The following is a 72089-nucleotide window of genomic DNA, read 5'->3' as shown; positions in this document are numbered from 1 at the left end:
CGCGATCCGTCCCACGATCCGTTCCGATCTAGTGCCGAACGGACGACACCTCCGCGTTCAACACACGTACAACTCAACGATGATCTCGGCCTTCTTCATCCAGCAGCAACGATGAGTTCTCCGGCAGCGTGAAAGCGCTCCGGTGGTGGTGACAATCTACTCCTGCAAGGCTCCGCCCGAGCTCCGCAGAACTACGATCTAGAGGAAGAACTATGGTGTCTAGATCAGAGTTGCACGTGGCAAAAGTTGTCTCAAATCAGCCCTAGACCACCACTATATATAGAAGGGAGGGGGAGGAGGCTTGCCTTGAGGACGAAGTCCCCAAGGGTGCGCCGGCCAGGAAGGAGAGGAGCAATCCTACTCCAACTAGGATTGGAAAGTGGAGACTTCTCTTCCTTCCCACCTCCCTTTTTTTTTCTTTGGTTTTCTTCTTATGGAGCCAAGGCCCTCTTGGAATGTCCCAACAGCCCACTAAGGGCTGGTGCGCCACCCCTAAGGCCATTGGGCTTCCCCTGGATGGGTTGGCCCCCTCTCGGTGAACTTCCAGAACCCATTGGTCACTCCCGGTACAATCCCGGTAATGCCCGAAAACGTTCCGGTAACCAAATGAAGCCATCCTATATATCAATCTTCATTTCTGGACCAGTCCAGAAACCTTTGTGACGTCCGTGATCTCATCCGGGACTCTGAACAATATTCGGTAACCACACATATAATCCAACTATAGTAAAACATCATCGAACCTTAAGTGTGCACACCCTGCGGGTTCGAGAACTATGTAGACATGCCCCGAGGCACTCCTCGGTCAATATCCAATAGCAGGACCTGGATGCCCATATTGGATCCTACATATTCTTCGAAGATCTTATCGGTTGAACCTCACTGTCAAGGATTCATATATCCCTTTGTCCTTTGGTATGTTACTTGCCCGAGATTCGATCGTCGGTATCCGCATACCTATTTCAATCTCGTTACCGGGAAGTCTCTTTACTCGTTCCGTAATACAAGATCCCGCGACTTACACTTAGTCACATTGCTTGCAAGGCTTGTGTGTGATGTTGTATTACCGAGTGGGCCCCGAGATACCTCCTCGTCACACGGAGTGACAAATCCTAGTCTTGATCCATACTAACTCAACGGACACCTTTGGAGATACCTGTAGAGTACCTTTATAGTCAACCAGTTACGTTGTGACGTTTGATACACACAAGGTATTCCTTCGGTGCCAGTGAGTTATATGATCTCATGGTCATAGGAACAAATACTTGACACGCAGAAAACAATAGCAATAAAATGACACGATCATTATGCTACGTATATAATTTGGGTCTTGTCCATCACATGATTCTCCTAATGATGTGATCCCGTTGTCAAGTGACAGCACTTGCCTATGGCCAGGAAACCTTGACCATCTATGATCAATGAACTAGTCAACTAGAGGCTCACTAGGGACAGTGTGTTGCTTATGTATCCACACATGTATTTGAGTTTCCAATCAATACAATTCTAGCATGGATAATAAACGATTATTATGAACAAGGAAATATAATAATAACTAATTTATTATTGCCTCTAGGGCATATTTCCAACAGTCTCCCACTTGCACTAGAGTCAATAATCTAGTTCACATCACCATGTGATTTTAAGGAATCCAACACCCATATAGTTCTGGGGTCTGATCACGTCTTGCTCGTGAGAGAGGTTTTAGTCAACGGTTCTGAAACTTTCAGATCCGTGTGTGGTTTACAAATCTTTATGTCATCTTGTAGATGCTGCTACTACGTGCTATTCGGAAATACTCCAAATACCTACTCTACTATACGAATCCGTTTTACTACTCATAGTTATTCGGATTAGTGTCAAAACTTGCATCAACGTAACCCTTGACAACGAAATCTTTAACCACCTCCATAATCGAGAAAAATTCCTTAGTCTATCAGTTACTAAGGATAACTTTGACCGCTGTTCAGTGATTCAATCCTGGATCACTCTCTGTACCTCTTAACAGACTTGTGGCAAGGTACACAACATGGCATACTGTAGAGTCTACGACTAAGGCATAGGGGACGACCTTCGTCTTTTCTTTTTCTTCTGCCGTGGTCAGGCTTTTGAGTTTTACTCAAACTCACACCTTGCAACACAGCCAAGAACTCCTTCTTTGCTGATCTATTTTGAACTCCTTCAAAAACTTGTTAAGGCATGCATTTCATTTGAAAGTTCTGTTTAGCATTTTGATATATCTCCATAGATCTTGATGCTCAATGTTCAAGTAGCTCTATCTAGGCCTTCCTTTGAAAAACCCCTTTCAAACAACCTTTATGCTTCACGGAAATTCTACATTACTTCCGATCAACAATATGTGAACCACATATACTTATCAGAAATTCTATAGTGCTCCCACTCACTTATTTGTAAATACAAGTTTCTCACAAACATTGTACAAACCCAAAAAGCTTCGATCATCTCATCAAAGTGTATATTCCAACTCCGAGATGCTTGCACCAGTCCATTGAAGGATCGCTGGAGCTTGCATACTTGTTAGCATCCTTAGGATCGACAAAACTTTCTGGTTGTATCACATACAACTTTTCCTCAAGGAAACCGTTGAGGAAACAATGGTTTGACATCCTATGCGCAATATTCATAAATAATGCAACAACTGCTAACATAATTCCAATAGACTTTTAGTACCACTATGAGTGAGAAAGTCTCATCATAGTCAACTCTTTGAACTTGTCAGAAACACCTTTGCGATAAGTCAAGCTTTTCTTAATTGTGAATAGTCACCATCATCGTCTGTCTTCCTTTTAAAGATCCATCTTTACTTAATAGTCCTACGACCATCATGTAGTTCTCCCAAAGTCTACACTTTGTTTTTATACATGGATCCTCTCTCGGATTTCATGGCCTCCAGCCATTTGTCGGAATCCGGGCCCGCCATCGCTTCTCCATAGCTCGTAGGTTCAGTGTTGTTCAACACCATGACCTCTAAGACAGGGTTACCGCACCACTCTGTAGTAGTACGCGACCTTGTCGACCTACGAGGTTTGTGGTAACTTGATCCGAAGCTCTAATGATCACCATCATCAGCTTCCACTTCAATTGGTGTAGGCGCCACAGGAACATCTTCCTGCGCCCTGCTACACACTGGTTGAAGTAACGGTTCACTAACCTCATCAAGTTCCACCACCCTCCCACTCAATTCTTTCTAGAGAAACCTTTCCTCGAGAAAGGACCTGTTTCTAGAAACAAACACTTTGCTTCCGGATCTGAGATAGGAGATGTATCCAACTGTTTTGGATATCCTACGAAGATGCATTTATCGGCTTTGGGTTCAAGCTTAGCAGACTGAAACTTTTTCACATAAGCATCGCAGCCCCAAACTTTCATGAAACGACAACTTAGGTTTCTCCAAACCATAGTATATACTGTGTCATCTCAATGGAAATACGCGGTGCCCTATTTAAAGTGAATGTGGTTGTCTCTAATACATAACCCATAAACGATAGTGGCAATTCGATAAGAGACATCATAGTATGCACCATATCAAATAGGGCGTGGCTATGATGTTTAGACACACCATCACACTATGGTGCTCCAGGTGGCATGAACTGCGAAACAATTTCTACATTGTCTTAACTGCGTACCAAAAACTTGTAGCTCAGATATTCATCTCTATGATCATATCGTAGATAGTTTATCATCTTGTCATGGTGATCTTTACTCTGAAATAGCTTTGAACTTTTCAATATTTCAGACTTGTGATTCATCAAGTAAATACTCTTGTATCTACTCAAATCGCGAGTGAAGTAATAACATAACGATATCCATTGCGTACCTCAAAACTCATTGGACTGCACACATCAAAATGCATTGCTTCCAACAACTCACTTTCTTGTTCCATGTGGCATGATTTTGCATGTCTAAAGTGATTCAAAAATCAAGTGAATCCAAATGATCCATCCGCATGGAGTTTCTTCATGCGTTTATACCAATAGGTATGGTTTGCATGTCTCAAACGTTTCAAAAATGAGTGAGTACAAAGATCCATCACTATGAAGCTTCTTCATGCACTTTATACCGATATGACCCAAGCGGCAGTGCCACAAGTAAGTGGTACTATCATTACTACTTTGTATCTTTTGGCACCAATATTATGAACATGTGTAACACTACGATCGAGATTCAATAAACCATTGAAGGTAATTATTCAAGCAAATAGAATAACTATTATTCTCTTTAAATGAATAATTGTTTTGCAATAAACACGATCCAATCATGTTCATGCTCAACGCAAACACCAAATAAGAACTATTTAGGTTAAACACCAATCCCGATGATAGAGGGAGGGTGCGATGTTTGATCATATCAACCTTGGAAACATTTCCAACACTTATCGTCACCTTGCTTTTAGCTAGTCTCCATTTATTCCGTTGATTTTATTTCGAGTTACTAATCACTTAGTAATCGAACCAGTATCTAATACCCTCATGCTACTAGGAGTACTAGTAAAGTACACATCAATATCATGTATATGAAATATACATCTGTCGACTTTGCCAGCCTTCTTATCTACCAAGTATCTAGGGTAGCTCCGCCTCAGTGACTGTTCCCTTCATAATAGAAGCACTTAGTCTCGGGTTTGGGTTCAATCTTGGGTTTCTTCATTAGAGAAGCAACTGGTTTGCCGTTTCATGAAGTATCCCTTCTAGCCCTTGCCCTTCTTGAAACTAGTGGTTTTACTAACCATCAACAATTGATGTTCCTTCTTGATTTCTACTTTCGCAGTGTCAAACATTGTGAATCGCTCAAGGATCATCATATCTATCCTTGATATGTTATAGTTCATCATGAAGCTCTAGTAGCTTAGTGGCAGTGACTTTGGAGAACCATCACTATCTCATCTGGAAGATTAACTCCCACCGATTCAAGCGATTGTTGTAGTTAGACAATCTGAGAGCATGCTCAACGATTTGAGCTATTCTCCTTTACTTCGTAAACAAAGAATCTTGTCGGATGTCTCATACCTCTCAACAAGGGGACGAGCATGAAATCTCAATTTCATCTCTTAGAACATCTCATATGTTCCGCGACGTTTCAAAGCGTCTACAACGCCTTGTTCTAAGCTATTTAAGTATTATGCACTGAACTATCACGTACTAATCAAAAACGTGTATGTCAGATGTTCGCAACATCCACAGACGATGCTCGAGGTGCAACACACCGAGTAGTGCATTAAGGACATAAGCCTTCTGCGCAGCAATGAGGACAATCCTCAGTTTTACGGACTCAGTCCGCAAAGTTGCTACTATCAACTTTCAACTAAATTTTCTCTAGGAACATAAAAAACTGTAGAGCTATAGCGCAAGCTACATCGTAATTCACAAAGACTATGTTCATGATAATTAGTTCAATTAATCATATTACTTAAGAACTGCCACTCAAAAAGTACATCTCCCTAGTCATTTGAGTGGTACATGATCCAAATCCACTAACTCAAGTACGATCATCATGTGAGTTGAGAATAGTTTGAGTGGTAAGCATTGCTATGCTAATCATATCAACTATATGATTCATGCTCGACCTTTCGGTCTCTTGTGTTCCGAGGCCATGTCTGCACATGCTAGGCTCGTCAAGGTTAACCCGAGTGTTCCGCGCATGCAACTGTTTTGCACCCGTTGTATGTGAACGTTGAGTCTATCACACCCGATCATCACGTGGTGTCTAGAAACGACGAACTGTAGCAACGGTGCACAGTCGGGGAGAACACAATTTCGTCTTGAAATTTTTAGTGAGAGATCACCTCATAATGCTACAGTCGTCCTAGCAAAATAAGGTGCATAAAAGGATTAACATCACATGCAATTCATAAGTGACATGATATGGCCATCATCATGTGCTTCTTGATCTCCATCACCAAAGCACCAGCACGATCTTCTTGTCACCGGCGCCACAACATGATCTCCATCAACGTGTCGCCATCGGGGTTGTCGTGCTACTTATGCTATTACTACTAAAGCTACGTCCTAGCAATATAGTAAACGCATCTGCAAACACAAACGTTAGTTTAAAGACAACCCTATGGATCCTGTCGGTTGCCGTACCATCGACGTGCAAGTCGATATTAACTATTACAACATGATCATCTCATACATCCAATATATCACATCATGTCATTGGCCATATCATATCACAAGCATACCCTGCAAAAACAAGTTAGACGTCCTCTAATTTGTTGTTGCATGTTTTACGTGGATGCTATGGGTATCTAGTATGATCGCATCTTACTTACGCAAAAACCACAGCGGAGATGTGCAAATTGCTATTTAACCTCTCCAAGGACCGCCTCGGTCAAAACCAATTCAACTAAAGTTGAAGAAACCGACACCCGCCAGTCATCTTTATGCAACGAGGTTGCATGTCAATCGATGAAACCAGTCTTTCGTAAGCGTATAGATAATGTTGGTCCGGGCCGCTTCAATCCAACAATACCGCCGAATCGAGAAAAGACTAAGGAGGGCAACAAATCGAACATCACCGTCCACAAAACCCTTTGTGTTCTACTCGAGATAACATCTACGCATGAACCTAGCTCATGATGCCACTGTTGGGGAACGTTGCATGGGAAACAAAATTTTTCCTACGCACACGAAGACCTATCATGGTGATGTCCATCTACGAGAGGAGATTTGGATCTACGTACCCTTGTAGATCGCACAGCAGGAAGCGTTAAGAAATGCGGTTGATGTAGTGGAACGTCTTCAAGTCCCTCGATCAGTCCCACGAACCGTCTCACGAACCGTCTCGTGATCCGTCCCACGATCCGTTCCGATCTAGTGCCAAACGTACGACACCTCCGCGTTCAATACACGTACAGCTCGATGATGATCTCTGCCTTCTTGATCCAGCAAGCAAGACAGAGAAGTATATGTGTTCTCCTGCAGCGTGACGACGCTCCGGTGGTGGTGACGATCTACTCGTGGGAGGCTCCGCCCGAGCTCCGTAGAAATACGATCTAGAGGAAGAACTATGGTGTCTAGATCTGAGTTGCACATGGATTTTTTTTCTCAAATCAGCCCTAGACCACCACTATATATAGGAGGGAGGGGGAGGAGGCTTGCCTTGAGGACCAAGTCCCCAAGCGTGCGCTGGCCAGGAAGGAGAGGAGAAATCCTACTCCAACTAGGATTGGAAAGTGGAGTCCTTCTCTTCCTTCCCATCTCCCCCCCTTTTTTTTTTCTTTTCTTTGGTTTTCTTCTTATGGTGCCAAGGCCCTCTTGGGGTGTCCCACCAGCCCACTAAGGGCTGGTGCGCCACCCCTAATGCCATTGGGCTTCCCTCGGGTGGGTAGCCCCCCTCCCGGTGAACTTTCGGAACCCATTGGTCACTCCCGGTACAATCCCGGTAATGCCAGAAAACATTCTGGTAACCAAATGAAGCCATCCTATATATCAATCTTTGTTTTCGAACCATTCCGGAAACCCTCGTGACATCCGTGATCTCATCCGGGACTCCGAACAACATTCGGTAACCACACATATAACTCAACTATACTAAAACATCATCAAACCTTAAGTGTCCAGACCCTTCGGGTTCGAGAACTATGTAGACATGCCCCGAGGCACTCCTCGGTCAATATACAATAGCGGGACATGAATGCCCATATTGGATCCTACATATTCTCCGAAGATCTTGTCGGTTGAACCTCAGTGTCAAGGGTTCATATAATCCCGTATATCATTCCCTTTGTCCTTCGGTATGTTACTTGCCCGAGATTCGATCGTCGGTATCCGCATAGCTATTTCAATCTCGTTATCATGAAGTCTCTTTACTCTTTCCGTAATACAAGATCCCGCGACTTACACTTAGTCACATTGCTGGCAAGGCTTGTGTGTGATGTTGTATTACTAAGTGGGCCCCGAGATACCTCTCCGTCACACGGAGTGACAAATCCCAGTCTTGATCCATACTAACTCAACGAACACCTTCGGAGATACTTGTAGAGTACCTTTATAGTCACCCAGTTACGTTGTGACGTTTGATACACACAACGTATTCCTCCTGTGCCAGTGAGTTATATGATCTCATGGTCATAGGAACAAATACTTGACACGCAGAAAACAATAGCAATAAAATGACACAATCAATATGCTACGTATATAATTTGTGTCTTGTCCGTCACATGATTCTCCTAATGATGTGATCCCTTTATCAAGTGACAACACTTGCCTATGGCCAGGAACCCTTGACCATCTTTGATCAATGAACTAGTCAACTAGAGGCTCACTAGGGACAGTGTGTTGTCTATGTATCCACACATGTATTTGAGTTTCCAATCAATACAATTCTAGCATGGATAATAAACGATTATTATGAACAAGGAAATATAATAATAACTAATTTATTATTGCCTCTGGGGCATATTCCCAACAAAACATCTTTAGTTCAAGCTAAATGACGTGTGGGAACTCGTCAAACCACCAGATCCTCGCAAGCACAATATCATCAGCACCAAGTGGATCTACCGAAACAAGCAAGATGAGGATGGTGAGGTAGTGAGGAATAAGGCACCACTTGTAGCCCAAGGCTACACACAGGTTGAAGTTATTGACTTCGACGAAACTTTTGCACCTGTTGCTAGACTTGAAGCTATTTGAATATTACTTGCTTATGATAATCATCACAATATAAATCTATATCAAATGTATGTGAAAAGTGAATTCCTCAATGGTAAGCTTGAGGAAGAAGTATATGTTGCTCAGCCCCCAGGTTTTGAAGATCTGAAGGATCCACACAAAATCTTCACACTCAAAAAGGCGCTCTATGGCCTCAAGCAAGCCCCTCGGGCGTGGTATGATGCATTGAAGTAATTCCTCATGAAGAAAGGCTTCAAACCTGGTTCACTTGATCCCACTCTTTTCACAAAATCCTAAGACAATGAACTATTTGTGTGTGCCAAATATATGTCCATGACATTGTTTTTTGTTGTAGTGATAAACGTTATAGTGATGAATTTGCCTACATGATGAGTGAAGAATATCAAATGTCTATGATGGGGGAGCTGAAATTCTTCTTAGGTCTGAAAATTCGTCAACAATGCAATGGCATCTTCATATCTCAAGAGAAATACCTCAAGGACGATATGAGGAAATTCAACATGCATGAATGCAAATGCGTCAAGATTCCTATGCCTACAAACAACCACCTCTGCACTGACGAAAATTGTAAAGATTTTGATCAGCAGGTATATCGCTCTATGCTTGGCTCTTTATTGTGCCTATGTGCATCTAGGCCAGATATTATGCTTAGTGTTTGCATGTGTGCCCGTTTCCAAGCAAAACCAAAGGAATCACACCATAAGGCCGTGAAACACATTCTTCGATACTGCGACAATGAGAGTGCAATCAAGATCGTCTACAAACCAGCACAACACTCGAAGACCAAACACATCGAGACACGTCAGCATTTTCTTCGTGATCATGTCCTCAAGGGCAATATCATGATCGACCATGTGAAGACTGATGATCAATTAGCAGATATTTTCACAAAGCGCTTGGATGAGAGAAGGTTTTCCAAGTTACGGTGTGAGCTAAATATCCTAGAATCTTTCAATGTCTTGTAAACTTGCACACATCCTAACACTTATGCAAAATTGATGACTTAGATGTGCAACACACAAAGTACCGATTTTCCTCAACGAATGAAGAAAATCACTCTAAGCGTGAAGAAATTAATGAAGAATTCGGTTCTGAGGGCCCTGATGACCCACAAGTGTAGGGGATCTATCGTAGTCCTTTCGATAAGTAAGAGTGTCGAACCCAACGAGGAGCAGAAGGATCTGACAAGTGGTTTTCAGCAAGGCATTCTCTGCAAGCACTGAAATTATCGGTAGCTGATAGTTGTGTGATAAGATGATTCGTAGCAAGTAGCAAGTAACAATAGTAACAAAGGTGCAGCAAGATGACCCAATCCCTTTTGTAGCAAGGGACAAGCCTGGACAAACTCTTATAGGAGGTAAAGCGCTCCCGAGGACACATGGGAATTTCTGTCAAGCTAGTTTTCATCACGTTCATATGATTCACGTTCGCTACTTTGACAGTTTGATATTTGGGTGGACCGGTGTTTGGGTGCTGCCATTACTTGGACAAACATCCCACTTATGATTAACCCCGCTCGCAAGCATCCGCAACTACAAAATAAGAATTAAGACAAAGTCTAACCATAGCATTAAACTAGTGGATCCAAATCAGCCCCTTACGAAACAACGCATAAACTAGGGTTTAAGCTTCTGTCACTCTAGCAACCCATCATCTACTTATTACTTCCCAATGCCTTCCTCTAGGCCCAAATAATGGTGAAGTGTTATGTAGTCTATGTGCACATAACACCACTAGAGGAGAGACAACATACAACGCATCAAAATATCGAACGAATACCAAATTCACATGACTACTTATAACAAGACTTATCCCATGTCCTCAGGAACAAAAGTGACTACTCACAAAGCATAATTATATTCATGACCACAGAGGTATTGAATAGCATCAAGGATCTGAACATATAATCTTCCACTGAGTAATCCAACTAGCATCAACTACAAAGAGCAATTAACACTACTAGCAACCTTACAAGTACCAATCCGAGTCGTGAGACGGAGATTGGATACAAGAGATGAACTAGGGTTTGGAGATGAGATGGTGCTGATGAATATGTTGATGGTGATGAGTCCCCTCCGACGAGAGGAGTGTTGGTGATGACGATGGCGATGATTTCCCCCTCCGGGAGGGAAGTTTCCCCGGCAAGACGGCCCTGCCGGAGCTCTAGATTGGTTCTGCTCAAGTTCCGCCTCGTGGCGTCGGAGATTCCTCCCGAAAGCCTCATCCTATTTTTTTTTATGGAACGAAACCTTCCTTATAGCAAAAGATGGGAGCCAGAGGGGCAACAGGGAGCCCACAAGCCCCTAGGCGCGGCGAGGGGGTAGGCCGCGCCTAGGAGGCTTGTGGCCTTCTGGTGGCTCCGCTCTGGTACTTATTCTGCCCAATATTTTTTATAAATTCCAAAATAATTCGTCGTTGATTTTCACGGCTTTTGGAGTTGTGCAGAATAGGTATCTCAAACTTGCTCCTTTTTAAGGCCAGAATTCCAGCTGCCGGCATACTCCCTCTTCATGTAAACCTTATAAAATAAGCGAGAAAATGCATAAGTATTGTACCGTGAAGTGTAATAACAGCCCATAAAGTGACAACTATCAACATAAAAGCATGATGCAAAATGGACGTATCAACTCCCCCAAGCTTAGACTTCGCTTGTCCTGAAGCGGAAACCGAGATCAATAAATATGCCCACATGTTTAGAGATAGAGGTGTAGACAAAAAAAGATACGGACATGCAGGCATCATGATAATAATCAGAACAACAATATCATCATATAATCTCTTATGTAAAGTGATAATTACTTCACAAAGTAAAGTATGGATCAAGAACCTTATTGAGAATTAACAACCAATAGCCTTTAGTCATTGAAGCAATTGCAATTTATCATATGTTCAGAAAGAGTCAAGTAAGAGCTTGTAAAGCCAATCCACATAGTCAATCATCCTTTCGTCTTCTACAATTGCTACAACTCACGTGGTACTCATGAGATCAAAGTTTCAGTCGGACACAGAGAAAGATAGGGGCTTATAGTTTCGCCTCCCAACTATTTACCTCAAGGGTAATGTCAACAATAATAATTCATGAATACTTACTTCCAAGTTGACATATGAATATATATCTTTCCCTAGCATATGACGTTAGCCAAGATAAAGGCATAATAAGGAATTGGTGTTGATCACCATGACACTTTTAAGGGCAAAAAGTAAAGGTACAAGATGGGCCCTTCGCAGAGGTAAGCAGAGGTTGTCATGCGCTTTTGAAGTTTGGATGTGTGACCCCTTAGTGCGAAGGAACGTCACTTTATATTGCCTCCTGTGATAAAGAACTTTATTATGCAGTCCGTCGCTTTTATGTCTTCCTCATCACAGGTTCGTACAAAGCTTATTTTCCACACACTAATAGATCATACACATTTAGGGAGGAATTTTTTATTGCTTGCACCAATGACAACTTACTTGAGGGATCTTCTTCAATCCATAGGTAGGTATGGTGGACTCTCATGGCAAAACTGGCTTGAAGGTTTATGGATGCACAAGTAGTATCTCTACTTAGTGCGGAAGTTTTGGCTGAGATGAGGTAGAAGTAATCGTCATGTGCTAAGGGATATCTAGTCATATAACATTGTTCGGAACCAAGCAAACATAATTCATTATGTTGTCTTCCTTGTCCAACATCTACTTCTAAGCATGTAATAGTTTAATGAGTGTTCACAATCATAGATGGTGTCCAAGATTATATATTTATATGTGAACCTCTCCTTCTTTATTACTTCCTACTAATTGCAACAATGACCAAATTCTACGTTTGTCCACCCACAACAAGTTTCAATCAACATTCTTTTTCATATGTGAAGCCATCACTTCCCATAAGATCATTACATGATCTTTCATGCTTTTGTTCTTTTATCATTCTTTTCTTTAGATCATGTCATGAAGCAAGGCCCTTAACTAAAGCACTCTTTATTATATGTCTCACGAGCTCGAATACATTGGGGGAGACACAAAGCAAAACTCAAGCCTAGAACACTAAGAACTTTATTCTACTAGAGAAGGATAAAACCAAAAATGATCGAACTAAGAAAAGGTAAAGGCAAAAGATGTGATGGTGATACGATACCGGGGCAAATCCCCCAAGCTTGGCACAGCCAAGGGGATTGCCCATACCCGTGCTTAATTGTCTTCCTTTGAAGGTGATGGTGGTGGAGTTGTCCTATCTTTTGATTCCAAGAGGGCCATCAATCTTTGATTTATACCTTGGACTTCTGTGATATGTTTCTCCAGCAAAATAACTTCACGGGTGAGATAAGTATTACGAACACGAGTTATTTCACATAACCTGCAGAGTTCGATCAAGGATGGAGGTAAAAGGTGGAGATAGGGTTGAAGAAAATCCTCTTCCTCAGCTCCTTCCTTGTTGAGCACAGATTGCCCTTCGTCCAACGCCGGATTCTCCTCCTTAATTTTGCCCTTAGTTTCTTCAAGTAGCCTTTACTTGGCCTCCATGACCTCCATTCTTTTCAGATCAGCTTTTACTTCTTCATAGACTTGAGGGAGATCGTTCTCCCCGATAGATTCTTGAGACAACATCCTTGCCCTAAATCTGCGGCAAAAACAGGCTCGAAACGAAAATAGAGGATATTTGCATGATACGAGGGTCAGACCTTTCGGGAGAATATATAATGAATTTTCCAACCAGAAGGAGTACTCCGCAAGAAAACAGAGTCCGGGAGGCACACGAGGTGGTCACAAGCCCCCTAGGCGCGACCAGGGGGGTAGGCGCGCCTAGCAGGCTTGTCGCCTCGTTGTGCGCTTTCCGGACTACTTTAATTTTTTTTCTATTTTTCTAAAAATTCCAAAACGGAGAAAAATTCCTACTCGAAAAGTTTTGGAGTCAGTTTACTTACCGAATCACATACATCTTCGTTTTTGGAGTCTGAAACAGGCTAATAAATATCCCTTATGTACTCCTCCGGAGTTATGGTATTAATAATATTTCTTTCAACATTTATGGGAGTACCTGAGATATAATGCTTGATTCTTTGCCCCTTTACCACTCTCGGAAAATTACCTTCCGTGTTGTTGATCTTGATGGCACTGGAACGATATACTTCCTCAATAATGTAAGGACCTTCCTATTTAGAGAGAAGCTTGCCTGCAAAAAATCTTAAACGAGAATTGTATAACAAGACATAATCACCTACATTGAACTCACGTTTTTGTATCCTTTTAGCATGCCATCTCTTAACCTTTTCTTTAAACAACTTGGCATTTTCATATGCATGAGCTCTCCATTCATCAAGTGAGCTAATATTAAATAACCTCTTCTCGCCAGCAAGTTTGAAATCAAAGTTGAGCTCTTTGATTGCCCAATAAGCCTTATGCTCTAGCTCAAGAGGTAAATGACATGCTTTACCATAAACCATTTTGTACGGAGACATGCCCATGGGATTCTTATAAGCAGTTCTATAAGCCCACAGTGCATCATCAAGCTTCTTAGACCAATTCTTTCTAGACATATTAACAGTCTTTTGCAGAATTAGTTTAATCTCTCTATTATTTAGCTCTACTTGACCACTGGACTGAGGATGATAGGGAGATGCATCTCTATGGTTTACATCATACTTAGCAAGCGTTTTACAGAAAGCACCATGAATGAAATGTGAACAGATGTTTGCTGTGTATCCCTTGCAACGGCGCTAGGAAATAGTTGTGTCGATGACACCAGGAATCCTTTAGCTACGGCTACGCCTTAAGGGACTTCCTAGGCAAGTATGCAAAGGATTTCCCCCGTGGCCTTGGAGCCTTGCGTTGGTGTTCCCTCGAAGCGGAAAGGGTGATGTAGCACAGCGACAGTAAGTATTGCCCTCAGTTTGAGAATCAAGGTATCAATCCGGCGGAAGAGTATCTCAAGATCCTGCACAAACACAAATGCTTGCACCCAACGCTATGAAGGGGTTGTCAATCCCTTATAGATTGTTTGCCAAGTGAGAACTGAAAGCAACAAAGTAACAAAGCAAAGTAAAAGCGGAGGTGTAAACGATGGATGTGAATAGACCGGGGGGCCGTAGTGTTTAGTAGTGGTTTCTCTCATGAAAGCAAGTAGACGGTGGGTGAACAAATTACTGTCGAGCAATTGATAGAACCGCGCAAAGTCGTGACTATATCTATGCAATGATTATTTCTATAGGCATCACGTTCGAAACAAGTAGACCGATATTTTCTGCATCTACTACTATTACTCCACACGTTGACCGCTATCCAGCATGCATCTAGTGTATTAAGTCCATAAGAACAGAGTAACGCCTTAAGCAAGATGACATGATGTAGAGGGATAATCTCAAACCAATGATAAAAACCCCATATTTTTAACCTTGATGGCAACTACTTGATGTGTGCCTTGCTGCCCCTACTGTCACTGGGAAAGGTCACCACATGGTAGAACCCAAAACCAAGCACTTCTCCCATTGCAAGAATCATAGATCTAGTTGGCCAAACAAAACCCAAGACTCGGAGAGACTTACAAGGATATCAAATCATGCATATAATAAATTAGCAAAGACTCAAATATATATCATAGATAATCTGACCACAAATCCACAATTTATCGGATCTCGACAAACACACCGCCAAAGAAGATTACATCGGATAGATCTCCATGAAGATCATGGAGAACTTTGTATTGAAGATCCAAGAGAGAGAAGAAGCCATCTAGCTACTAACTACGGACCCGTAGGTATGAAGTGAACTACTCACGAGTCATTGGAGGGGCGATGATGATGATGAAGAAGCCCTCCAACTCCAAAGTCCCCTCCGGCAGGGCGCCGGGAAGGGTCTCAAGATGAGATCTCGCGGAAACGGAAGCTTGCGGCGGCGGAAAAGTATTTTCGAGGCTCCCTTGATTTTTGCGGAATATTTGGGAATTTATAGGCCAAAGACCTAGGTCAGGGGGTGGCTAGGGAGGCCACAAGCCTGCCCACCGCCGCCTCCCCTGGTGGCAGAGTGGGGGCTTGTGGGCTCCCTGGAGCCCACCTGTCTTGGCCCAAAAGCCCCCTGGTCTTCATCCATTCGGGAAAAAATCATTTCGGGGTTTTTCTTCCGCTTGGACTCCGTTCCAAAATCACATCTGAAAGGAGTCAAAAACACGGAAAAAAGGAACTGGCACTTGGCATTGAATTAATAAGTTAGTCCCAAAAAAGATATAAAAGGTACATAAAACAACCAAAGAAGACAAGATAACAGCGTGAAACCATCAAAAATTATAGATACGTTTGAGACGTATCAAGCATCTCCAAGCTTAACTCCTGCTCGTCCTCGAGTAGGGAAGTGATAAAGAATGAATTTTTGATGCTTTCATGCTACCTAGCATAGGTGTCCTTTGTAATTCCTCTTATGTGACGTGAATGTTCAGATCCATTAGATTCAAAACAATAGTTTGCTATTGACGTGGAAACAGTAATAATTCAAGCAAACTAGCAAAGTAATCATGAACTTTCAAAATAACTAGGCCAAAAGAAAGTTATCCCTACAAAAGCATATAGTCTGGCTATGCTCTATCATCATTGCACAACGAATTTAAATCATGCACAACCCCGATATTGGCCAAGTAATTGTTTCACACCTTTACTTTCTCAAACATTTTCAACTCTCACGCAATACATGAGCGTGAGCCATGGTTATAGCACTATAGATGGTGTGGAATGTAGTGGAGGTTGCAAGACAAAAAGGAGAAGATAGTCACATTAACTAGGCATATCAATGAGCTGTGGAGATGCTCATCAATAGATATCAATGTGAATGAGTAGGGATTGCCATACAAATGATGCACTAGAGCTACGAGTATGTGAAAGCTCTTAAAGAGAACTAGTGGGTGTGCATCCAACTTGCTTGCTCACGAAGACCTAAGGCAATTTTGAGGAAGCCTATCATTGGAATATACAAGCCAAGTTATATAATGAAAATTTCCCACTAGCTATATGGTGGTGACAAAACGAGAGACTCTCAATCATGAAGATCATGGTGCTTAATATGCACAAGTGTGGAAAAAGTGGTAGCACTGTCCCTTCTCTCTTTTTCTCTCATTTGTTTTTTTATTTGGTGGGCTCTTTGGCGTTTTTTTATTAGGCTTCTTTGGCCTCTTTTATTTCCTCACATGAGACAATGCTCCATTAATGATGATCATGACACTTTCAACTCAAAACTTAGAGTAACGATGACTCTATATGGAATGCCTTCGGTAGTGTACCGTGGCAATGATCTAGCATGGCATAGAAATCAATGGAAACATCATGCTAGCTATCTTACGATCGTGCAAAGGCAAGTAGACATGGTGGCACATGTCATGGTGGTAGTTGCATGGCAATATATTTCGGAATGACTTTGAAAAAGCCATAGTAGGTAGGTATGGTGGCTGTTTTGAGGAAGGCTAGTGGTGGGTTTTGTGCACCGGCGAAAGTTGCATGGCACTAAGAAGATAGTGATGGTGGAAGGTGAAAGTGCATATAAACCATGGACTCAACATTAGTCATGAAGAACTCATATACTTGTTGCAAAAGTTTTATTAGTAATCGAAACAAAGCATTCAACGCATACTCCTAGGGGAAGGGTTGGTAGGTATAAACCATCGCGCAACCCCGACCGCCACGCAAAGGATGACAGTCAATATACTAATCATGCTCAGATTTCATCACATAGCGGTTCACCATACGTGCATGCTACGGGAATCACTAACTTCAACACAAGTATTTCTAGATCCACAACACCTTACTAGCATGACTTCAATATTACCATAACCACAACTAAAAACTAATTGAGATGAATCAAACTTCTCTAACTATTTAATGCACATGAAGGTTGAAGTTTTCGTATCCCTTTGGATAACTACCCCTTTTGAGACTACTTTCAATGCATAGATCAACTACCAAGCCACGCACTGCTGTGCTCTAAAAGATATAAGTGAAGCACATAGAGCAAAAGTATCTAGCTCAAAAGATATAAGTGAAGCACATGTGAGCTGAATTGTCTACCAAAGGATATAAGTGAAGCTCAACAAAATCACGGTGTGTGAATGTCTCTCTCTATAGGTATGCAGCAAGGATGGTTGTGACACAACAAAAATAAAAGACTCCTACGATACAAGACGCTCCAAGCAAAAACACATAACATGTGGTGAATAAAAATATAGCCCCAAGTAACGTTACCGATGGATTGAAGACGAGAGAGGGGATGCCTTCCCGGGGCATCCCCAAGCTTAGGCTTTTACGGCATCCTTGAATCTCTTGGGGTTCCTTGGGCATCCCCAAGCTTGAGCTCTTGCCACTCTTTATCTCTTTGTCCATAAGAATTCACCCAAAACTTGAAAACTTCACAACACGAAACTTAAACAGAAACTCGTGATAACATTAGTACAATAAAGCAATCCACCACTTCCTTAGGTACTGTAGAAAACTTAAATTCTACTTGTGCTGATGTTGGGTTACTGTAAATTCAATCTTCCATGGCTAATACCCACCGATACTATCCATAGTTTCATCAAAATAAGCAAGTAACACAACAAAAACAGAATTTGTTAACAGCAGACCAGTCTGTAGCAATCTGTATGTTTCGTATACCTCTGGTACTTCAAAAATTATGAAACATTACGACAGTCTGAATAATTTTCGTATCAATCATCATGAAAAAGAATTAACTCAAAAGAACTTACAGAAGAAAAACGAAAATTCTTTTCGTGAGCAGAAAGTTTCTGTCTTTTCCAGCATGACCAAACGATCACCCCCAAGACTAATCATAATGGTTTTGCTTGGCACAAACGCAAAAAGAAACACAAAAAACACAATCATAACAGAATTATGAAAGTGTGGAAAACACTAAACAGAAAGAAAAAGGATAGATTCGTTGGGTTGCCTATCAACAAGCGCTTTTGTTTAACACCCTTAGCTAGGCGAAAGTGATGGAATCACGTATAGTCATCTTTGGTGCTCAAACCATAGGTAGCCCTCATCATAGATTCATAAGGCAATCTTATTTTCTTTCTAGGAAAGTGCTCCATGCCCTTCTTTAAAGGAAATCGAAATCTATTATTCCCTTCCTTCATATCGATGATAGCACCAATAGTCCTTAGGAAAGGTCTACCAAGAATAATGGGACATGAAGGATTGCAATCTATGTCAAGCACAATGAAATCCACGGGTACATAGTTCTTATTTGCAACAATAAGAAAATCATCGATCCACCCCATGGGTTTCTTGACAGTAGAATCCGCAGGATGCAAATTAAGAGAACACTCTTCAATCTCATGAAAACCAAGAATATCACATACAGACTTTGGAATCACGGAAACACTAGCACCCAAATCACACAAAGAATTGCACTCATAGTTTTTGATCTTTATTTTGATAGTAGGTTCCCACTCATCATGAAGTTTTCTAGGTATAAAGACTTCTAGTTCGAGCTTCTCTTCAAGATATTTCATCATAGCATCTACGATATGCGCGATAAAGGCTTTACTTTGGCTATATGCATGTGGAGAGTTTGCAATGGATTGCATCAAAGAAATGCATTCAAACAAGGAGCAATTATCATAATTGAATTCCTTGAAATCCAAAGTGGGAGTTTCATTACTATCCAAAATTTTGACGTCTTCTACTCCACTCTCCACACCTTTATCATCAAGATAGGTGGACTCCAAATCATTGGGGCGTTTTTCAACCAAAGTGGATTCATATCCAGCCCCTCCATAAGTAGGTTTGACACGCGAAAACAAAGATTCAAGAGGAGACACACCAAGCACTTTAAGATCTTCGTGATTTGCATCACTAGAACGCACCCTTTTAAACCATTCATGTCTAGCGCGAATTTGGGCGGTTCTTTCTTTGCTCTCATTCATGGAGATACGCATAGCTTTCAAAGTTTCATCCAAGTTGATCTTGGGAGGAGCGCATCTAACTTTCAAAGCATCAATATCACAAGACATCCTATCAATGCTCTTAGCCAAATCGTCTATTTTGAGTAGTTTTTCCTCTATGGACGCATTGAAAATCTTTTGATAGTTGATGAACTCTTTGATATTACTCTCTAGATCAGAGGGTAATTTGTTGTGATTTCCATAAGTGTTGCCGTAGGAATTGCCATAATTGTAGAGGAGTTACTAGGAAAAGGCCTAGGAACATAGTTTCCTCTAAAAGCATTGTTGTTGCCAAAATTGTTCCTACCAAAAAAATTCATGTCCAAACTAGCATTGCTACTCTCAATCAAAGAAGATAGTGGCATGTCATTAGGATCTACGGTAGCATTTCTACTAGCAACCAAATTCATCAACTCGTCCATCTTAGCACTAAGCGATTTAATCTCTTCTATAGCGTGCACCTTTTTGCTAGTAGGCGACCTTTCAGTGTGCCACTGAGAGTAGTTGGTCATGATATTGTCTAGGAGTTTTGTAGCGTCTCCTAACGTGATTTCCATGAATGTTCCACCTGAGGCGGAGTCCAAGATATTGCGAGAAGCGAAATTCAAGCCAGCGTAAAAGATTTGTATAATCATCCACAAACTCAAGCGATGAGCGGGACAATTTCTAATCATAAGCTTCATCCTCTCCCAAGATTGTGCAACGTGTTCATGATCAAGTTGTTTGAAATTCATGATATCATTACGTAAGGAGATGATCTTAGCCGACGGAAAATACTTGGATATGTAAGCATCTTTGCACCTATCCCAAGAATCGATACTATTTTTAGGCAAAGAAGAAAACCAAGTTTTTGCGTGATCTCGCAACGAGAAAGGAAAAAGTTTCAACTTAATCACGTCATTATCCACATCTCTTTTATTTTGCATATCACAAAGCTCAATGAAGGTATTGAGATGGGATGCGACATCTTCACTAGGAAGGCCAGAGAATTGCTCTTTCATAACAAGATTCAGCAAAGCTGCATTGATTTCATAAGATTCCGCACTAGTGGCGGGAGCAATCGGAGTACTAATAAAATCATTATTATTAGTGCTCGAGAAGTCGCAAAGTTTTGTGTTTTCAGACATGATGTCTTCAACAAACAAACAAGCACACACGCAAGCAAGAAACCGGCAAAGGCAAACGGCAAGGGCAAAAGAAAACGGCGAAGGAGAAAGGCGAATGAAAACGACAAATGTGAAGCGGGGGAGAGGAAAACGAGAGGCAACTAGCAACAAAAGTAAATGCAAGAGAAGAGTTTGTGAGACCTACTTGGATAGATCTTGATTTCTCCTCCCCGGCAACGGCTCCAGAAACACTTCTGATGTTTTCTGTGTATCCCTTGCAACGGCGCCAGGAAATAGTTGTGTCGACGACACCAGGAATCCTTCAGCTACGGCTACGCCTTAAGGGCCTTCCTAGGCAAGTATGCAAAAGATTCCCCCCGTGGCTTTGGAGCCTTGCGTTGGTGTTCCCTCGAAGCGGAAAGGGTGATGTAGCACAGCGACTGTAAGTATTTCCCTCAGTTTGAGAACCAAGGTATCAATCCGGCGGAAGAGTATCTAAAGATCCTGCACAAACACAAAAGCTTGCACCCAACGCTATGAAGGGGTTGTCAATCCCTTATAGATTGTTTGCCAAGTGAGAACTGAAAGCAACAAAGTAACAAAGCAAAGTAAAAGCGGAGGTATAAACGATGGATGTGAATAGACCCGGGGGCCGTAGTGTTTACTAGTGGCTTCTCTCATGAAAGCGAGTAGACGGTGGGTGAACAAATTACTGTCAGCAATTGATAGAACCGCGCAAAGTCGTGACGATATCTATGCAATGATTATTTCTATAGGCATCACGTTCGAAACAAGTAGACCGATACTTTCTGCATCTGCTACTATTACTCCACACATCGACCGCTATCCGGCATGCATCTAGTGTATTAAGTCCATAAGAACAGAGTAATGCCTTAAGCAAGATGACATGATGTAGAGGGATAATCTCAAACCAATGATAAAACCCCCATCTTTTTACCCTTGATGGCAACTACTTGATGTGTGCCTTGCTGCCCCTACTGTCACTGGGAAAGGTCACCACATGGTAGAACCCAAAACCAAGCACTTCTCCCATTGCAAGAATCATAGATCTAGTTGGCCAAACAAAACCCAAGACTCGGAGAGACTTACAAGGATATCAAATCATGCATATAAGAAATCAGCAAAGACTCAAATATATATCATAGATAATCTGACCACAAATCCACAATTCATCGGATCTCGACAAACACACCGCCAAAGAAGATTACATCGGATAGATCTCCATGAAGATCATGGAGAACTTTGTATTGAAGACCCAAGAGAGAGAAGAAGCCATCTAGCTACTAACTACGGACCCGTAGGTCTGAAGTGAACTACTCACGAGTCATTGGAGGGGCGATGAGGATGATGAAGAAGCCCTCCAACCCCAAAGTCCCCTCCGACAGGGCGCCGGGAAGGGTCTCTAGATGAGATCTCGCGGAAACAGAAGCTTGCGGCGGCGGAAAAGTATTTTCGAGGCTCCCTTGATTTTTTGTGGAATATTTGGGAATTTATAGGCCAAAGACCTAGGTCAGGGGGCGGCCAGGGAGGCCACAAGCCTGCCCACCGCCGCCTCCCCCTCGTGGCGGAGTGTGGGCTTGTGGGCTCCCTGGAGCCCACTTGGCTTGGCCCAAAAGCCCCCTGGTCTTCTTCCGTTCGGAAAAAATCATTTCGGGGTTTTTCTTTCGTTTGGACTCCGTTCCAAAATCAGATCTGAAAAGAGTCAAAAACACAGAAAAAACAGGAACTGACACTTGGTACTGAATTAATAAGTTAGTCCCAAAAAAGATATAAAAGGTACATAAAACAACCAAAGAAGACAAGATAACAGCGTGAAACCATAAAAAAATTATAGATACGTTTGAGACGTATCATGAACCACCATCGGAGATTAAATATCCAGGGACTCCAAATCCAGGGAAAATAATTTCTTTAAGCATCTTGATAGAGGTGTTGTGATCAACACTACTAGTTGGGATAGCCTCTACCCACTTAGTAACATAATCAACACCAACTAGGATATGAGTATACCCGTTGGATTTTGGAAAAGGTCCCATATAATGAAAAACCCAAACATCAAGTGGTTCAATGACAAGTGAATAATTCATAGGCATCTCCTGACGTTTACTGATATTACCTATTCTTTGACATTCATTGCAAGACAAGACAAACTTACGGGCATCCTTGAAGAGAGTAGGCCAATAGAAACCTGATTGCAATACCTTGTGTGCAGTTATATCTCCCGCATGGTGTCCTCCGTAAGCCTTGGAGTGACACTTCTGTAGGATTTGTCCCTGTTCATTCTCAGGTACACAACGTCTAATAACACCATCTACTCCTTCCTTATAAAGGTGAGGATCATCCCAAAAGTAATGTCTCAAATCAAAGAAGAATTTCTTCTTTTGCTGGTAAGTGAAACTAGGTGGTATATATTTGGCAACGATATAATTTGTATAATCAGCATACCACGGTGTAATACGTGAAGCATTGATGACACTCAATTGCTCATCAGGAAAGCTATCATCAATAGGTTGTGGGTCATCAAGAGCATTCTCCAGCCTAGACAAGTTATCTGCTACGGGGTTCTGAGCACCCTACCTATCAACAACATGCAAATCTAATTCTTGTAGCAAGAGAACCCATCTGATAAGTCTAGGTTTAGCATCTTTCTTTTCCATGAGATACTTAATAGCAGCATGATCAGTGTGAATAGTGACTTTGGAATCAACCATGTAAGATCTGAACTTTTCACACGCAAACACGACTGCTTAAAATTCTTTTTCAGTAGTAGCATAGTTTCTTTGGGCATTGTCGTCTAGAGTTTTACTAGCATAATGAATAACATTCAACTTCTTATCAACTCTTTGTCCTAGAACAACACCAACAGCATAATCACTAGCATCACACATGATTTCAAAAGGTAAGTTCCAATAAGGTGGTTGAACAATAGGTGCAGTTATCAAGGCCTTCTTAAGTATTTCAAAGGCTTCCTCACAATCATCATAAAAAACAAAAGGAATATCCTTTTGCAAGAGATTGGTAAGAGGCCTAGAAATCTTAGAAAATTCCTTAATGATCCTTCTATAGAAACCATCATGACCAAGGAAACTTCTTATACCATTGATATCTGTAGGGCATGGCATTTTCTCGATCGCATCAACCTTAGCCTTATCGACTTCAATACCTCTTTTAGAAATTTTATGTCCTAAGACGATGCTTTCATTGACCATAAAGTGGCACTTCTCCCAATTCAAGACAAGATTAGTATCTTTACATCTCTGCAAAACTCGATCAAGGTTGCTGAGGCAATCATCAAAAGAAGACCTGTAAATGGAGAAGTCATCCATGAAAACCTCAACAATCTTTTCACAAAAGTCAGAGAATATAGCCATCATACATCTTTGAAAGGTGACAGGTGCAGTACATAAGCCAAAAGGCATACGTCTGTAAGCAAATGTACCGAAGGGGCAGGTAAAAGTGGTTTTCTCCTGATCAGATTGTGCAACAGGTATTTGGGAGAAACTAGAATAACCATCTAGAAAGCAGAAGTGTGTGTGTTTAGACAATCTTTCTAGAATTTTGTCGATAAAAGGCAAAGGGTAATGATCTTTCCTAGTGGCTTTATTCAATTTCCTAAAATCAATCACTATCCTATAGCCAGTAATAATTCTCTGTGGGATCAATTCATCTTTGTCATTAGGGACAACGGTAATACCTCCCTTCTTAGGGACGCAATGCACCGGACTCACCCAATCACTATGAGCAACATGATAGATAATACCTGCTTCCAGGAGCTTTAGTATTTCTTTTCTTACTACCTCTTTCATCTTAGGATTTAATCTCCTTTGATGATCAACAACTGGTTTGGAATCAGGATTGGTTTTAAGTTTGTGCTGACATAGAGTGGGACTAATGCCCTTAAGATCGTCAAGTGTATATCCAATAGCAGCACGGTGCTTCCTCAGAGTTTTTAATAACTTCTTTTCTTCATACTCTGAAAGGCTAGCATTAATAATAACAGGATATATCTCTTTTTCATCAAGATAAGCATACTTAAGAGTATCAGGTAACTATTTAAGCTCGAACACAGGATTACCCTTTGGTGGGGGTGGATCTCCAAGTAGCTCAATAGGCAAATTATTCTTAAGGATAGGATGTTGTTGAAAGATAACTCTATCTATCTCATTCCTTTCATCCATATGCATATCATTTTCATGCTCAAGCAAGTATTGTTCTAAAGGATCAGTAGGAGGCACAACAATAGAATCTAGAGCAATAATTTCATCCTTACTAGACAACTCTTTTTCATGAGGTGGTCTACCAAACTTGGAGAAATTGAACTCATGTGACACTCCTTCAAAGCCAACAGTGACAGTTTGCTTCTCACAGTCAATATGAGCATTGACAGTATTGAGGAAAGGTATGCCAAATATGATGGGATAAAAGCTATCTTGTGTGGTAGCAAGAACGAGAAAATCAGCAGGATACTTAGTTTGACCACACAAGACTTCAACATCTCTAACAATTCCCAAAGGGCAGATAATATCTCTATTGGTAAGCTGAATAGTGACATCAATAGGTTCCATCTCGACAGGTGCAATCTTGTCTTTAATGTCATCATATAAAGATTGGGGTATTGTACTAACACTAGCACCCACGTCACATAAACCATGATAACAATGATCTCCTATCTTAACAGAAACAACATGCGTGCCAACAACATGCCTATGTTTGTCTCTAGCATGGGGTTTAGCAATTCTAGCAGCATCTTCACAGAAGTGAATATCATGGCCATCCACATTGTCAGACATGAGATCTTTGATAATAGCAATGCTAGGTTCAACTCTAATTTTCTCAGGGGATGTAGGTGTTCTAATGTAGCCCCTACGTATCACAGTTAAAGCTTTAGAATGATCCTTTATCCTAACAGGGAAAGGTGGTTTCTCAATGTAAGCACTAGGAACAATAGAATCATTATAAGCGATGACTTTCTCTTCAACTGGATTGGGTTTAACTACATTGACTTCTAAGGGAGGATGATATTTAAACCACTTCTCTTTAGGGAGATCAACATGAGCAGCAAATGATTCACATAATGAAGCTACTATCTCAGAGTCAAGTCCATATTTAGCGCTAAAATCACAAAAAGTATTTGTTTCGACAAAGGATTTAACGCAATCAAACTTGAGATTCATACCCGACTCCTTACCTTCATCAAACTCCCAATCTTCCGAGTTGCGTTTAATTCTTTCCAATAAATTCCATTTGAAGTCAATATCTATCTTCATAAAAGAACCGGTACAAGAAGTGTCAAGCATGGTGCGATTATCATGAGAAAGCCGAGCATAGAAGTTCTGAATGATAATTTCTCTCGAGAGCTCATGGTTGGGGCATGAATATAACATTGATTTAAGCCTCCCCCAAGCTTGAGCGATACTTTCTCTATCACGAGGCCAAAAATTATAAATATAATTCCGATCACGATGTACCAAATGCATAGGATAAAACTTCTGATGAAATTCCAATTTCAATCAGTTGTAGTTCCATGATTCAGTATCATCACATAGCCTATACCATGTCAATGCTTTATCCCTCAAAGATAAGGGAAATACCTTCTTCTTGACCTCATCCTCGGGCAAACCTGCAAGCTTAAATAAACCACAAACTTCATCTACATAGATTAGATGCAAGTCGGGATGTGATGTTCCATCTCCTGTATAAGGATTAGCCAACAGTTTCTCTAGCATACCCGAAGGACTTTCATAACAAATATTTTCAGTAGGTGCAGCAGGTTGAGGAGAAGCTCCTTGTGCTTCCGTTCGAGGTGAAGATACCCCGAACAAGCTCCTCAAAGGATTAGTTTCCATGGTGACAAGTGACAATAAATTTCAGCACACTATATAAATGTTTCCTTACCAAATTCCACTTACCAAAGGAGCTTCACTCCTCGGCAACGGCGCCAGAAAAGAGTCTTGATGACCCACAAGTGTAGGGGATCTATCGTAGTCCTTTTGATAAGTAGGAGTGTCGAACTCAACGAGGAGCAGAAGGATGTGACAAGTGGTTTTCAGCAAGGTATTCTCTGCAAGCACTGAAATTATCGATAACAGATAGTTGTGTGATAAGATGATTCGTAGCAAGTAGCAAGTAACAATAGTAACAAAGGTGCAGCAATATGTCCCAATCCCTTTTATAGCAAGGGACAAGCCTGGACAAACTCTTATAGGAGGTAAAGCACTCTCGAGGACACATGGGAATTTCTGTCAAGCTAGTTTTCATCATGTTCATATGATTCGCGTTCGCTACTTTGATAGTTTGTTACGTGGGTGGACCGGTGCTTGGTTGCTGACCTTACTTGGACAAACATACCACTTATGATTAACCCCTCTCGCAAGCATCTACAACTACGAAATAAGAATTAAGATAAAGTCTAACCATAGTATTAAACTAGTGGATCCAAATCAGCCCCTTACGAAGCAACGCATAAACTAGGGTTTAAGCTTCTGTCACTCTAGCAACCATCATCTACTTATTACTTCCCAATGCCTCCCTCTAGGCCCAAATAATGGTGAAGTGTTATGTAGTCGACGTTCACGTAACACCACTAGAGGAGAGACAACATACAACGCATCAAAATATTGAACGAATACCAAATTCACATGACTACTTATAGCAAGACTTATCCCATGTCCTCAGAAACAAAAGGGACTACTCACAAAGCATAATTATATTCATGACCAGAGAGGTATTGAATAGCATCAAGGATCTGAACATATAGTCTTCCACCGAGTAATCCAACTAGCATCAACTACAAAGAGTAATTAACAATACTAGCAACCTTACAAGTACCAATCGGAGTCGTGATACGAAGATTGGATACAAGAGATGAACTAGGGTTTGGAGATGAGATGGTGCTGATGAAGATGTTGATGGTGATGAGTCCGCTCTGACGAGAGGAGTATTGGTGATGACGATGGCGACGATTTCCCCCTCAGGGAGGGAAGTTTCCTCGGGAGGACGGCCCTGTCGGAGCTCTAGATTGGTTCTGCTCAAGTTCTGCCTCGTGGCGGCGGCGATTCCTCCCGAAAGCCTCCTCCTGATTTTTTTTCTGGAATGAAACCCTCCTTATAGCAAAAGATGGGAGCCAGAGGGGCAACAGGGAGCCCACAAGCCCCCTAGGCGTGGCCAGGGTGGTAGGCCGCGCCTAGCAGGCTTGTGGCCTCCTGGTGGCTCCCCTCTGGTACTTCTTCCACCCAGTATTTTTTATAAATTCCAAAATATTTCCTCGTTGATTTTCACGGCTTTTGGAGTTGCGCAGAATAGGTATCTCAAACTTGCTCCTTTTTCAGGCCAGAATTCCAGCTACCGGCATTCTCCCTCTTCATGTAAACCTTATAAAATAAGAGAGAAAAGGCATAAGTATTGTACCGTGAAGTGTAATAACAACCCATAAAGCAATAAATATCAACATAAAAGCATGATGCAAAATGGACGTATCAGGCCCTACGACAATTGTATGCGGCACGTGAAATCATCATTCTTATACGATGGGTGTAGGGACCAGATTTTCGGGGATTTTAATTTCGCATCAAATGGCCCTTGAGTATATCAGCCCCAGGAATACTGTTAGCTGGCACACCTTTACTTGATACAAATTCCAAGAAAAATACACAGTGAAGTACATGGCCAAAGTGGCCCAATGAGTACATCAAAAAGGTTTCTATTGGTTGATGGCGGAAGCGTTACAGGGATCTCCAACTCCTGTGGGACTCCATTTCCCACAGGAACAGCTGACCGGGTTAACTCCTATCTCACTCACTCCTGTCCTTGAAGCCCATGCTTCAAGCTTCTCGTCAAGCACCTCCTCTCCAAGCTTGCAATCTGGCCAAGACAATAGCCAGGGACAAGCCAGTGAGTACTTTGAATGTACTCGCAAACATCATGAAGCAAACATGTAATTAGCAAGGTTATTCATACACATATATTGATATCGTAATACTACATCAACTTAATTTACTTCTCAAGCATTAGTAGTAAAGAAATAATCATACTGAAAGTTATTAAGCAATCAATAATAATATTAACATAGGATGCAATATAAAACATGACGTAGTAGAGCGTCTCGGCGACACCACATAAAGGGCTTATATGAAATAGTAACAAGCATGCCACAGTCGGGCGTCTCAACGAGACCACATAAAGGGATTATATGAATTTAATAGAGAATATCCAGGAGGTAGAACCGTCCCAGGGATATTCACAACAAAAATCATAATGGTTAGTTCAAAGAGAATAATGTTTAAATTCATCCACCATATTTCCTGAGTAGCCTCATACTCCGTTAACTACCTCCGAAGACCGACACTTAGACCGACATTTGACTAGTCAACCCACGTCCTTGACCGTGGACACGGCTACTCGAATAGTTCTGACTCTACAGAGGGTGTACTCTTTACCCATATGCCACGGTTTTAAATAGTCACTACGACTAATTCCGCGTACGACATTTTAGACGTGGACACTTAGAATCATCACACACCCACTTTACCTCCGCAAAGCCCGGATTCACCCAGACCACGCTGCCAATGTAAAACCATAAGTCGGGGAGGCTCCAACCTCGACTAGCATGGGATCAACAATATTTATATCCCGCGCTTACAGGGAGTGCCCTCCCTTCCGATCCCAGACCGGAAACACACATGCCCCCTGATCGGATGACTGGGATTATACCACGGCCGTGGATACCTTCATCCCAGCCCCTCTACTGGTGTGTGAATGATAATAGGTCTGCAACTGACTATACCAAATCCATTATCCAAGAAACTACGGTAGCACGCAAATAAGGAGACATACTAACAAGACTCAATCTAGGGTCGACTTAGGAGGTTTAAGTATCACCTGCATGATTAGTACATACCATGCGTAAACAGGGTCACTAACCACCTAACATGCCTCATTGACCACTCTCGTCCATGAGGTGTCAATACCACGGTCGTGTCTCCACAAAATACCGACTCTCACCGAATCCCATCTGATAGACATGTAGGGTAAGAAAGAGTGACCACTGTCCATGCATCACAATCATAGAAACCTTTACTTCCAAAAAATCATGAAACTATATGTATGTTTGCCACATGAAATAACACCACAAATATAGCATAACCCTATGTTAATTTCAGCAAGAAACACACATAACCAACTTAGAAGTAGGTTCAGGATGCTTGCCTTCCAAGTGTAGAGAGGTGGGGTCCACCACAATACTTTAGCAAGTTTTAACTCCACTCTTCAAAGCCTATTTAAAAATATATGCTAATTAAACCACAATTTAAAAACATCACATAAAATTGTCTTGGAAATTTTTCAAATAAATACTAAAATAAACTAGGTAGAATTTGAAAGAGGTGAGAAAAAGAATCAACTCATTTGGAGTTTTCTACAAAAAGATATAGCGAGTCAAAGTTCTGGTCAAAATCTGTTTTAGAAAATAAAAAAAAGAAAACGCTTCAGGTCAAAAGACGCTAGCGCAGGAGGGAAAACATACTTGGCGAGATGTGCTTCCACTCGTGCAGGCTTGGGCTGGGGCAGAGACGCTGACGCGCGGGTCCCACGAGCACGTTTGACTCGGGTCTCCTTCTTCCTCCTGTGGCCGAAGGAAGGAGGGAGTCCGGCGAGGCTCACCAGTGATAGGAGCCACCATTCGAGGAACGGAGGGTACCGGCATGCTCAGGGGACCAAGGCGCATCCATTTCAATGCCTTGGGGCTGCGGCAGCTACCGGAATCGAGCAGCCCTTCCTCCATGACGGAGGGAGCTTCGGCTCCGACGAGGCACTGGCCTCGAGGGGTTCTAGGCGCAGGGCGAGGGTTGGGGTAGCTTTGCTAGGTCTAGGAGGTTCGAGCTGAAGGCTCAGGCAGGGGGAAAGCTCACTGGTAGGACCGAATCGACCCGTGGGGCTATGGTGGCCGAAGGTCACCGAAGTTGGGAACAAAGGGGCCCTGGCTTAAATTGGGGCTTGGGACGCTGGCTGCTTCGGGGGAGAGGCTTGAGTCGACGCATGGACTCGGTGATCCTATTTATAGCCTCGGGATGTCGGCGCCACAGCGAGAGGATAAGCTTGCCGGGAATAGTCTCTGGTGAGGACACATGAACGGGGCCGACGCAGCGACGGGTCAAGGGGAGGCTTTGGCTCGACGCAGGGGTGGTCCAAGGTGCAGGTGGTGCAGTGGGGGCGTTTGGGTGGCGCTGCGACGCTGCACTGCTCCTACAGCTCAATGATGGCCGACGCGGCTACGACGATGTAGGCACGGCAGGGGCAACAGAGGCTACAGGGGCGCATGAGGAGTTCGTGTGAGATAGCACACGCGCTAAGGCCTCTTCCGGCAACGAGGGGGCGGCAGGGGCTGCGACGCGGCGGCTCGATCTACTAGCTGCAAGACACGCACTCTAGAGCACGCTCACGCATGTTTGCCAGGTGCTCGACGCAATGCTACGACTAACTAGGGACTTGAGCTGGTGGTGAAACACTCTAGATCGACTAATGGCCTTACTTTGGGTCGGCTAGACATGCTGGTTTGGTCTGGGTCTCAAATCCACCATACGAACAAAATATCATGCCATTTCTGGTCAGGGCCACCAGGTGTTTGACGGAATGCCAATGGCATCTAGGGGCACTTGCTAGCCATGGAAATTTCTAGACATAAGTCTCATTGGAAGGGCACAAAGATGGCAGGATTAGATTTAGCAACTCAACAACTTCACAATGCAACTCTAGTAAAAATCCATTTCTGGACAGAAACAAAATGTCAATGCAACAGGGGTTAAAACAACTCTAGTGGGGTTGAGGTTTGGTACTTAAGGGTTTCATTGGATGGACTACAAGCACAAAAATTCTCAAGAGCATTGGGGAAGGGCAAAGTGGGGTTGTAGGTCAAAATGCCAATCTGGTCCAGAACACAAAATAAGAAGTGGTGCTCAAATATTTCAAAAGACCAACATATATTTTTGTAGAAAACTTATTCCTATAAACCTCTTGACCTCCACAAGTTTTTACAAATTTATTAGAGACTTTAATGAAGAGGTTGTAGTGTAAAGCACCTATTTGGACCAGAATAGAAAACATGGCAAAAAGCAATATTTTACCAAAATACTTACGTAGGTTTTTGCATAAAACTCATTTGTATGAACCCCTTGGCTACTACAAAATTTGGTAGAATTTTTGGAGACTTTTCTTAAGGGGTTGTAGTGCAAATATACAATTGGACCAGAAAGTAAGATTAATTGATTTCCTTAATCCTGTCAAAACACTTGGCTATTTTATTATATAAAGTTGATCCAGAAACATAGTTGGTAATAGTCAAGCTTATTGTGGAATTTTTAGAAGAGGTTAATAGGTAGCTGCAGTTCAAAACTGGACCCACAAATAATAAGAAACTAGTTTTGAATAGAGTTGGGAGATAATATTTAAGGAAAAATATTTTCTAAAATAATCAGTGGGGATGGAATATTTGAGTCAATCCTCAAGTCACACAAAGGTTCTCAAAAGTTTTAGCTCATAGAAGAGTTATTCACAAAAATCAAGAATAAGAGAGGTTTTGAAATCCACAAAAAACCAGAAATAAAAATTTAACAATATTCACCCCAAATTTATTAAATAGAAAACTTGGCAAAAATTTTGGGTGTTACAGTGGGTCACGCCACCACCCAACTTTGAAATTCTTCAAGCTGGTTTTTCTTCAAAGTTGAAAATTTTCAATCTCACACTTTGTCACAAAATCCTCAAATTTTCCAAAATCTTCCAATTCTTCAAATTCTTCAAAAAATTTGATGATTTTCATTTGATATATATATATATATGTATAGTGAGCTTTCAATGTCCTCAACAACATTCACTTATAGCTCAGTCTTTAATTTGATATTTCATCTAAGTGAATGTGATCGGACCCATCTCCCCTCTATGCTAAGCTCAATCAAGTCAATTCTCAATTCTTCATATGCATTCTATTTGAAACTTGTTCAAAATCCTCACTAAATCCTTGTCTGTTGAGGACTTTGTAACGAAATCCTCAAAATTCAATTTTTTAAACATTACAACAGTAACCGCACCCACTACTCGCGTTCGGATAACCATGATCTCCACCGCTTCAATCGTGGGCACCACATGTCAAGCGAAGACGAAGGAGCAAGGGTAGTTCGGTCAGAAAATTTCGGCCCGAATGGTTTTTCACGTGAGCTATAAATAGCACCATACCCCCTCAGTCAAAACTATTCTTTCCCTCTCGTCTTCTCCGCTCGAGCTCGAACCCTAGCACCACTGCTAACATCTTCGCCGCTGGTGAGGAATAGCTTCACTGTGTCGCCCTCGTCATCGCCAGACTCATGCCGAATGCGGAATATCCTCCTCCGCCGCCGTCGTAGTTGTTTTCAGTCGCCAAGTTAGGGCACTGAAGATCTGAACCGAAGAACTTCTTCTTTTTACTGCCTCAGTTCATCGTGTTTTCGCACAGGGTAAATAAAATCTTATTTTACTGCCCCTGTTGATCTCTTATTTCACTTTAGATTTGTGGAATCAGTTTTTCCTCAGAAATTTCCTCAGATGTGCACACCCATGTCTAGAACACTTGATGAATTTCACTAAGTCACTAAAATTCTTCACGAGATTCCTAAATTGTGTAAATTTTCGAATCTGCACAACTCTGGAACCCAAGATCAGAATGCTTAGTCAAATTCTTCAACTCACTGGTCAAATTCCTCAACTTTTAAAAAAATTCAATTTCCTCAAATTTCAGAACGCATATGACCTTTCCAAATTCTTCGCACCTATACTCTGTTCACAGGTACAAAATGTCAGCTGATGAATCTCTAGGTTCTCATCAACTTAACTCATTTGCAACATTTCTCGAAGAAACCTCACATGTGTCTTCAAAATCATCAGGAATTCAAATTCCTCAGCAAAAACCTCGGCTGAACAAAATGGAAGAAGACCGGAAACAGAAAGGTGGCAAGAAGCTGGAGCACAATACTGCTTTTGAGATCTTTGAAGAAATATATGCTGACTTCTATACACGTGATGAAGAAATTCATGGTAAAGAGACCATCGCGAAGCGCAAGATTAGGCTTCAAAATATTGAGCGTAGGTGGGCAAAAGGGTGGAAGGAGTAGAGATATGTGACTCCAAAATATGCAAATAAGTTTGCCCTCAAACCTCCCCGCAAAAGGCCGCCACAGGGAGATCAACAAGCAGCTCATCCCTCAAGTGTAGCCCCTATTGAGGATTATTCTAATGAGAAGGTCAAATACTTGTCTAAGTTGCAGAAAAAGGCAAAAGGACAAAATTCAATGAGGACTCTGCTGCTGCAGCCACCGCTGCCACTTCTTCATCTGCTGAGGCCTCTGCTACTGCAATTCCTCAGAAGAAGACTGTGCTGAAGAAACCAGAAGCTTCAACTGCTGCGTCAAAAGAGGAATTTCCTCGGAAAGTTGCAATGACTAGAAAATCCTCAACTGCAAAACAGTCTTCACCTCCTCCACAAAAGCAACTTAGTAAGATTCAATCTGAACAACCTAGTTCCTCTGTGCCATCTGCTAGTAGCTCCGCTTCAAAATCTTCACCAAGTCTTTTGAAGACTAAGACGACTACTGGTAGAGGTACCAGACCCAGTCCTAGCAAAATCGTCAACATTCCTTCAACATCAGAAGGAAGTGAAGAATTTGATGATGAAACACTCCAATCCATTATCAGAAACAAACAAGAATGAGTTGCACAAGCCTATGGCAGTTCCCTTCCTCTTGCAATGGACCCGAAGGTATAGTTGGACTTCATTGATGATTTGAAGCTTCCCCTGGTGTAAGCCATATGGTTGCTACTTTCATCAATGAAGCTAAATGGAAGGAACAACAAGCCAAGCAAGCCAGGGCTGGTAAAGTCAAAAAGGAGAAATTCATGAAGCAGAATCTCCTCCACTTGTCGCTTGAAATAGTCATTTCAACTCAGGCTGAACCCAAAACCCTCACGGACAAGTATACAAGTCTTCACGCTGATCGTAAAGGGGTAAAAGTGCAATTCATCAAAGTTGCAACTACCGCAGTTGATGAATACAATAGCAGAGCTGCCGCTCCAAAGTAGCAGACAAACCATCAGCCAAGCTACACTATTGACCCGTGTGAGGAAGATGAAGATGAAGAACCAGTTGCTGAAGATATTCCTCAGAATATTCTAGCTGGTGAATCTGCCAGGCCTGACTCTGGTAAAACATCGCATGATGAAATTGCTCCTTCACCAAAATCCTCAAAGGTGAAGAAAGTGACTCCGTCTGCATCAGACATGAAGAAAACCAAAGCGGCTGAAAAAGAAGCTAAAAAGAGAAAAGCTTCAATGGCTTCAGAATCCTCAGAAGCCAAACGTCTGAAGATTATGCCTTCAGAATCCTCATCAGCCCCGGTGGATTCTACTCCTCTCGACGTAGCACCATCGTACATGATTGTTCCTTTCGGTGAGGACTATGTCATTCCCGTAGAGGATGATGAAATGGAAGACACTCGCTGACATGCATCCACACGGATGGTGAGGAAATACAAATTGATGATATTCCTCAAATCAATACACCTCCGATGACTACTGAAGAAAAGGAGGGTGATGAAGAAATTGGATGCAACACTCCTATGATCCATGATGAGTTCTAGGATGAGACACATCAAAACTCACCAAGGACAGCTCAAATCCCTCAAACTCCAGCTGCCACTGAGATTCTCACCGGCTCTGATGAAAAGAGCATTCGTGCGGAATCAGCACAAGAATTAGCTGCATCAGCTGAAGAAAATGCAGCTTCAAAAACTAAAACCGCCTCCTCAAATAAGCACGTTCCTCAAAATGAAGAAAATGCTCAAACTGAGGAATATGCTCCTGCTCCAAATGCTGAGACTGCAATTGTTGTGGTGAATACAGAAATTGCAATTGTGGTGGTCTCTAATCCTCAAGAGCATAATCTTCAACAAAAGCTTCATCAGCCCTTCACCAAGAGGCCTAAGTTTCAAAAGGAAGCATTCTATGAGGAACGTCAGTACTTCATGGGAGAGAATCCATATGACAAGAGACACACGAAGTTCTGGACAAGAAATCAGCTCAACTACTATGCCTCTGTGCTTTGCTGAAGAAAGAAGATATTTCTTCACACTTACATTCCTCACTGTGATATGGAGAAAATACCTTGCTTTGCCCCAGTCCTCAATGTTCTTCATGAAGCTCGGTTATTTACTTAATGCACATATATCAGTGATTGGAACACGGACATGATTCTTCAATTTTATGCCACACTACATATCTCAGGGGACCCAAAAGACATCACCACATGGGTATTTGACTGGATGACTCAACACACGCATTACAAGGCTCCAACCAGTGAATTGCTTCGAGCTCTCACATATCAATTCCCTCAGAGGACGCAGTCAAAATGTATGATGAACAAGAACTGTTGAACAAGCTCATGGAAGTCCTCATGAAGCCTTTGGCCAAGGGCCAACTTCCAAGGACTCGATTTCTGGTGCAAGATTCCAAGTATGAGCCCAGAACCATGTACAAGATCTTGTCATATGTCATCGCACCTATCAAAGGGCATGACAATAAAGAAGACGTCGTAGGCATCATGAAGAATATCCTGTTAAACGTCATTCATGGTATCCCTATGAATCTTGATGATTTCTTCTTGAGGACTTTGGCTGACAATGCTCTGTCACCATATGAGTTGAAGATTTATGCGCCTTGGATCATGAGATTCATCACGAACAGATCAGGCATCAACTATCAAGCTGACTTTCATAATCACCTCGGATATCTTCGGCCAATCAAAGTCAGCAAGTCATCTTTTAAACCCGTTGAAGGCAAAGGAAAGTCTGTGATCGATGAAGGAAATCGGCCCCTGGATGGCTAATTTCGCAAGGCTGATTCCTATTCCTCGTATGATGACACTGCTACTCAAGACACTCCAAGCCCAACTGCTCCAAGGGTGATGACTAACAGAGAGCTTCTTCTCAGTTCACCAAAAATTCGATCACAATCACAAGTGGGTGAAACGCCAGTTTGGTGCCATTGTGAAAACCCTCAATGAGACTCAAAATGCAGTGAAGAAAAATCACAATTATCTTCATTACGTATTTGATCGCACTTGGGCCACCTTGGCTCATGTGAAGACTCCCGAGAACTTGAGGAATTGGAATTTACTGAAGACTTTGACTGGTCGTGGCCTCCAAAGAATAAATTCATGCCAATTCCAGTTCCTGACTTGGAGGACACTTCATTTCTTCATTTCGCACTGCTGAATCAGGTGAAGAACCAGAAGACACTACAACTGGTCCAAGAAAGAAGCCTGTCTTTGAGGATGCTCACGCCACTACATCAACCAGAAGTGAAATTCTTCAAGGGCGTTAGTCCTCAACTTTGTCCCTTTTCGCCACTTGATGACAAAGGGGGAGAAATCCGAGAGTTAGTCTTCAAGAGTGATACTTTATGGGGCTTATAAACTTTATTAAGTTACAAACTCTTGGCTCTTCTGAAGTGTTTGATGTAATGAGTTGTATCTTAAGCCCGATGGTGTTCTGACTCTTTTGGACGTTTTTCCTCGCACGCTTATTCCTCAAGTTTATTAATGCAGGAATGCTGAAATTCGTCAGACACCATTTTTCATCAAGCATATCTGAATTCCTCATACTATATGTCAAATGCATGCATGAATTGTAAGATACAGGGCGAGATCTACATGATATAAATCATCAATGTGCATCTGGTGCTAAAAGCAAATTCCTCAAAATATGCACATCTTCAGGGGGAGTTTCTGTGTATCTTGATTTCAAATTCCTCAAACTCAGTACATACATTCCATATTACTATCCCCTTTGAAAACTTAACCTAATTGTTATCAACCACCAAAAAGGGGGAGATTGTAAGTGCATCTAGTGCCCCTTAGTGATTTTGTTGGTTTGAAGACTTATATGTTAAGAGACTAATATGTTCATGAGTGTACACATGCTATATAACTCGTTGAGGAGTTTGAGTTATACGATGAATATCAACCCCTAAAAATGTATGTCTTCGGATGAAGACTTTGGTCCTTCCTTGAAGACTTTGATCGCGAAGAAATTGCGATGAAATTGATATTCCTCATGAAGCTATTGAGATGAGGAATTCGGTGTGTCGTGAAGAATACACTCTGAAGACTTTGATGCGTGAAGTTTTATTCCTCCTGTTTCATTTTCTTTACACTTGAGTAATAGGAACACCGTACTGCTAAAGGGGGTCGAGGTAAAACTACGGAATGATTTTCCTCATGATGCCCAACCGAAGCCTAAATCTACTAAAGCCTCAAAGTGAGGAAGAAGAGAGACATGAGAAATTTCACTGTTGAAAGTTCCGACCGTTGCCGCGACACGCGCCACCTCATTGATCTTATCCACCCAATGGTCACATTATTTAAGGGCATTTATGTCAAATCATGTCGGGATGCTCCCACGCTATAAATAGCCGCCCCCGCACAACCACTTAGTGGTTGGCTGCTCTGAGAGAAACTGACACTGTCATTTAGAGAAACCCAAATTCCTCAGAGTCATCGAGAGAAAATCATCAAGTGAGTAAATACCCCAAACACCAAACCCCAAACTAAAAACCAAGTGATTGAGCATCACTGAAGAAGTTGTTGCTGTGTGGAACTGAACCTGTTACCTTTGAGGACTGTGCATCGTCCAGACGCTTAGGCGTCATGCTCTAGAGCATCCACCAATCAATTGTGGATGGCCGGGTGACCGAATTTGTGAGGGTTTGGAAGTCTGCCCTGAAGACTTTCCACGAGTGTTGGGCAAGGACTGTGTGTCATCAACTCAAGGAGAATACGGTAGGGACTGCGTGTCCCGGGACTATGTGTCATTTTGGTTTCAATACCAAGCCACTCCGAACCAAACATACAACTGTCACAACAGTTGGAACTGGGACATCAACAACTGTCTTCATCGAGCTATGGGTTCTATTTCTTCAACTTTTTCATTTCCTCAAATTGTATGTTGAAGACTTTCATCTGTGCTGTTTGAACAATTTGTCTGAAGACTTTCTCCAAATTTTCTCAACCTCAAATTCTTCACTTGAGTTAATCTTCACCTGCATACTATGTACTTGCGAACTATGCAAACTGAATCTCATAAACTTCATCGAGTACTTTGTTGTAGTCATTTTTGCACTCCTGATCTTGCGCTATTTGTGTTGCACTTAGTTCATCATTGAGGACTTTCCTCAGAGATGAAATTCTAAAAATCGGCTATTCACCCCCCTCTAGTTGATGTAATGTACTTTCAAAATAGTACATGATCAGGTGTGCAAAAACATCTACAACAAAGTACTCGATGAGATTTCAGAGATTTGGTTTGCACACTTCGCAAGTACACAGTATGCACGTGAAGATTAACTCAAGTGAAAAATTTGAGGTTGAGGAAATTCAGAGAAAGTCTTCAGACAAATTCTTCAAACAGTACAGATGAAAGTCTTCAACATACAATTGAGGAAATGAAAGAGTTGAAGAAATAGAACCCTTAACTTGATGAAGACAGTTGTTGATGACCCAATTCCAACTACTGTGACAGTTGTACGTCTCGTTCGGAGCGGCTTGGTATTGAAACCAAAGGACACACAGTCCCTACCGTATTCTCCTTGAGTTAAGGACACACAGTCCTCGCCCAACACTTGTGGTAAGTCTTCAGGGCAGACTTCCAAACCCTCATAAACTCACTCACCCGGCGATCCACAATTGACTCCTAGATGCTCCAGACCATTACGCCTAACCATCTGTAGGATACACGATCCTCAAAGGTAACAAGCGTCGGTTCCACACAGGAACAACTTCTTCAGTGATGCTCAATCACTTGGGTTTTTGGTTTGGGATTGATGTTTGGGGTATTTCATCACTTGATGATTTTCTCTCGAAGACTCTGAGGAATTTGGGTTGCTCTAACTAACAAGTGTCAGTTTCTCTCGGACCAGCCAACTAGCAAGTGGTCGTGGGGGTGGCTATTTATAGCCTGGGAGCATTGATGTGAGCTGTGCTTCCCTGGCAATGGCTCCAAAAAAGGGCTCATCCTGCAATCTCTAGTGTTAGCTAGATGAAGGCTTATAAACAACTAACCTTCTCCTGAAACGGCACTAGAAGAATGCTGATAGCACTCCCCGGCAATGAAACTGGAAGAATGTTGTTGATGGCCCACCGGTGCGTGGGTTCTTAGCTGTTTTCGAGGGTAGAGTATTCGACCCAATCTGTAGGTACGCCAGACAGGAGGTGAGAGTATACTCTCAAGTATTAGCAACTGAATTTGTCAAATTCAATAACACCTGAAAGATTAGTATCTGCAAGCACAATAGTAACAACGAAGTAGTAACAGCGAATTAGCGGGTATCGGCAGTGTAACGAGCAATACCAGTGGCAAGGAACAACAGTAGTGACAGCAGTAGCAACAGTAGCAAGCGACAGTAGTAGCAACAGTAGCAGCAGCAGCAGAGCAAGACAAGTAACAGCAGTAGCAATAGTAGTAGCAGCAGAGCAAGACAAGTAACGGCAGTAGCAACAGTAGCAGCAGAGCAAGACAAGTAACGACAGTAGCAACAGTAGCAGCAGTAGCAAGACAAGGAATGGCAGTAGCAACAGTAGGACAAACTCGTAGGCATTGGATCGGTGGTTTGTTTGGATGATATTCATCATGCAACAGCTATAACACGGAGAGATATGTGGCTAGCTCCCGTTCATCAATGTGATGTAGGCATGCATTCCGTGTGTCTTCATACGTGCTTAGGGAAAAGAACTTGCATGACATCTATTGTACATCCCTCCCGTGGCAGCGGGGTCCAAAAGGAAACTACGGGATATTAAGGTTCTCCTTTTAATAAAGAACCGGACCAACGTATTAGCACTTGGTGAACACATGAACTCCTCAAACTATGGTCATCATCGGGAGTGGTTCCGGTTATTGTCACTCCGGGGTTGCCGGATCATAACACATACTAGGTAACTACAACTTGCAAGATCGGATCTAAAACACACATATATTGGTGACAACATAATAATTTCAGATCTGAAATCATGGCACTCGGGCCCTAGTGACAAGCATTAAGCATGGCAAAGTAGTAGCAACGTTAAATCTCAGAACATAGTGGATACTAGGGATCAATCCCCATCAAAACTAACTCGATTACATGATAGATCTCATCCTACTCATCACCGTCCAGCGAGCCTATGAATAGATTATTCACGAACGACGAAGAGCTTCATGGAATTGGAGAGGGAAAAAGGTTGATGATGACGATGGCGATGATTTCCCCTCTCCGGAGCCCAAGACGGACTCCAGATCTACCATCGAGATGAAGAACATGTGGTGGCGGTACCTCCATATCGAAAACGTGACGAAAACTTCTCTTTTTATTTTTTCTGGGACGAAAGACAACTTATAGAGCTGGAGTTGGGGGCAGCAGAGGCCTGTGGGCCCCACAAGCCTGCCCACCGCCACCAGGGGGTGGTGGTGGAGCAGGGCTTGTGGCCCACTGGCCCAGCTCCTCAGGTGGATTCTGGCGTAGGTATTTTTGATATTTTCGAAAACTGCTCCCCGTAAATTTTCAGGACGTTTGGAGAACTTTGATTTCTGCACAAAAATAACACCAAGGTAATTCTGCTGAAAACAGTGTCAGTCCATGTTAGTTCCATTCAAATCATGCAAACTATAGTCGAAAACAAGGGCAAAAGAGTTTGGAAAAGTAGATACGTTGGAGACGTATCAACTCCCCCAAGCTTAAAACCTTGCTTGTCCTCAAGCAACTGAGTTGACAAACTGAGAGAGAAAGAAAACTTTCACAAACTCTGTTTGATCTTGTTGTTGCAACTATGTCTAACTCATAACCAGAATTTCAGCAAGATCACAAGTTAATCACATATGCAAATGACACAAAGGTCTCACGGTAAACTAATATCAATGGCATAATCAGCTAACGAGCAAATAATAATGAGTTTCAAATACCAACACTTCAATCAAAACAAGCATGAAGCAATATGAATAGGTGGTATCTCGCTAGCTCTTTCTGAGACCGCAAAACATAAATGCAGAGCACTTTCAAAGATCAAGGGCTGACTAAACATTGTAATTCATAGCAATGAAGATCCAATCATAGTCATACTCAATATCAATAAAAAGCAAAGTATAAAAATGACAGAGGTGCTCTCTAATTGGTGCTCATATAAGAGGAGGATGACCCAACAGGAAAATAAATAGACAAGCCCTTCGCAGAGGGAAGCATTGATTTGCAGAGGTGCCAGAGCTCTAGCTTTGAAAACAGAGATAATAATTTTGGGTGACATGCTTTCATTGTCAACGCAATGACCAAGAGCTCTCAATATCTTCCATGCTACTCATGCTATAGGCGGTTCCCAAACAGAAAAGTAAAGTTTTAACTCCCCCACCACCAATCAATCACACTCCACGGCTAGCCGAATCCTCGGGTACCGTCCATACTGACATCAATCCAAGGGGGAGTCTTGTTTTACAGTTACGTTTTCGATTTAAGCATGGAACTGGGCATCCCAAGTACCGGCCCCTTTCTCGTGAATGACTGTGAATAAACACATGTCGAGGATAACACTCCTAGCATGGAAGATACCAATAGCCCCTTGTCACCACATGAGCGGTTCGGGCATGCAAACCAGATTTATTTCTTGAAGGTTTAGAGAATGGCACATGCAAATTTTCTTGGAACGGCAGGTAGATACCGCAAATAGGTAGGTATGGTGGACTCTCATGGAAAAACTTTTGGGTTTATGGAGGTGGATTTACAAGCAGCATTCCCGCTTAGTACAAGTGAAGGCTAGCAAAAGACTGGGAAGCGACCAACTAGAGAGTGACAACAGTCATCAAGATGCAATGAGTTTGACTAACATTGAATGCAAGCATGAACATGATATAAATCACCATGAACAAGAACATCAAAGAGGCTATGTTGATTTTGGTTCAACTACATGGATGAACATGCGCCAAGTCAAGCCACTTGAAACATTCAAAGGAGAATACCATCCTATCATACTACATCATAGTCATTTCAAAATCTATGTTGGCAATCAAGACAAACCATTATAAGCTCTCAGCTAAATAAGCATGGCATCAGAAACTATGATCTCTAAGTTGTCATTGCAATCATGGTTCTCTCACAACAAAGCTAAATCTGGGTCGACAAGCTAGTCATATTTACAAAAACAAAATAGATAGAGTTCATACCAGCTTTTCAGTCTCAGTCACTTCATCATATATCATCATTGTTGCCTTTCATTTGCACGATCGAACGATGAAAACGATAATAAGCGCATTGGACTAAGCCGAATCTGCAGGAAAACACAAAGGAGAAGACAAAGTAATATGACTCTTTGAAAGCTAAACAGGTAAGCATGTAAGAACCATCAAGCATTGTAACCAATATCTTCTACCTTGACACAAAGAAAAAGAAAACTATTTACACGGGAAAGCTCCCAACAAGCAAAAGAAGAAAGAAAATATTTTTGGGTTTTCTCAAAAGGACACAAAACAAGAAAACAAGAAAACGAAAAGAAACTAGCATGGATAATACAGTGGCAAAGTGTAAACACCGGTTAACAAAGTGAAAGCATAAGCATGAATATAAAGTCGGTGAGAACACGTACTCCCCCAAGCTTAGGCTCTTGGCCTAGCTTGGTCTACTCCCATGGTGAGAAATAACCAGCTCCAGGATACTCCGGAGAAGACTGTGGATGCCACTGCTGTGTGAGCTCCTCTGGCTCCCACTGATAAACTAGCGTCTGGTACTCGACTGGCGGCTCGAGCGCAGGCGCCTGTGGTTGGGCCAAGCCCCAATATGCGTAGATGTCCGCGGGCATAATAGTGTACCTGCCTGCATTTAGATCAAACAAAGAAGGAGCAGGCAAACTAATAGTCTCTCGAGTACCCTGACTAAACACCAGGTTATAAATCATCCGTCTACTAGCATCTCTATCCAGAAAATCATGGCGAACCATGCTGTCATAATCCAGATATCTCTCAGGGAGAAGCATCTCTCCTTCCTCTCCCAGTCTAATGGGTATCTCAAAGTGTCTGGCAAGACGGGTAGCATAGATACCTCCATAGACAACACCTTTAGAACGGTGCAGGTTCAACCGTTGAGCTACTATAACGCCCAAGCTATAAGTCTTATCGTTATAAAGGCCTTCGCGCAAAACCGCAAGGTCTGGAGAAATGAGTGATCTAGCCTCCCCACGACCAATCAAACATTTTCCCACAAATAGTGAGAAGTACCGAAGCACAGGAAAATGTATGCTAGCAATTCTAGCGCGAGACACTCCTCTCCCCTCTCCAACAGCAATAGAACCAATGAAATCCTCCAAGTCCCGTGGACGAGGGTCACGAATATCCCCAATATAAGGTAATTTGCATACATTGCAAAAATCCTGTAGCGTCATGCACTGGGGGACATCGTATATCATGAACTCTACCATGGGAGGATTCTTCCTCGGTTAAAAGTTGAAGCTTTGAACGAAAATATTGGTGAGGAGGAGATATTGTGGGCACTTATCTTCAACGAACACAGTAAGACCTGCGTTCTCCACCAAGTAATAAAAGTATTCATAAAGTCCGGCGGCACGCAAAAATTCATCACTTGGCCACTCGCACGCTCGAACTTCTGTGACTCGAGGGACTACGTACTTGGGGTGGTTCTTCTCATCCTCCTTTTGATTACAGCTTGAAGAGCCTCTCAAGAACCTCCTCATCTTTTCCTTTTTCTAGCTCTGAAAAATTCTGAAATTTTTAGAGACTTCGAAAGAAAAGTGAACAAGGATCAACCCAACTTGTAGCAACTACTCCTACTAGTGCCTAGAGACCATATCACGCGCTAAAACTACTTGGGACCAGCTAAAATCAACCATTTAAGCTCAAGAACAGGGTCACCAAGGTAGCAAGAATTCGTGAAGGATAAAGCACTAGAGAAAAAACTAATTGGACCAAGGGAGGAGTCACTTACCAAGGAGTAATGTCCCCAAAACGGTTCGGAGAATGGTGCTCTCAGCAAGGAGATCAAAAATCACAGCCAAATGAGCAAGAACACAGGTTTGAGCTGCGAAACAATTTTTTCTGGAGGTGGAAGAAGAGGCTGAGAGCTGGAATGAGTGGAGGGGGTGCCTGTGGCGCCCACAAGCTTGCACCCCGCCACCAGGGGGGTAGGTGGCGGTCGGGGGGCTTGTGGCCCACTGGTCAGGCCCCCTGACCAGCTCTCAGGCTCAGAAATTTTCAAAAATTCCAGAAAAAATCATACTAAATTTTTAGGACCATCGGAGAACTTTTATTTTCGAGGTATTTTTCTCCGGGACGCTAAAACAGAAAACAAGAAAAGCTAAACTAATTCTATCATTTTTTTCTAAGCAAAAGAAAAGGAAAACTTAAAACAGAGGTATGTGACTCTTTGATTCATCCGTTTCATGGTCATCGAAAGAAATCCATCAGTGGGATTGATCAAGTCCTTATGACAAACCTTTCTCGAATCGCAAGAGAGAACAGAGAATTTTTGAATAGCCACTAAGTCACCTCAGTGGGGATATGTATCTCCCCAACAAGCAAATCATACTTCATCTTGACACGAGAAAAGGGCATTCAAAGCTCCCAATGAGAATCGATGAATTCTTTTCGATATCATTGATGCAATGTACTGGATATCGTTTCTTCGGAAAGTGCACTGTGTGCTCATTACCGTTGACCTGGAAAGTGACACTGCCTTTCTTGCAATCTATAACATCCCCTGCAGTGTTTAAAAAGGGTCTTCCGAGAATGATAGCCATGGCATCGTCCTCGGGAATATCCAAGATAACAAAGTCTGTTAAGATAGTGGTATTAGCAACCACAACAGGCACATCCTCGCAAACGCCGATAGGGAAAGCAGTTGATTTGTCGGCCATTTGCAGAGAAATTTTAGTGGGTGTCAACTTATCCAACTCAAGTCTACGATAAAGGGAAAGTGGATAACACTAACACCGGCTCCAAGGTCACATAAGGCAGTTCTTATGTAGTTTCCTTTAATGGAGCAAGGTATAGTGGGCACTCCGGGATCACCAAGTTTCTTAGGAGTTCCACCTTTGAAAGTATAATTGGCAAGCATGGTGGAGATCTCAAGATCTGGTATCTTCCGTTTATTAGTCACGATATCTTTCATGTACTTGGCATACAGAGACATCTTGAGCATATCAGTTAACCGCATTTACAGAAAGACAGGTCTTATCATCTCAACGAAGCGCTCAAAATCCTCATCATCCTTTTTCTTGGATGGCTTAGGAGGAAAGGGCATAGGTCTCTGAACCCATGTGTCTCTTTCTTTACCATGTTTCCTAGCAGTGAAGTCATTCTTGTCGTATCTCTTAGGTTGTGGATTATCAGGATTAACCGTAGGTTCAATCTCCACATCCTCATCATGGCTAGGTTGAGCATTATTATGAACATCACTTTCCACATTGTCACCAGGTTCATGTTCATCACCTGATTGTGTTTCTGCATCATACGCAGAAATATCATTAGGTTCTTCAGGTGTGATAGTATTTGGTGAACTGGCGTGTAGGCTTCTAACATCCTTCTTATTCTCCTTAGGATGACTAGGTGAATCAGCATTGATTCCTTGAGAATCTTGATCAATTCTCTTAGGATGACCTTCAGGATACAAAGGTTCCTGAGTCATTTTGCCTCCTCTAGTAATGACTCTGACAGAGTTGTCATTTAATTCATTGAGCAGGTCATTCAGAGCTTTAAGTACTTGTTCTACCTGAGTAGTAATCATAGAGGCATGTTTACTCAGAAGCTTCAGAGCATTGAAATTTCTGTCTACACAAGCACTTAAATGGCTAAGCATACGAGTACTTTGTTCCAAATGTCTGCTAACATAATCATTGAAACTTTGTTGTTTGGCAACAAAGTTGTCAAATTCATCAAAGCATAGGCTAGCAGGTTTATCAAAAGGAATATCACTCTCATCAAACCTACGCAGAGAATTCACTTCTACTACCTGTGTCGGGTTATCGAGACCGTGGATCTCTTCGATAGGTGGTAGTTTTTTGACATCTTCAGCTCTAATGCCTTTCTCTTGCATAGATTTCTTGGCTTCTTGCATATCTTCGGGACTGAGAAATAGAATACCTATTTTCTTAGGATTTGGCTTAGGAGGTGGTTCGGGAATAGTCCAAGCATTATCGTTGATGAAGATGTGATTCAATAGTCTCAGCTTGTTCTACAATTCGTTCCCTCAAACACAACCGACACAACTATCTAGGTAGTCTCTAGAGGCATCGGTAAGTCTGTTATAGAGGATATCAAGTATCTCGTTCTTCTTAAGAGGGTGATCAGGCAAAGCATTCTTTAGCTGGATGAGCCTCCCCCAAGCTTGTGGAAGACTCTCTTCTTGGAGTTGAGCAAAGTTGTATATTTCCTGCAAGGTAGCTTGCTTCTTATGGGCAGGGAAATATTTCTCGTAGAAGTAATAGACCATCTGCTGGGGACTACGCACACATCCAGGAGCAAGAGAGGTGAACCAGGCTTTAGCGTCATCCTTTAGAGAGAAAGGAAACAACTTAAGGATATAGTAGTGGCGGATCTTCTCCTCATTAGTGAAAAGGTTGGCTATTTCGGATAGTTTGGCAAGATGGGCTATGACCGTCTCAGACTCATAACCGTGAAAAGGATCAGATTCGACTAGAGAGATTATCTCAAGGTCGACAGAGAATTCATAATCCTTATCGGTGACAAAGATAGGCGAAGTGGCAAACTTCGGATCATTTCTCATCCTAACTTCCCAAGATTTTTCCTTCCACTTGAGAATTAATTTCTCAGCGTCATAGGCATCCTTACACGCAAGAAAATCCTCAGCTATCTCTCCCTCCATAACGTAACCCTCAGGTATATCAGGCAATTCATATCTAGGAGAGCTAGGTCTAACAGGAGCAAAAGCAGGTTCTATCTCAATAGCATCGGCAGTATCAGAAGCATCACGAGCATTGGCAGTAACTCTAGCAATATGAGCATCAAGGAACACTCCCAGTGAAACATCAGGCAAAGGAGTATCTCTAGCAGTATCAAGCATAGCATCATCAGGCATAATAGCATCTCTAGCATCATCAGGCAAAGCAGTATCAAGCATAACATCTCTAGCAGTATCAAGCATAGTATCAAGCATAGCATCTCTAGCAGTACCAGGCATAGTATCTAGCATCTCTAGCAGTATCAGGCATAGTATCAAGCATAGCATGTCTAGTAGTATTATCACAAGCATCATCAAGCAGAGGCGACATATCAAGATTTCTAGCAGGAGGTGATGTCACAAACTTACTCATAACTGAAGGTGAATCAAGTGCAGAGCTAGATGGCAATTCCTTACCTCCCCTCGTAGTTGAGGGCAAGACTTTGGTCTTCGGATCCTTCAGATTCTTCATAGTGATCAGCAGATATAAATCCCAAGTGACTCAGAGAATATAGCAATACCTCCTCGGCAACGGTGCCAGTAAAGTGCTGACGTCAACTGTGCTTCCCTGGCAATGGATCCAGAAAAGGGCTGATCCTGCAATCTCTAGTGTTAGCTAGACGAATGCTTATACACAACTAACCTTCTCCTGCAATGGCACCAGAAGAATGCTGATAGCACTCCCCGGCAATGAAACTGGAAAAATGTTGTTGATTGCCCACCAGCGCGTGGGTTCGTAGCAGTTTTCGAGGGTAGAGTATTCGACCCAATTTGTAGGTACGCCAGACAGGAGGTGAGAGTATACTCTCAAGTATTAGCAGCTGAATTTGTCAGATTCAACCACACCTGAAAGATTAGTATCTGCAAGCACAATAGTAACAACGAAGTAGTAACAGCGAAGTAGCGGGTATCAGCAGTGTAACGAGCAATAATAGTGGCAAGGAAAAACAGTAGAAACAGCAGTAGCAGGTAGCAATAGTAGCAAGCGACAGTAGTAGCAACAGTAGCAGCAGCAGCAGAGCAAGACAAGTAACAGCAGTAGCAACAGTAGTAGCAACAGAGCAAGACAAGTAACGGCAGTAGCAACAGTAGCAGCAGAGCAAGACAAGTAACGACAGTAGCAATAGTAGCAAGACAAGTAACGGCAGTAGCAATAGTAGGACAAACTCGTAGGCATTGGATCGGTGATTTGTTTGGATGATATTCATCATGCAACAGCTATAACACGGAGATATATGTGGCTAGCTCCCATTCGTCAATGTGATGTAGGCATGCATTCCGTGTGTCTTGATACGTGCTTAGGGAAAAGAACTTGCATGACATCTATTGTCCATCCCTCCCATGGCAGCGGGGGTCCAAAAGGAAACTACGGGATATTAAGGTCCTCCTTTTAATAAAGAACCGGACCAACGCATTAGCACTTGGTGAACACATGAACTCCTCAAACTATGGTCATCATCGGGAGTGGTTCCGGTTATTGTCACTCCGGGGTTGCCGGATCATAACACATAGTAGGTAACTACAACTTGCAAGATCGGATCTAAAACACACATATATTGGTGACAACATGATAATTTCAGATCTGAAATCATGGCACTCGGGCCCTAGTGACAAGCATTAAGCATGGCAAAGTAGTAGCAACATCAAATCTCAGAACATAGTGGATACTAGGGATCAATCCCCATCAAAACTAACTCGATTACATGATAGATCTCATCTTACTTATCACCGTCCAGCAAGCCTATGAATAGATTACTCACGAACGACGAAGAGCTTCATGGAATTGGAGAGGGAAGAAGGTTGATGATGACGATGGCGACGATTTCCCCTCTCCGGAGCCCAAGACGGACTCCAGATCTGCCCTCAGATGAAGAACAGGTGGTGGCGGCGCCTCCGTATCGAAAACGCGACGAAAACTTCTCTTTTTATTTTTTCTAGGACGAAAGACAACTTATAGAGCTGGAGTTGGGGGTGGCAGAGGCCTGTGGGCCCCACAAGCCTGCCCACCGCCACCAGGGGGTGGTGGCGGAGCAGGGGCTTGTGGCCCACTGGCCCACCCCCTCAGGTGGATTCTGGCGCAGGTATTTTTGATATTTTCGAAAACTGCTCCCCGTAAATTTTCAGGACGTTTGGAGAACTTTGATTTCTGCACAAAAATAACACCAAGGCTATTCTGCTGAAAAGAGCGTCAGTCCAGGTTAGTTCCATTCAAATCATGCAAATTATAGTCCAAAACAAGGGCAAAATAGTTTGGAAAAGTAGATACGTTGGAGACGTATCAAGCATCCCGACATGATTTGACATAAATGGCCTTTAATAATATGACTGTTGGGTGGATAAGACCAGCGAGGTGGCATGTGGCGCGGCAACGGTCGGAACTTTCAAATGTGAAAGTCCTCATGTCTCTAATATTCCTCACTTCAAGGCTTTGGTAGATTTAGGCTTGGTTTGAGCATCATGAGGAAAATCATTCTGTAGCTTTACCTCGACCCACTTTAACAGTACGGTGATCCTATGACTCAAGAGTAAAGAAAATGAAATAGAAAGAGTAAATCTTCACACTTCAAAGTCTTCAGAATGATTTCTTCAGGACACACAGAATTCCTCATGTTCAATATCTTCATGAGGAATATCAATTTCTTCGCGATCAAAGTCTTCAAGGAAAGACCAAAGTCTTCACCCAATATCTTCATGATGAAGACAATAGTTGATGACGCAGCTCCAACTACCATGACAGTTGTACATCTGGTTCGGAGCGGCTTGGTATTGAAACCAAAAGGACACACAGTCCCGGGACACACAGTCCCTACCGTATTCTCCTTGAGCTAAGGACACAGTCCTCGCCCAACACTCGTGGTAACTCTTCAGGGCAGACTTCCAAACCCTCACAAACTCGGTCACCCGGCGACCCACAATTGACTGCTGGATGCTCTAGACCATGACGCCTAACCGTATGGAGGATGCACAGTCCTCAAAGGCAATAGGCTTTAGTTCCACACAGGAACAACTTCTTCAATGATGCTCAATCACTTAGTTTTTGGTTTGGGCTTTGGTGTTTGGGGTATTTCCTCACTTGATGATTTTCTCTCAAAGACTCTGAGGAATTGGGTTGTTCTAAATGACAAGTGTTAGTTTCTCTCGGAGCAGCCAACCATCAACTAGTTGTGGGGGCGGCTATTTATAGCCTCGGAGCATCTCGACATGATTTGACATAAATGCCCTTAAATAATATGGCCGTTGGGTGGATAAGATCGGTGAGGTGGCGCATGTCGCGGCAATGATCGGAACTTTCAACTTTGAAAGTCCTCATGTCTCTCATATTCCTCACTTTGAGGCTTTGATAGATTTAGGCTTGGGTTGAGCATCATGAGGAAAACAATTCTGTAGTTTTACCTCGACCCCCTTTAACAGTATGGTGTTTCTATGACTCAAGTGTAAAGAAAGTGAAACAGTAAGAATACAACTTGATGCTTCAAAGTCTTCAGAGTGTTTTCTTCGGGATACACCAAATTCCTCATCTTCAATATATTCATGAGGAATATCAATTTCATCGCAATTTCTTCGAGATCAAAGTCTTCAAGGAAAGACCAAAGTCTTCAGCCAAAGACATACATTTTAGGGGTCGATATTCATCGTATAACTCAAACTCCTCAGCGACTTATAGAGCATGTGTACACTCACCAACATATTAGTCTCTTAACCTATAAGTCTTCAATCCACCAAAATCACTAAGGGGCACTAGATGCTCTTACAATCTCCCCCTTTTTGGTGGTTGATGACATCTAGGTTAAGTTTTCAACGGGGATAATAATAAGGAATGAAAGTACATAGTTTGAGGAATTTGAAATTAAGATACAAAGAAACCCCCCCTGAAGATGTGCATATTTTGAGGAATTTGCTTTGAACAGCGGATGCACATTGATGATTTATGCCATGGAGATCTCCCCGTGTATCTTACAATTCATGCATGCATTTGACATATAGTATGAGGAATTAGAAATGCATGATGAAAAATGGTGTCTGACGAATTTCAGCATGCCTGCATTAAGGAACCTGAGGAATAAGCATGCGAAGAAAAACGTTTAGAAGTGTTAGAACACCATCGGGCTTAAGTTACAACTCATTACATCAAAAACTTCAGAAGAACCAAGAGTTTGTAACTTAATAAAGTTTATAAGCCCATAATGTATCCCGCTAGAAAACTAACTCTCAGATTTCTCCCCTTTTGTCATCAAGTGTCGAAAAGGGACAAAGCTGAGGACTAACGCCCTTGAAGATATTCACTTCTTTGGTTGATGTAGTGGCATGGGCATCCTTGGAGAAAGGCTTCTTTCTTGGACCAGTTGTAGTGTATTCTAGTTCTATATCTGATTCAGAAGTGTGAAATGAAGAAAATGAACCGTCCTCCAAGTCAGGAACTGGAATAAGCTTGAATTTCTTCTTTGGAGGCCACGACCAGTCAAAGTCTTGAGTAAATTCCAATTCCTCAAGGTCCTCGGGAGTCTTCAGATGAGCCAAGGTGGCCAAAGTGCGATCAAATACCTCATGAAGATAATAGTGATTTTTCTTCACTGCATTTTGAGTCTCATTGAGGGTTTTCACAATGGCACCAAACTGGTGTTTCACGTGTTTGTAATTGCGATCGATATTTTGGTGAAGACTAATAAGAAGCTCTCTGTTAGTCATCACCCTTGGAGCAGTTGGGCTTGGAGGGTCTTGAGTAGCAGTGTCATCATATGAGGAATATGAACCAGCCTTGCGAAATTGGCCATCTAGGGGACGATTTCCTTCATCGATCACAGACTTGCCTTTGCCTTCAACAGGTTCAAAAGATGACGTGATGACTTTGATCAGTGGCTGATATCCGAGGTGATTCTGAAAGTCAGCTTGATAGTTGATGCCTGATCTATTCCTGATGAATCTCATGATCCAAGGCGCATAAATCTTCAACTCATATGGTGACAAAGCATTGTCAGCCAAATTCCTCAAGAAGAGATCGTGAAGATTCATAGGGATGCCATGAATGACATTGAACAGGATATGCTTCCTGATGCCTATGACGTCTTCTTCATTGTCATGCTCTTTGATAGGTGTGATGGCATAGGACAAGACCCTGTACATGGTTCTGGGCTCATACTTCAGATCCTGCACCAGAAATTGAGTCCTTGGAGGTTGGCCCTTGGCCAAAGGCTTCATGAGGACTTCCATGAGCTTGTTTGGCAGTTCTCGTTCATCATACATTTTGACTACATCCTCTGAGGGAATTGATATTGGGAGAGCTTGAAGCAATTCAGTGGTTGGTGCTTTGTAAAGCGTGTGCTGAGTCATCCAGTCCAATACCCATGTGGTGATGTCTTTTGGGTCGGCTGAGATATGCACTGTGGCATAAAATTGACGAATTATGTCCGTGTTCCAATCACTGATATCTATGGAGAAAGGCAGTGACCCAGCTTCGTGAAGAACATTGAGGACTCGGGCGAAGCAAGGTATTTCTTCCATATCACAGTTATGAATGTGAGTGTGAAGAAATATCTTCTTTCTTCCACACATCACAGAGTCATTGTAGTTGAGCTGATTTCTTGTCCATAACTTTCTGTGTCTGATGCGAAGCTTGTCATACGGATTCTCTCATGTGAAGTACTGACGTTCCTCATAGAATGCTTCCTTCTGAAACTTAGGCCATTGAAGCTTTTCTCTTTTAGCTTCTTTTTCAGCCGCTTTAGTTTTCTTCACGTCTGATGCAGACGGAGTCACTTTCTTCACCTTCGAGGATTTTGGTGAAGGAGCAATTTCATCAGGCGCTGTTTTATAACAGTCAGGCCTGGCAGATTCATTAGCTAGAATATTCTGAGGAATATCTTCAGCAGCTGGTTCTTCATCTTCATCTTCCTGAGGCAGTTCAACAGTGTAGCTTGGCTGAGGGTTTGTCTGCTGCTTTGGAGCGGCAGCTCTACTATTGTATTCATCAACTACAGCTGTTGCAGCTTTGATGAATTGCACTTTTACCCCTTTACGATCAGCGTGAAGACTTGTATACTTGTTTGTGAGGGTTTTGAGTTCAGCCTCTATTGAAACGAGTATTTCAGGCGACAAGTTGAGATTCTGCTTTATGAATATCTCCTTTTTGACTTTAGCAGCCCTGGCTTGCTTGGCTTGCTATTGCTTCCATTTAGCTTCATTGATGAAAGTAGCAACCATATGGCTTACACCAGGGGGAAGCTTCAAATCATCAATCAGTGTGTTTTGATCTTCATACCAGAGGTCAATGAAGTCCAGCAATACCTTCGGGTCCATTACAAGAGGTATGGAACTGGTAAAGGCTTGTGCAACTCGTGCTTGTTTGTTTCTGATAATGGCTTGGAGTGTTTCATCATCAAATTCTTCACTTCCTTCTGATGCAGAAGGAATATTGACGATTTTGCTAGGACTGGGTCTGGTACCTCTACCAGCAGTCATCTTACTCTTGAAAAGACTTGGTGAAGACTTCGAAGTGGAGCCAGTAGCATATGGCACAGAGGAACTAGGTTGTTCAGATTTAATCTTACTGAGGTACTTTTGTGGAGGAGGTGAAGACTATTTTGCACCGCGTCGAGCGCCCGGGGCCCGCACCACGTGTCGGTCCCCGGGCCTGCAAGCTTCGGGCCCTGTCCTCCACCTTCTCCAGACCCCAGCGACCGGCCCCGAGGCGCACCACACTGACAACCACCAGGGACGTAAGGAGAACGGTGGGACGACCAATGCACACGCTAGCATACATCACCTTGACCAAGTCGGCCCTCGACATCCCGGGGCGGCTAGACACGAGCGCTCCCTCCGGCGTAGCCAGCAGAGGGAGGAGGCGATGGCGCGGATGAACTACGACAGCGGAGACATGATGGGACACCAAGGAGGGAGTCAGCACCGGGCGGCGTCGGGACCAGCCAACGGCAGCAACAGGAACAAGCGACTTCGTGTGGAGTCCTTTCGTAGGAAGAACTCCGAGCACTACGGTCGGGGAGACCCCCCTCCACCACCTAGGGGACCGCCACCGTCGCACTGCTGACCGGCCACACGGGATGGTCGAGTGCCTACATGGAGTCATACATGCCGGAGTATGCGGTGCTACCTAACCCTCCCGACGACGAAGAGCTTAGGGCGTCCCCCTCGGGCGCCTACCTGATACGTCTCCAACGTATCTATAATTTTTGATGGTTCCATGCTATTATCTTGTCAAACTTTGGATGTTTTGTATGCCTTTTATATCTTTTTTGGGACTAACTTATTAACTCGGTGCCAAGAGCCAGTTCCTGTTTTTTCCGTGTTTTTGACCCTTTTCAGAGGAGGATTTTAAACGGAGTCCAAACGAAACGAAACTTCCAAAAAGATTTTTTTTCCGAAACAAAAGAAGATCGGGAAGCTTGAGAACCAAGGCAGGGGGTCTCCAGGGACCCCACAAGCCCCCTAGCTGCGGCTAGGGGGGCCCGCGCCTCCCAGGCTTGTGGGCTCCCTGTGCCTCCTCTGCCCTAGGTTTTCCGCCTATATATTCCCATAAATTCCAGAAAAAATCAGGAGATCATCGAAAGTACTTTTCCGTCGCCACAAGCTTGTGTCTCCCCAAGAACCCATTTGGGGCACGTTCTAGTGCCTTGCCGGAGGGGGATTCGGATACGGAGGGCTTCCTCATCAACGCCATGACCTCTCCGATGATGCGTGAGTAGTTCACCATAGTTCTACGGGTCCATAGCTAGTAGCTAGGTGGCTTCTTCTCTCTCTTGGATCTTCAATACAAAGTTCTCCATGATCTTCATGGAGATCTATCCGATGTAATCTTCTTTTGCGGTGTGTTTGTCGAGATCCGATGAATTGTGGATTTATGATCAAATTATCTATGAATCTTATTTGAGTTTCTTCTGATCTCTTATATGCATGATTTCATATCCTTGTAATTCTCTTCGAGTTGTGGGTTTTGTTTGGCTAGCTTGATCTATGATTCTTGCAATGGGAGAAGTGCTTGGTTTTGGGTTCATACCGTGCGGTGACCTCACCCAGTGATAGAAGGGGTAGCAAGGCACGTATCGTGTTGTTGCCATCAAGGGTAAAAAAGATGGGTTTTTCATCATTAGTTTGAGTTTATTCCTCTACATCATGTCATCTTGCTTAAGGCGTTACTCTGTTTGTCATGAACTCAATACACTAGATGCATGCTGGATAGCGGTCGATGTGTGGAGTAATAGTAGTAGATGCAGAAAATATCAGTCTACTTGTCTCGGACGTGATGCCTATATGTATGATCATTGCCTTAGATATCGTCATGACTTTGTGCGGTTCTATCAATTGCTCGACAGTAATTTGTTCAGCCACCGTAATATTTGCTATTTTGAGAGAAGCCTCTAGTGAACACTATGGCCCCCGGGTGTACTCCACACTATATTTTCAGCCTTACTCTTTTACTTCATTGCACTTTCCGCCTTCAGATCTCACTTTGCAATCAATCTTGAAGGGATTGACAACCCCTTTATAGCATTGGGTGCAAGCTCGTTTGTGTTTGCGCAGGTACTCTGGACTTGACGAGATTCTCCGACTGGATTGATACCTTGGTTCTTAAACCGAGGGAAATACTTACTGCTCCTATGCTGCATCACCCTTTCCTCTTCAAGGGAAAAACTGACGCAAGCAAGTCTCCGTCAACGTGTCTATTTTGGCGCTGTTGTTTGAGAAATAGGAAGAAGAATTTCTGGCGCCGTTGCCGGGGAGGTTCAAGTCAAAAGAACTAATCCAAGTAAGTGTCGCAAACTCATCTATTGCATTTACTTTTTTTTGCCTCTCGTTTTCCTCTCCCCCACTTCTGAAAAAAAAAATTACAAAAATATTTGCCCTTTTTTCCGTTTGCCTTTTCGTTCGCCCTTTTCTCTCGCTTGCTCTTTGTTTGCTTGTGTGCTTGCTTGCTTGCTGAAGTCGCCAAGACTGAAAACACCAAACTTTGTGACTTCTCGAATACTAATAATAATGATTTTATTAGAACAATGATAGCTCCCGCTACTATTGCGGAGTCATACGAAATCAATGCCGCTTTGCTGAATCTTGTTATGAAAGAGCAATTTTCTGGCCTTCCTAGTGAAGATGTCGCATCCCATCTTAACACCTTCATTGAGCTTTGCGATATGCAAAAGAAGAAAGATGTGGATAATTATGTGATTAAATTGAAGTTTTTTCCTTTCTCGTTGCGAGATCGAGCAAAAACTTGGTTTTCGTCTTTGCCCAAAAATAGTATCGATTCTTGGGATAAGTGCAAAGATGCTTATATATCCAAGTATTTTCCGCCGGCTAAGATTATCTCTCTCCGTAATGATATCATGAATTTTAAGCAACTTGATGATGAACATGTTGCACAATCTTGGGAGAGAATGAAATTGATGATTAGAAATTGTCCCACTCATGGCTTGAGTCTTTGGATGATTATACAAATCTTCTACGTTGGCTTGAATTTTGCTTCTAGAAATATCTTGGACTCCGCCTCAGGTGGAACGTTCATGGAAATCACGTTAGGGGAAGCGACAAAACTCCTAGACAATATCATGACGAACTACTCTCAGTGGCACACTGAAAGGTCACCTACTAGTAAGAAGGTACACGCTATAGAAGAAATTAAATCGTTGAGTGCTAAGATGGATGAGTTAATGAATTTGGTTGCTAGTAGAAGTGCTCCTTTAGATCCTAATGATATGCCCTTGTCTTTCTTGATTGAGAGTAGCAACGCTAGCTTGGACGTTAATTTTGTTGGTAGGAATAATTTTGGCTACAACAATGCTTTTATAGGAAACTCTGTTCCTAGGCCTTTTCCTAGTAACTCCTCTAATAACTTTGGCAACTCCTACAAAAATACTCATGGAAATTACAATAGATTACCCTCTGATTTAGAGAGTAATATCAAAGAGTTTATCAACTCGCAAAAGATTTTCAATGCGTCCATAGAAGAAAAACTACTCAAAATTGACGATTTGGCTAAGAGCGTTGATAGAATGTCTAGTGATATTGATGCTTTGTAAGTTAGATGTGCTCCTCCCAAGATCAATATGGATGAAACTTTGAAAGCTATGCGTGTTTCCATGATTGAGAGCAAAGAAAGAACCACCCAAATTCGTGCTAGACATGAATGGCTTAAAAAGGAGTGTTCCCGTGATAAAAATCACGAAGATCTTAAAGTGCTTGGTGTGCCTCCCATTGAATATTTGTTTCCTTGTGTCAAACCCAATGATGATGGGGCTGGATATGAATCCACTTTGGTTGAAAAATGCCCCAATGATTCGGAGTCCATCTATCTTGATGCTAAAAGCATGGAAAGTGGAGTAGAAGATATTAATACTTTGAGTAGTAATGAAATTACTACTTTGGATTTCAAGGAATTCAATTATGATAGTTTCTCCTTGATTGAATGCATTTCCTTGATGCAATCCATGCTAAACTATCCACACGCTTATAGCCAAAACATGGCCTTTACCGATCATATCGTCGAAGCTATGATAAAATCTCTTGAAGAGAAACTTGAATTGGAAGTCTCTATCCCTAGAAAGCTTCATGATGAGTGGGAACCTACTATCAAAATCAAAATCAAAAACTATGAATGCAATGCTTTGTGTGATTTGGGTGCTAGTGTTTCCGTGATTCCAAAGTCTTTATGTGATGTTCTGGGTTTTAATGAGATTTAAGAGTGTTCTCTTAATTTGCATCTTGCGGATTCTACTGTCAAGAAACCCATGGGAAGGATCAATGATGTTCTTATTATTGCAAATAGGAACTATGTACTCGTGGATTTCATTGTGCTTGACATTGATTGCAATCCTACATGCCCTATTATTCTTGGTAGACCTTTCCTAAGGACTATTAGTGCTATCATTGATATGAAGGAAGGGAATATTAGATTTCAGTTTCTTCTAAAGAAGGGCATGGAGCACTTTCCTAGAAAGAAAATAAGATTGCCTTATGAATCCATGATGAGGGCCACTTATGGTTTGAGTACCAAAGACGACGATACGTGATTTTATCGCCTTATGCCTAGCTAAGGGCGTTAAACAATAGCGCTTGTTGGGAGGCAACCCAATGAATTTATATTTTGATTTCTATTTTTTTGCGTCCACACCATCATGATTCTGTTGTGATTGTGTTTTTTGTGCTTCTTTTTGTGTTTGAGCCAAGCAAAACCTTTATGACTAGTCTTGGTGATGGTTGTTTGATCCTGCTGGAAAAAGGCAGAAACTTTTTGCTCACGAGATGATTTTTCGTTTTTATTCAGAAAGAGCTTTTGAGTTGATTCTTTTTGCTTCTAGTTGATATGACTTTTGCCCAGGCAGTCGTAATTGTTCAGAATTTTTGAGGTACCAGAAGTATACGAAGTATACAGATTCCTATAGATTGGTCTGTTTTTGACAGATTCTGTTTTATGGAGTTGGTTGCTTGTTTTGATGAAACTATGGATAGTATAGGGGGGTACTAGCCATGGAAAAGTGAGAATACAGTAGCCCAACACCAATGTAAATAGAAATCAAGATTGCTACAATACCTAAAGAGGTGGTAGTTTGTTTTCTTGTGCTAATGTTATCACGAGTTTCTGTTTAAGTTTTGTGTTGTGAAGTTTTCAAGTTTTGGGTGATGTTCTCATGGACAAAGAGATAAGGAGTGCAAAGAGCTCAAGCTTTGGGATTCCCAAGGCATCCCAAGACAAATTGAAGGACACCAAAAAGCCTAAGCTTGGGGATGCCCCGGGAAGGCATCCCCTCTTTCGTCTTCAATCCATCGGTAACATTACTTGGAGCTATATTTTTATTCACCACATGATATGTGTTTTGCTTGGAGCATCTTGTATCATAGGAGTCTTTTCTTTTTGTTGTGTCACAATCATCCTTGCTGCACACCTTTTGAGAGATACATGCACTCATCGTTATTTTGCTAGAATGTTCATCGTGCTTCACTTATATCTTTTGAGCTAGATAATTTTGCTCTATGTGCTTCACTTAGATCTTTTATTGCACGGCGGTGCGTGACTTGGTAGTTGGCTTATGCTATGAAAGTAGTCCAAAAGGTGATAGGTACCCAAAGAGGATACACAAACCTCCATCTTCATGTGCATTGAGTAGAAAGAGAAGTCTTGATTCCTCTCAATTAGCTTTGAGACGTGGATTTGGTAATATTAAGAGTTATGTTAGTAGGGTGTTGTGAATCTAGAAATACTTGTGTTCAAGTTAGTGATTCCCATAGCATGCACGTATGGTGAACCGCTATGTTAGGAAGTCGGAGCATAATTGATCTATTGATTGTCATCCTTTGTGTTGAGGTCGGGATGGCGCGATGGTTAACACCTACGAACCCTTCCCCTAGGAGTATGCGTTTAGCACTTCGTTTCGATTACTAATAAAAACTTTCGCAACAAGTATGTGAGTTCTTCATGACTAATGTGAGTCCATGGTATAGATGCACTTTCACCTTCCACCATAGCTAGCCTCTCTAGTGCCGCGCAACTTTCGTCGGTGCACAAACCCACCATATGCCTTCCTCAAAACAGCCACCATACCTACCTACTATGGCATTTTCATAGCCATTCCGAGATATATTGCCATGCAACTCCCACCGTTTCGTCTCATGACTTGTGCCGTCACTCTCATATTGCCATTGCATGATCGTAAGATAGCTAGCGAGATGTGTCAACGTCATACGCCAAGCTAGACCGTTGCACATCCCGGTACACTGCCGGAGGCATTTCCTATAGAGTCATCATCGTTCTAAGCTTTGAGCTGTGAGTAAATAAAAGTTTGATGATCATCATTATTGGAGCATTGTCCCATGTGAGTAAATAAAAAAAAGAGGCCAAAGATCCCAAATAAAAAAAAGAGGCCCAAGTGCCCAAATAAAAAATAAAAATAAAAAAAGAGAGAAAAAGAGAGAAGGGACAATGCTACTATCTTTTTCCACACTTGTGCTTCATAATAGCACCATGTTCTCCATGATTGAGAGCCTCTTGCTTCGTCACCACCTTATGCTAGTGGGAATCTTTACTATATAACTTGGCTTGTATATTCCAATGATGGGCTTCCTCAAATCGCCCTAGGTCTTCATGAGCAAGCAAGTTGGATGCACATCCTCTAGTTCCTCTTTTGAGCTTTCACATACTTATAGCTCTAGTGCATCCTTTGTATGGCGATCCCTACTCATTCACATTGATATCTATTAATGGGCATCTCCATAGCCCTTTGATACGCTGAGTCAATGTGACCATCTCCTCCTTTTTTATCTCACAACCACCCTCTATTCCACCTATAGTGCTATATCCATGGCTCACGCTCATGTATTGCGTGATAGTTATAAAAAGTTTGAGAAAGTAAGAGTGCGAAAACAATTACTTAGCCAATATCGGGGTTGTGAATGATTTACATTAGTTGTGTGAGGATGATAGAGCATAGCCAGACTATATGGTTTTGTAGGGATACCTTTCCTTGTCCTTGTTATTTTGAAAGTTCATGATTACCTTGCTAGTTTGCTTGAAGTATTATTGTTTTCATGTCAATAGCAAACTATTGTTTCGAATCTTACGAATCTGAACATTCATGTCAGACGAAAGAAGTTGCAAAGGACAACTATGCTAGGTAGCATTCCACATCAAAAATTCAGTCTTTATCACTTCCCTACTCGAGGATGAGCAGGAGTTAAGCTTGGGGATGCTTGATACGTCTCCAACGTATCTATAATTTTTGATGGTTGCATGCTATTATCTTGTCAAACTCTGGATGTTTTGTATGCCTTTTATATATTTTTTGGGACTAACTTATTAACTCAGTGCCAAGTGCCAGTTCCTGTTTTTTCCGTGTTTTTGACCCTTTTCAGAGGAGGATTTTAAACGGAGTCCAAACAGAACGAAACTTCCAAAAAGATTTTTTCCGAAACAGAAGAAGATCGAGAAGCTTGAGAACCAAGGCAGGGGGTCTCCAGGGACCCCACGAGCCCCCTAGTCGCCGCCAGGGGGGCCCCGCGCCTCCTAGGCTTGTGGGCTCCGTGGGCCTCCTCTGCCCTCGGTTTTCCACCTATATATTCCCATAAATTCCAGAAAAAATCAGGAGATCATCAAAAGTACTTTTCCGCCGCCGCAAGCTTCTATCTCTGCAAGATCCCATCTGGGGCACGTTCTGGTGCCCTGCCGGAGGGGGGATTCGGATACAGAGGGCCTCTTCATCAACACCATGACCTCTCCGATGATGCGTGAGTAGTTCACCATAGACCTACGGGTCCATAGCTAGTAGCTAGATGGCTTATTCTCTCTCTTGGATCTTCAATACAAAGTTCTCCATGATCTTCATGGAGATCTATCCGTTGTAATCTTCTTTTGCGGCGTGTTTGTCGAGATCCAATGAATTGTGGATTTATGATCAGATTATCTATGAATCTTATTTGAATTTCTTCTGATCTCTTATATGCATGATTTCATATCCTTGTAATTCTCTTCGAGCTGTGGGTTTTGTTTGGCCAGCTTGATCTATGATTCTTGCAATGGGAGAAGTGCTTGGTTTTGGGTTCATACCGTGCGGTGACCTCACGCAGTGACAGAAGGGGTAGCGAGGTACGTATCGTGTTGTTGCCATCAAGGGTAAAAAGATGGGGTTTTCATCATTGGTTTGAGTTTATCCCTCTACATCATGTCATCTTGCTTAAGGCGTTACTCTGCTTGTCAGGAACTCAATACACTAGATGCATGCTGGATAACGGTCGATGTGTGGAGTAATAGTAGTAGATGCAGAAAGTATCGGTCTACTTGTCTCGAACGTGATGCCTATATGTATGATCATTGCCTTAGATATCGTCATGACTTTGCGCGGTTCTATCAATTGCTCGACAGTAATTTGTTCACCCACCGTAATATTTGCTATTTTGAGAGAAGCCTCTAGTGAACACTATGGCCCGCGGGTCTACTCCACACTATATTTTCAGCCTTACTCTTTTACTTCGTTGCACTTTCCGCCTTCAAATCTCACTTTGCAATCAATCTTGAAGGGATTGACAACCTGTTTATAGTGTTGGGTGCAAGCTCGTTTGTGTTTGCGCACATACTCTAGACTTGACGAGATTCTCCTACTGGATTGATACCTTGGTTCTCAAGCTGAGGGAAATACTTATTGCTCCTGTGCTGCATCACCCTTTCCTCTTCAAGGGAAAAACCGACGCAAGCAAGTGTCTTTCAACGTGTCAATTTTGGCGGTGTTGTTTGAGAAGTAGCACTACCCTCCTCAGGAGTGAAGAATGTTTGGGGCTCCTCCTTGAGCCGGGCCCAAGAGGCGCGGGTAGGGAGGCGCCCTCAAGCCGCGGGGCGCGGCGCCAGTCGCCTTCCCCGCGGAAGAACTAAGTAAGGCCAAACCTACGGGCCTCACGAGGATGAGGCGAATGCCGCGATGAGAAGCATGTGGCACGGATCACTCATGACGACCATGATGCAGGCGTGGGTGTCGGAGGCCAGGCTTGACGAGGCGCTCCTGAGGCGCAAGGGAGCTATTCGAGGTAATTTTTTTGGATTTACTGCCTTAAGAAGTGTCTGCTGACTGCAGGGACTTCAATTATTTGGGGGCATACTCCTGCATTCTGTACAGTTTGCGCAATGTTTTACAATTTCCATTGCATCCACTTGGCGATCTCACACACTGCCTAGCTTGCATCTTTTGGTGATCCACCTCTCTCGCTCGGGGGCACCGGCCGCTACGAATCACCCAGACGCGGGGATTGGGGAACCCCACGGCTCCTTAGGACCACAATCGACATTATAAAATCAGAGTCGCTCGAGCGTCAAGTGGGCTCCGGAGCATGGTGCTTCAGGGGCCTTACCGGTCATAAGGTCACCTGCCGCTCTTGATATCGTCCTCAGTGATCCGGTCATTATGAGGGGTGGCAGGGCCTGACCCCGTAGCTGAGATCGTTCATTCGGTCACAAGCAACGGTGGTCGGAAATGTGCGGGACCGTGTCCTAGCATCGCAGATCCGCTTGAACGTGAAAAGGGGGCTCCGGAGCATGGCACTTCAGGGGCCTTACCGGTCGCAAGGCCACCTGCCGCCCTCGACAGCATCCTTGATCCTGCCGTTATCGGGGGAGGCAGGGCTTGACCCCGTGGCTACATCCTTTCACTCGGTCCCACACAATGGCGGTTGGGAAATGTGCGGGACTAGATCCTAGCGACGTAGAGCTGCCTGAACCTTAGAGGGGGGCTCCTGAGCAGCGCGCCTAAGGAACCTTACGGTCACAAGGCCACCTCCCGCCCTTGACAGCGTCCTTGGTGATCCGGTCATTGTTAGGGGAGGCAGGGCACGACCCCATAGCTACATCCGTTCACTCGGTCCCACACAACGGCGGTCGGAAAATGTGCGGGACTGGGACCTGTCAATGTAGAGTCATAGAAAAGCCCTTAATTGGACTCCCGGGAAGGAACACGCAAGACCTGCATCAACCCGTCGCATCTCTGCATCGTCCTTCAATCCTTACGGAACCTACTTCATCACGTAATAACGAGCCGAGGCTGTATACGCCCAGGGCCCCCCGAGGACACAGAAGGGGTCCACCTCACGCCTAGTGGAAGACCTATGCTCCGCACTGGGTACAGATGGAGGATATCAACACAGTCCACCAATGGCTCCCGGAGCTCAGGCCCCAATGCCTCGGGGGTTGGGACACTCGCGAGGCCAAAGCGTCCTCGCGACCTCCCATATACACCCCCACCGTGACACTCTCACGTCATAACGAGCCGAGCCTGTATACGCCCAGCCCCCCCCCCCCCCCCCCCGAGGACGCGGAAGGGGTCCACCCGACGCCTAGTGGAAGACCTATGCTCTGCGCTGGGTAGAAGACAAAGGCAATCAGCATGGCCCGCCAATGACCATGCTCGAAGCTGACAAGGAAACCCATATAGTCTGCCAATGACTATGCCAGCTTTAATGCCGGACGCGACACTTGCTTGCTTTTTCTTGAATTCGAACTATCTTCTGCTGAGTTTGAGCAGGCCGATTTCAAAAGTTGGTTTTTCTAGTCTCAATGCCTGACATTTGAAAAATAAAATGGGGGGGACTTTCTCTGGCGTTTCTTATTTCATTGGCTTCAAAACCTCTCGTCCGGAGGACGTGTTTGGAGATAACCGCTCCGTGCCGCCCCTAGGAGTCAAGGATCATGAAATCAAGGACTTTCCACATGAGGGGAAATGTTTTTTGGTAGTCAACCCCACTCGGGGGTCCGGACCGAAACTTGATACCACCACAAAGAGTCTCGGGAGGTCTCAGGCCCCCTGGGGCGATGACCAAAGGGACGAAGTGCGGAATCGCTCGGGCGCCAGAAAGGGGATTCCTGGGCGCGCCTCAGGAGCCTTACTGGCCATTGGGGCCGGGGCCTGACGACGTAGAGCGGCTTGAGTGTCAAGGGGGGCTCCTGAGCAGTGCGCCTCAGGAGCCTTACTGGTCGCAAAGCCAGTCAGCCCCTAGGGTGCCAGGGCTTTGCCCCGTGAGGAGTAGCCTTGGTAACGGGTTGTGCCTCACGGCGATAGGGAAATGTGTGGGACCAGGACATGCAGACATAGAGTGCCGGAAGGGTCTTCACCTCGTCCCACTTACAAAATAGGAACTGCACAAGAGGAACTACGCAAGGGACCGACGCAAACCCATGAGCTAAGTGCCTCGCAGGCCCCGACCGGGATCCTCTCGCTTTACGACAAACTAACGGTGAATTAAAAACATGCGCACCATTGAAGGGGTGGAGGGCCTAAGGATTCCACGACAGCAAGGGGCGAGACCAATGCCCAAGCATGCGGCATCATGAGAGGTGCCTCGGGAGGGAAGGACCTCCAAAAGGCCGCACTTCCCCCGTCGTCCCAAGCCGCGACACGTGCATCGACGGGCCCTAGGTTTTGCAGCCCGGCCGCAACGACCACCAACATGCAAGCCATCAGCTCAGGAGCAAAAAGAAAACAGGAGAACAACAAAGGTTCAAAGCCCGACGGGGCAGGGTATTTTTTGACATCGCAGGAACAGGTAAGCAGAGGATGGGGGACGCCTAGGGGGAGGAGCTGCTGGCAGCGCCCTTGACGACCACGAGTTCAGTGTCGGAGACCTCCTCCTCACTGTAGACAGGCACCCGGGCGGACCGCTCCACCAGAGCGGCCACGTGAAGGCGGACTTCGCCCCATAGGAGACAATGGGACTCAGCAGGTGCCGGCTCGACGACGCGCCGAAGGTCGAGCTTCGGAGCATGGCGACGCAGGTTGGAGAAGACAAGAGTCAAGGCAACGCCCAGAAGCTCACGCGCATCGGCCACGTTGTCCTCCTCCACACGGGAGACGCCATTCTCTAGAGTCTCCACCACACTCTCTAAGAAGGTGAGGTAGCCCCCATCACTCGTCACGTTGGGCAGCGCTCGGGCCTCCCCCACTAATCGGCGCATCGCATCGATTGCTTGGCTAGCAATGCCGGCGTACTTCTTGGCACGCTGGTGCGCCATCGTTTGGGTGTTCGACGCCTTGCCCTTGGCAGCCAGGACGACGTCGGTCGCCTCCTGGACCTGCTTTTGTAGCGATGCCAACTCCGCCATGGCCTCTGCCTTGTCCCCACGGGCGTCCCAGAGGGCGACTTCCGCATTCGCGAGCTGGCCCCGCAACCCCTCTGCCTCCTCTTGAAGCTCTTCAAACTTTGGCTTCTCGGAGGAGGGCACGCTTAAGAAGAAGGAATATCAACCCTAGGACAACAAAAGAAGCAACAAGCAAAGGAGACGCAATGAAGGACTTACTCATCAGCCATGGCCCAGCGGTGGCGGACGCGCATTGGCCCTGAGGGCCCCCCGCCGCTGCGTCCGGGGGCGGACGAAGGCGCTGGAGGCGCCGCACGCTTCCCCTGCCCAGAACCTTCTTCGGGGGACGCCGTGAAGACGAAGGACGAAGAAGAGAAGAGGTTTTCTCGCGGCAGACGGATGAAGCAGAGAAGAAGCTCGAGGTTGCGGTGCCCCCCCCCCCGATGGGGCTGGTGAACTTATAGGCGATCCCTAGCCACCAACCGCCGCGAGAGCGTGGGCGTCGCACGCCCCACGAGGGCCGCGCGGTGGGCCGACGGAAGCGCTGCCGCCCACTTCGCCTCACCTGTCCATCGACCGGTCACAGCCGCGAGGGCCGTTGGGTGTGGTCAGGCCACACCCATGCCATTCAGTGAGCAACATGATGGCCTACGCGACTCTTGGGGATCGCACCATCGTGGCCTGGCACCACCTGGGCGCCTCGAGGAGCGAGAGCGTCGCCACGCAGCTACGAGACACATGGGTCGCCTGACCCGCGAGCAAATGGGGCCCGCGATGCTTCGGGTCGCCTTCAAGGATTCACCGAGAAGCCACCTGATGACCCACAAGTATAGGGGATCTATCGTAGTCCTTTCGATAAGTAAGAGTGTCGAACCCAACGAGGAGCAGAAGGATGTCACAAGTGGTTTTCAGCAAGGTAATATCTGCAAGCACCGAAATTATCGGTAACAAGTAGTTGTGTGGTGAGATGATTCGTAGCAAGTAGCAAGTAACAAAAGTAACAACGGTGCAGCAAAGTGGCCCAATCTCTTTTGTAGCAAGGGACAAGCCTGGACAAAGAATTATAGGAGGTAAAACGCTCCCGAGGACACACGGGAATTTCTGTCATGCTAGTTTTCATCATGTTCATATGATTCACGTTCGTTACTTTGATAGTTTGATATGTGGGTGGACCGGCGCTTGGGTACTACCCTTACTTGCACAAGCATCCCACTTATGATTAACTACGAAAGAAGAATTAAGACAAAGTCTAACCATAGCATTAAACTTGTGGATCCAAATCAGCCCCTTACGAAGCAACGCATAAACTATGGTTTAAGCTTCTGTCACTCTAGCAACCCATCATCTACTTACTACTTCCCAATGCCTTCCTCTAGGCCCAAATAATGGTGAAGTGTTATGTAGTCGACGTTCACATAACACCACTAGAGGAAAAACAACATACAACACATCAAATTATCGAATGAATACCAAATTCCACAGGATACTTCATTTTACCACACAAGACTTTAACATCCCTAACAATTCCCACATGGCAGATAGTATCTCTATTGGCAAGCTGAATAGTGACATCAATAGGCTCTATCTCAACAGGTGCAATCTCGTCTTTGACTTCATCATATAAGGATTGAGGTATTTCACTAACACTAGCACCCACGTCACATAAACCATGATAACAATGATATCCTATCTTAACAGAAACAACAGGCACGCCAAGAACAGGCCTATGTTTGTCTCTAGCATGGGGTTTAGCAATTCTAGTAGCATCTTCACATAAGTGAATATCATGGACATCAACATTGTCGGACATGAGATCTTTGATAATAGCAATGCTAGGTTTAACTCTAAATTGCTTAGGGGGTGTAGGTGTTCTAATGTAGCCTCTACGTATCACAGTTGAAGCTTTAGAATGATCCTTTATCCTAACAGGGAAAGGTGGTTTCTCAATGTAAGCATTAGGAACAATAGGATCATTATAGGTAATGACTTTCTCTTCAACTGGATTGGGTTTAACTACATTGACTTCCAAGGGAGGATGATATTTAAACCACTTCTCTTTGGGGAGATCAATATGAGCAGCAAAAGATTCACACAATGAAGCTACTATCTTAGAGTCAAGTCCATACTTAGTGCTAAAATCACAAAAAGTATTTGTCTCAACAAAGGATTTAACGCAATCAAACTTGAAATTCATACCTGACTCCTTACCTTCATCAAGCTCCCAATCTTCAGAGTTGCGTTTAATTCTCTCCAATAAATTCCATTTGAAGTCAATATCTCTCTTCATAAAAGAACTGGTACAAGAAGTGTCAAGCATGGTGCGATCATCATGAGAAAGCCGAGCATAGAAGTTCTGAATGATAATTTCTCTCGAGAGCTCATGATTGGGGCATGAATATAACATTGATTTAAGCCTCCCCCAAGCTTGAGCGATGCTTTCTCTGTCACGAGGCCAAAAATTGTAAATATAATTCCGATCACGATGTACTAAATGCATAGGACAAAACTTTTGATGAAATTCCAATTTCAAGTGATTGTAGTTCCATGATCCAGTATCATCACATAGCCTATACCATGTCAACGCCTTATCCCTCAAAGATAAGGGAAATACCTTCTTATTGACCTCATCCTCGGGAAAACCTCTAAGCTTAAATAAACCACAAACTCATCTATATAGATTAGATGCAAGTCTGGATGTGATGTTCCATCTCCTGTAAAAGGATTAGCCAACAGTTTCTCAAGCATACCCGAAGGATATTCATAGCAAATATTTTCAGTAGGTGCAGCAGGTTGAGGAGAAAATCTTTGTGCTTCCGTTCGAGTTGAAGATACCCCGAACAAGCCCCTCAAAGGATTAGTTTCCATAGTGACAAGTGACAATAAATTTCTGCACAATATATGAATGTTTCCTTACCAAGTTCCACTTACCAAAGGCGCTTCACTCCCCCGCAACGACACCAGAAAAGAGTCTTGATGACCCACAAGTATAGGGGATATATCATAGTCCTTTCGATAAGTAAGAGTGTCGAACCCAACGAGGAGGAGAAGGATCTGACAAGTGGTTTTCAGCAAGGTAATATCTGCAAGCACTGAAATTATCGGTAACAAGTAGTTGTGTAGTGAGATGATTCATATCTAGTAGCAAGTAACAAAAGTAACAATGGTGCAGCAAAGTGGCCCAATCCCTTTTGTAGCAAGGGACAAGCCTGGACAAAGTCTTATTGGAGATAAAACGCTCCCGAGGACACACGGGAATTTCAGTCATGCTAGTTTTCATCATGTTCATATGATTCACGTTCGTTACTTTGATAGTTTGATATGTGGGTGGACCGGCGCTTGGGTACTGCCCTTAGTTGGACAAGCATCCCACTTATGATTAACCCCTCTCACAAGCATCCGCAACTAGGAAATAAGAATTAAGACAAAGTCTAACCATAGCATTAAACTAGTAGATCCAAATCAGCCCCTTACGAAGCAACACATAAACTAGGGTTTAAGCTTCTGTCACTCTAGCAACCCATCATCTACTTACTACTTCCCAATGCCTTCCTCTAGGCCCAAATAATGGTGAAGTGTTATGTAGTCGACGTTCACATAACACCACTAGAGGAAAAACAACATACAACACATCAAATTATCGAATGAATACCAAATTCACATGACTACTTATAGCATGACTTATCCCATGTCCTCAGGAACAAAACTAACTACTCACAAAGCATAATCATATTCATGACCAGAGAGGTAATGAGTAGCATCAAAGATCTGAACATAAACTGTTCCACCAAGTAATCCAACTAGCATCAACTACAAAGAGTAATTAACACTACTAGCAACCTTACAAGTACCAATCGGAGTCACGAGACGGAGATTGGTTACAAGAGATGAACTAGGGTTTGGAGATGAGATGGTGCTGATGAGATGTTGATGGTGACGAGTGCCCTCCGATGAGAGGAGTGTTGGTGATGACGATGGCGATGATTTCCCCCTCCGGGAGGGAAGTTTCCCCGGCAGGATCGTCTTGCCGGAGCTCTAGATTGGTTCTACTCAAGTTCAGCCTCGTGGCGGCGGCGAATCCTCCGAAAATCCTCCTCCTGATTTTTTCCACACCTAAACCCTTCTTGTAGCAAAAGAGGGGGGCCAGTGGGCCAGCAGGGAGCTCACAAGCCCCCTAGGCGCGGCTAGAGGGTGGCCGCGCCTAGCAGGCTTGTGGCCTCCTGTTGGCACCCCTCTGGCACTTCTTCGGCCCAGTATTTTTTATAAATCCCAAAAAAATCCATGTTGATTTGCACGGCTTTTGGAGTTGCGCAGGATAGGGATCTCAAACTTGTTCCTTTTTCAGGCCAGAATTCCAGGTGTCGGCATTCTCCCTCTTCATGTAAATCTTGCAAAATAAGAGAGAAAAGGCATAAGTATTGTACCGTGAAGTGTAATAACAGCCCATAAAGCGATAAATATCAACATGAAAGCATGACGCAAAATGGACGTATGAACTCCCCCAAGCTTAGACCTCGCTTGTCCTCAAGCGAAAGCCTAGATCAATAAACATGCCGACATGTTTAGGGAGAGAGGTGTCGACAAAACAAGATACGAACATGCAGGCATCATGATCACAATCAGAACAACAATACCATCATATAATCTCTCATGCTAAACTGACAATTCCTTCACAAAGTAAAGCATGGATCAAGAACCTTACCGAGAATGAACAACCGATAGCCTGTAGTCACTGAAGCAATTGCAATTTATCACAACATCAGAAAGAGTCAAATAAGAGCTTGTAAAGCAAATCCACATACTCAATCATCTTTTTGTTCTCTACAATTGCTACAACTCACGTGGTACTCATGAGATCCAAGTTTCAGTCGGACACAGAGAAAGATAGGGGCTTATAGTTTCGCCTCCCAACCATTTACCTCAAGGGTAATGTCAACGATAATAATTCATGAATACTTACCTCCAAGTTGACATATGAATATAGATCTTTCCCTAGCATATGACGTTAGCCAAGATAAAGGCGAAACAAGGAATTGGTGAAGATCACCATGACTCTTTCAAGGGCGAAAAGTAAAGGTAGAAGATAGGCCCTTCGCAGAGGGAAGCAGAGGTTGTCATGCGCTTTTGAGGTTTCGATGCGTGTCCTCTTAGTGCGGAGAAACGTCACTTTATATTGCCTCCTGTGATAAAGAACTTTATTATGCAGTCTGTCGCTTTTATGTCTTCCTCATCACAGGTTCATACAAAGCTTATTTTGCACACACCAATAGATCATACATATTAGGGAGCAATTTTTATTGCTTGCACCGATGACAACTTACTTGAGGGATCTTATTCAATCCATAGGTAGGTATGGTGGACTCTCATGGCAGAACTGGGTTGAAGGTTTATGGATGCACAAGTAGTATCTCTACTTGGTGCGGGAGTTTTGGCTAATATGAGGTGGAAGAAATCGTCACATACTAAGGGATCTCTAATCATATAACATTGTTCGGAACCAAGAAAACACAATTCATTATGTTGTCTTCCTTGTCCAACATCTACTTCTAAGCATGCAATAGTTTGGTGAGTGTTCACAATCATAGATGGTGTCAAAGATGATATATTTATATGTGAACCTCTCCTTCTTTATCACTTCCTATTAATTGCAACAATGACCAAGGTCTACATTTGTCTACCCTCAACAAGTTTCAATCATCATTCTTTTTATATGTGAAGCCATCACTTCCCATAAGATCATTACATGATCTTTCATGCTTTTGTTCTTTTCTCAATCTTTTGATCATGACAAGAGGCAAGTCCCTAACTAAGACACTCTTTAATATATGGCTCACGAGCTCGAATACATCGGGGGTGACACAAAG

This window comes from Hordeum vulgare, chromosome 6H (assembly GCF_904849725.1).
Source record: "Hordeum vulgare subsp. vulgare chromosome 6H, MorexV3_pseudomolecules_assembly, whole genome shotgun sequence".
Lineage (NCBI taxonomy): Eukaryota > Viridiplantae > Streptophyta > Magnoliopsida > Poales > Poaceae > Hordeum > Hordeum vulgare.
Note: the sequence above shows the minus strand (reverse complement) of the source record.